The sequence below is a fragment of the Schistocerca americana genome, chromosome 7, assembly GCF_021461395.2.
Source record: "Schistocerca americana isolate TAMUIC-IGC-003095 chromosome 7, iqSchAmer2.1, whole genome shotgun sequence".
Classification (NCBI taxonomy): domain Eukaryota; kingdom Metazoa; phylum Arthropoda; class Insecta; order Orthoptera; family Acrididae; genus Schistocerca; species Schistocerca americana.
The window spans coordinates 82,159,243-82,231,331 of record NC_060125.1 but is presented as its reverse complement, the minus strand read 5'-3'; positions in this window follow the sequence as shown (position 1 = coordinate 82,231,331).

Below are 72,089 nucleotides of genomic sequence, written 5' to 3'. Positions count from 1 at the left end.
CGGTTGGCTCGCAGGGATGACCGCCACACAGTCGTCGTCTCCTTAATGGCACGGAGTTTATTGGGTGTAATCCGATCGCGCCATTCAGCGTCCCAAAGCGCAAAAACTTTTCGGCGGAGGACTGCCCGCAAATCAGTCTCTGGGAGGCCAACATCCAGAGATGGTTTACACGTGGCCTCTTTCGCCAGGCGGTCAACATGTTCATTGCCCGGGATACCGACATGACCGGGGGTCCACACAAAGACCACAGAGCGGCCGCAACGCGCAAGAGTATGCAGGGACTCATGGATAGCCATCACCAGACGAGAACGAGGAAAACACCGCTCGAGAGCTCGTAAACCGCTCAGGGAATCGCTACAGATCACGAAGGACTCACCTGAGCAGGAGCGGATATACTCTAGGGCTCGAAAGATGGCGACTAGCTCAGCAGTGTAAACGCTGCAGCCAGCCGCCAAGGACCGTTGTTCGGAATGGTCCCCTAGAGTTAGCGCATACCCGACACGACCAGCAACCATTGAACCGTCGGTGTAAACAATTCCAGAGCCCTGATACGTGGCAAGGATGGAATAAAAGCGGCGGCGGAAGGCCTCTGGAGGGACCGAGTCCTTCGAGCCCTGTGCCAAGTCGAGCCGAAGGCAAGGGCGAGGAACACACCACGGGGGTGTACGCAGAGGCGCCTGGAAAGGAGGCGGAACAGGGAAAAACCCAATCCCGCACAGAAGCTCCTTGACGCGTACGGCGATCGGACAACCCAACCGGGGCCGACGGTCCGGCAGATGGACGACCGACTGCGGGAACAGGACACGGTAATTTGGATGCCTGGGCAAACTAAAAACATGGGCAGTATAAGCAACCAGTAATTGTTGGCGTCGTACCCGCAGTGGGGGTACACCTGCCTCCACTAGTACGCTGTCCACAGGGCTGGTGCGGAAAGCACCAGTGGCAAGGCGTATCCCGCTGTGGAGAATTGGGTACAGCACCCGTAACGCAGATGGGGATGCTGAGCCATAAGCCAGGCTCCCATAATCCAGACGAGACTGGATTAACGCCTGGTAGAGCCGCAACAGGGTAGAGCGGTCGGCGCCCCAGCGGGTGTGGCTCAAGCATCTCAGAGCATTTAGATGCCGCCAACACGTCTGCTTAAGCTGCCGGATATGAGGCAGCCAAGTCAACCGGGCATCGAAAACCACCCCCAAAAACCTGTGGGTCTCCACCACAGCAAGGAGTTCGTCGGCAAGATAAAGCCGTGGCTCAGGATGGACTGTTCGGCGCCGGCAGAAATGCATAACGTGGGTCTTCGCTGCTGAAAACTGAAACCCATGCGCTACAGCCCAAGACTGCACCTTACAGATAGCGCCCTGTAGCTGACGTTCAACAGCTGCAATGCCAGTAGAGCTGTAGTAAAGGCAGAAGTCGTCAGCATACAGGGAAGCGGAGACAGAATTTCCCACGGCCGCAGCAAGTCCGTTAATGGCTATTAAAAACAGACAGACACTTAAAACAGAGCCCTGTGGCACACCGTTCTCCTGGACGTGGGAGGAACTATACGAGGCCGCGACTTGCACGCGGAAGGTACGACACGACAGAAAATTGCGGATAAAAATCGGCAGAGGACCCCGAAGACCCCATCCATGAAGCGTAGAAAGAATGTGATGACGCCATGTCGTATCGTACGCCTTCCGCATGTCGAAAAAGACAGCGACCAGGTGCTGACGGCGGGCAAAAGCAGTACGGATGGCCGACTCCAGGCTCACCAGATTGTCGGTGGCGGAGCGGCCTCTACGGAACCCACCCTGAGACGGAGCCAGAAGGCCCCGAGGCTCCAGTACCCAATGCAAGCGCCGGCTCACCATCCGTTGAAGCAACTTGCAAGGAACGTTGGTGAGGCTAATGGGACGGTAGCTGTCCACCTCCAGAGGGGTCTTTCCAGGTTTCAAAACGGGGATGACAATGCCTTCCCGCCATTGCGACGGAAACTCCCCTTCGACCCAAAGACGGTTGTAAAGATCGAGAAGGCGCCGCTGGCAGTCCACTGAAAGGTGTTTCAGCATCTGACAGTGGATGCCATCTGGCCCAGGAGCGGTATCAGGGCAAGCAGCTAGGGCACTGCGAAATTCCCACTCACTGAATGGAGCATTGTAAGATTCCAGGTTGTTGGTGCGAAACGAAAGGCTCCGACGTTCCAGCCGCTCTTTAACGGAGCGGAAGGCCTGGGGGTAATTCGCAGAAGCGGAACTCATAGCAAAATGCTCTGCTAAGCGATTTGCAATGACGTCGGAGTCAGTACACACGGCTCCATTCAGTGAGAGCGCAGGGACGCTGGCAGGGGTCCGATAGCCGTAGACGCGTCGAATCTTGGCCCAGACCTGCGAGGGAGTGACATGGAGGCCAATGGTGGACACATACCGCTCCCAGCACTCCTTCTTGCCTTGGCGGATAAGGAGGCGGGCCCGCGCACGCAGCCGTTTGAAGGCGATAAGGTGCGCTAAGGAGGGATGTCGCTTGTGACGCTGGAGCGCCCGCCGGCGATCTTTAATCGCTTCAGCGATCTCAGGCGACCACCAAGGAACAGCCTTCCGCCGAGGAGACCCAGAAGAACGAGGAATGGCAGATTCGGCGGCAGTAACGATGCCGGTGGTGACCGATTGAACCACCGCATCAATGTCATCAGTAGAGAGAGGCTCAAAAGCGGCAGTGGAGGAGAACAAATCCCAGTCAGCCTTATTCATAGCCCATCTGCTAGGGCGCCCAGAAGAGTGACGCTGTGGTAGTGACAAAAAGAGCGGAAAGTGGTCACTACCACACAGGTCGTCATGCGCACTCCATTGGACAGATGGTAAGAGGCTATGGCTACAGATGGAAAGGTCAATGGCGGAGTAGGTGCCATGCGCCACACTGAAGTGTGTGAAGGCACCATCATTTAACAGCGAGAGATCGAGCTGTGACAATAAATGCTCAACGATGGCGCCTCGACCTGTGGCCACTGACCCACCCCACAGAGGGTTATGGGCGTTGAAGTCGCCCAATAGCGAGAAAGGTGGCGGCAATTGGGCGACCAGTGCAGCCAGGACATGCTGCGTGACATCACCCTCCGGTGGAAGGTAAAGACTGCAGACGGTAATAGCCTGCGGCGTCCACACCCTAACAGCGACAGCCTCTAAAGCTGTTTGTAGAGGGACAAACTCGCTGTGAAGAGAGTTAAGGACATAGATGCAGACGCCACCAGACACCCTTTCATAAGCTTCTCGGTTCTTATAATAACCCCGATAGCCACGGAGGGCGGGGGTTCGCATCTCTGGAAACCAAGTTTCCTGGAGAGAAATGCAGAAGAAAGGGTGAAGGCTGAGAAGTTGGCGGAGCTCAGCTAAATGGTGGAAGAAACCGCTGCAGTTCCACTGGAGGATGGTAGTGTCCATGGCGGACGAAGGCGTGACGGGACTGGGAAGGCAGATTACGCCGCTGGGTCACCTGCTGCCTCCGATTGAGCACCCGTGCTAGCGCTATCCATGGCGTCTGAGGGACCGGCGAGATCGAGGTCCTCAGCGGACGCCAGGATCTCCACCTCGTCCTCAGACGCAGATCTGGAAGGTGGCGGTGGGGTGGCTGCCACCGCGAGTTCCTTGGGCTTAGAGCTCTTCTTCTTTGATTTCTCATGCTGCCCCTTGGGTTTAACTGGCTGGGAGGGCTTCACCGATTCAGTCTCCGGGACTGAGGAGGATCGTGAAGCCCGTCGACCAGCTGATTGCGGGCACTTACGCCACTGTCGGTCGTCAGCCTTCCCACTGGTGGAAACCTGGGAAGGGAGGGACCCGAGGGACCCCTTGCGAGCGTGAGAAGCCGAAGAAGTTGGACACTTCTCCGGCTTAGAAGCAGGGACGGACGTCCCTGATGGGGGGGATGGTGTTGCCCCTGAGGTAGGTGGCGCAGGAGCAACCCGGTGGGTAGAGCCCCCCACTGGCAAGGGGGCAGGAGGAGTCTTACTGCTTATCGAGCTGGCTGGAAGTCTCGAAACTGATGGGGCTAGCACAGGTGTTGTAGCAGCTGCATAAGAAGATGTCATTCTCACAGGATGGAGTCTGTCATATTTCCTCTTGGCCTCAGTATAGGTCAGCCGGTCCAGGGTCTTATATTCCATGATTTTGCGCTCTTTCTGAAAGACTTTGCAGTCTGGCGAGCAAGGTGAATGGTGCTCCCCGCAGTTGATGCAGATGGGAGGCGGGGCACATGGAGTGTCGGGATGAGATAGGCGTCCGCAATCTCGACATGTGAGGCTGGAAGTGCAGCGGGAAGACATATGGCCGAACTTCCAGCACTTGAAGCACCGCATCGGGGGAGGGATATAGGGTTTGACGTCACATCGGTAGACCATCACTTTGACCTTTTCCGGTAACGTATCACCCTCGAAGGCCAAGATGAAGGCACCGGTAGCAACCTGATTGTCCCTCGGACCCCGATGAACGCGCCGGACGAAATGAACACCTCTACGTTCTAAGTTGGCGCGCAGCTCGTCATCAGACTGCAAAAGGAGGTCCCTATGGAAAATAACACCCTGGACCATATTTAAACTCTTATGTGGCGTAATAGTAACGTTAACATCCCCCAACTTGTCACAAGCAAGTAACCTGCGTGACTGGGCGGAGGATGCCGTTTGTATCAGTACTGACCCAGAGCGCATTTTAGACAAGCCCTCCACCTCCCCAAACTTGTCCTCTAAATGCTCGACGAAGAACTGAGCATTTGTGGAGAGAAAAGACTCCCCATCAGCTCTCGTACAAACTAAGAAACGGGGCGAATAACTGTTACCTCCATCCTGAGACGCTCTTCCCACAGCGTGGCCAGGGAGGGGAACGTTTTCGGGTCGTACTTCTGAGCATTAAATTGAGCCCGAGAACGCTTAGAGACTGCTGGCGGCTGGCCGCCAGCGAGAGATGATGTACCACGCTTCATTGCGGGTCATCCGCCCAAGGGCCCTCCCCACGGGCGCCACCCAGCCACAGCAAAGGCCACCTGGCAGGATGGCCGTTGCCGGGAGTCCCGATACCCCAGGAGGATAGGCATCTACTCCTTGGCATACGTGGGGAGTTAACGGCGCAGGCATCAGTAGAGCGATCCCTGTGTTGTCAGGGGGCTACAACCAAGAGGGTACATGGCGGCCCCACCACAACGGGCTGGCTACCGTGCTGGATCTTAGGTGCAAAAATGTCCAAGGTCGTCGTCGCAGTGAAAAGAAACACTGCAGAGGGCAGCGTGGTAATCGCACCCAGGGACGTATCCTCGCCCAAGAGATCGAAAACGAGCGGAACACCATTGCAACGACGAGAAATCCGGCTAAAGGTCTAATTGCACGACGGATACAGTGCACCATGTAAGGCGCCCTTCCCCAATTGGCCCGCTCTTCGGATAAATTTAGAAAGATGGAGGTCAAACCCGAGAGGAGACCATCACATAAGGCCGAAACATGTGAGACTCCTTTTAGTCGCCTCTTACGACAGGCAGGAATACCGCGGGCCTATTCTTACCCCCGAACCCGCAGGGGGGGGGGGGGGGGTTGGTCGTGTTTGGACGCGTTTGCTAATAATGTCGCCATAGCTCATATTTCCGCATTTATCTCACGCACGCCACAAGGATATGAATTCCAGACTAATCCCTTGCCGATATGTCGGTGCTTTCATATCCGCATAGGAATCGTGCTACTTTGCGTATACGGAGCAGGAACTCCCCCAAACCGAAACTTCTGGTTTGGAATAACTTCCAATGTCATTACGAGGCAGCCAAGTCGCGTGTAATTTCACGTACGTGATAGGGGGGCGGACCCCTTTGTTACCCCTTTGGTTGCGTCCTTCCCTGATGTGACGTAAATATTCCCTATTGCCCTTGGAAGATCACGCACACGAGATAGAATCATAGTGAATAGGCCACTCCCAACTTTGCAGCCAAATTATCATCCAGATTAACAGTCGGTTTAATTGTATACGAATGCGTTGGGGCACTGATGTTAGTTGATCTTTATATAACTCTCTCGGTACCTCTAATTTCCAGGGTTCCTTTCATATGCATTTCTTCTCCAAATTCCGGTTGGTCGGTGTTGAAAACAGAACGATAGGATAAGTTTTTTATCTCGTCTATAAATTTTCAGGGTGATTACGCAGTTTGCTGCGCATAATCAAGTTGACGCTTGTTTGAAATTTCGTTATCTCCCCCATGAACCATGGACCTTGCCGTTGGTGGGGAGGCTTGCGTACCTCAGCGACTCAGCGATACAGATAGCCGTACCGTAGGTGCAACCACAACGGAGGGGTATCTGTTGAGAGGCCAGACAAACGTGTGGTTCCTGAAGAGGGGCAGCAGCCTTTTCAGTAGTTGCAAGGACAACAGTCTGGATGATTGACTGATCTGGCCTTGTAACAATAACCAAAACGGCCTTGCTGTGCTGGTACTGCGAACGGCTGAAAGCAAGGCGAAACTACAGCCGTAATTTTTCCCGAGGGCATGCAGCTTTACTGTATGATTAAATGATGATGGCGTCCTCTTGGGTAAAATATTCCGGAGGTAAAATAGTCCCCCATTCGGATCTCCAGGCGGGGACTACTCAAGCGGATGTCGTTATCAGGAGAAAGAAAACTGGCGTTCTACGGATCGGAGCGTGGAATGTCAGATCCCTTAATCGGGCAGGTAGGTTGGAAAATTTAAAAAGGGAAATGGATAGGTTGAAGTTAGATACAGTGGGAATTAGTGAAGTTCGGTGGCAGGAGGAACAACACATCTGGTCAGGTGACTACAGGGTTATAAACACAAAATCAAATAGGGGTAATGCAGGAGTAGGTTTAATAATGAATAGCAAAATAGGAATGCGGGTAAGCTACTACAAAGAGCATAGCGAACGCATTATTGTGGCCAAGATAGATACGAAGCCCACACCTACTACAGTAGTACAAGTTTATATGCCAACTAGCTCTGCAGATGACGAAGAAATTGAAGAAATGTATGATCAAATAAAAGAAATAATTCAGATAGTGAAGGGAGACGAAAATTTAATAGTCATGGGTGACTGGAATTCGAGTGTAGGAAAAGGGAGAGAAGGAAACATGGTAGGTGAATATGGATTGGGGCTAAGAAATGAAAGAGGAAGCCGCTTGGTAGAATTTTGCACAGAGCACAACATAATCGTAGTTAACACTTGGTTTAAGAATCATGAAAGAAGGTTGTATACATGGAAGAACCCTGGAGATACTGACAGGTTTCAAATAGATTATATAATGGTAAGACAGAGATTTAGGAACCAGGTTTTAAATTGTAAGATATTTCCAGGGTAGATGTGGACTCTGACCACAATCTATTGGTTATGACCTGTAGATTAAAACTGAAGAAACTGCAAAAAGGTGGGAATTTAAGGAGATGGGACCTGGATAAACTGAAAGAACCAGAGATTCTACAGAGTTTCAGGGAGAGCATAAGGGAACAATTGTCAGGAATAGGGGAAAGAAATACAGTACAAGAAGAATGGGTAGCTTTGAGGGATGAAGTAGCGAAGGCAGCAGAGGATCAAGTAGGTAAAAAGACGAGGGCTAGTAGAAATCCTTGGGTAACAGAAGAAATATTGAATTTAATTGATGAAAGGAGAAAATATAAAAATGCAGTAAATGAAGCAGGCAAAAGGAATACAAACGTCTCAAAAATGAGATCGACAGGAAGTGCAAAATGGCTAAGCAGGGATGGCTAGAGGACAAGTGTAAGGATGTAGAGGCCTATCTCACTAGGGGTAAGATAGATACTGCCTACAGGAAAATTAAAGAGACCTTTGGAGATAAGAGAACGACTTGTATGAATATCAAGAGCTCAGATGGAAATCCAGTTCTAAGCAAAGAAGGGAAAGCAGAAAGGTGGAAGGAGTATATAGAGGATCTATACAAGGGCGATATACTTGAGGACAATATTATGGAAATGGAAGAGGATGTAGATGAAGATGAAATGGGAGATATGATACTGCGTGAAGAGTTTGACAGTGCACTGAAAGACCAGAGTCGAAACAAGGCCCCCCGGAGTAGACAACATTCCATTGGAACTACTGACGGCCTTGGGAGAGCCAGTCCTGACAAAACTCTACCATCTGGTGAGCAAGATGTATGAAACAGGCGAAATACCCTCAGACTTCAAGAAGAATATAATAATTCCAATCCCAAAGAAAGCAGGTGTTGACAGATGTGAAAATTACCGAACTATCAGTTTAATAAGTCACAGCTGCAAAATACTAACACGAATTATTTACAGACGAATGGAAAAACTAGTAGAAGCCAACCTCGGGGAAGATCAGTTTGGATTCCGTAGAAACACTGGAACACGTGAGGCAATACTGACCTTACGACTTATCTTAGAAGAAAGATTAAGGAAAGGCAAACCTACATTTCTAGCATTTGTAGACTTAGAGAAAGCTTTTGACAATGTTGACTGGAATACTCTCTTTCAAATTCTAAAGGTGGCAGGGGTAAAATACAGGGAGCGAAAGGCTATTTACAATTTGTACAGAAACCAGATGGCAGTTATAAGAGTCGAGGGGTATGAAAGGGAAGCAGTGGTTGGGAAGGGAGTAAGACAGGGTTGTAGCCTCTCCCCGATGTTGTTCAATCTGTATATTGAGCAAGCAGTAAAGGAAACAAAAGAAAAATTCGGAGTAGGTATTAAAATTCATGGAGAAGAAATAAAAACTTTGAGGTTCGCCGATGACATTGTAATTCTGTCAGAGACAGCAAAGGACTTGGAAGAGCAGGTGAATGGAATGGACAGTGCCTTGAAAGGAGGATATAAGATGAACAAAAGCAAAACAAGGATAATGGAATGTAGTCTAATTAAGTCGGGTGATGCTGAGGGAATTAGATTAGGAAATGAGACACTTAAAGTAGTAAAGGAGTTTTGCTATTTGGGGAGCAAAATAACTGATGATGGTCGAAGTAGAGAGGATATAAAATGTAGACTGGCAATGGCAAGGAAAGCTTTTCTGAAGAAGAAAAATTTGTTAACATCGAGTATAGATTTAAGTGTCAGGAAGTCATTTCTGAAAGCATTTGTATGGAGTGTAGCCATGTATGGAAGTGAAACATGGACGATAAATAGTTTGGACAAGAAGAGAATAGAAGCATTCGAAATGTGGTGCTACAGAAGAATGCTGAAGATTAGATGGGTAGATCACATAACTAATGAGGAAGAATTGAATAGGATTGGGGAGAAGAGAAGTTTGTGGCACAACTTGACTACAAGAAGAGATCGGTTGGTAGGACATGTTGTGAGGCATCAAGGGATCACCAATTTAGTATTGGAGGGCAGAATGGAGGGTAAAAATCGTAGAGGGAGACCAAGAGATGAATACACTAAGCAGATTCAGAAGGATGTAGGTTGCAGTAGGTACTGGGAGATGAAAAAGCTTGCACAGGATAGAGTAGCATGGAGAGCTGCATCAAACCAGTCTCAGGACTGAAGACCACAACAACAACAACAACGTCATCCAATTCTGTAGCCCTGTTTGAAGTTATGCAGTCATCCACTGCTTCCCTTGAAATCACTGTAATCTCTGTCGGGCGCAGTTTAATCTGCATAATGTATTAGGCGACTATCATGCACGTCCTATAAATTGTATCGATCATCCTTGAAACGCACAAACGTCAGTTTTTGTAACAAGTACGCTTTGTCCTCCCTTGAATATCGATAGTTTTCGTATCCAATGCACGGTCATATTGCTCAGGGCTTATAAGAAATCTGTTCGTGATTGGTTTTTTACTATGCTGCAGATGATCTTCCATGTACGTAATTATGTTGAGTGCGTGCTTCTTGGACAACAATTCTCCTTTGCTACGTTTCATTGTAGACGGGATTTGTGGCTCCCTGTCCGACAAGGATGACGAACTACGAGGGTCGACGCCTGTTTCATTATCACTTTCACTTGTTAAGCACTTATCGTGATCATTGTACTGCTAATGTACATTACCCGCACAGTCGAACGTATGCGATACCACACATTCCACTGACTCACCTTGCAGAAACGCTGATATTTCATTTGTCACTCCTTTCTCATTGTGCGAAATTTCTTGGGTTCCTTTCTGATGAAATGCCAACTTCGGCAACCGTTATTGTAGATGTAAGGAAATGCTTGCTTTGTTTATCGTTGTCGTTGCTCTGTTTTGTATCAGCACTACTAGCACTGTTGTGATTTACGCTTCGAATTAGCAGTTCAGCTATGCTCCATAGCCTCGTGATGTGCTCACCATCGATTACCTCCGGTTCCGCTCCCTATTGCCATTAGGAGCCAATATATGGTTCAAATGGCTCTGAGCACTATGGGACTTAACATCTATGGTCATCAGTCCCCTAGAACTTAGAACTACTTAAACCTAACTAACCTAAGGACAGCACACAACACCCAGCCATCACGAGGCAGAGAAAATCCCTGACCCCGCCGGGAATCGAACCCGGGAACCCGGGCGTGGGAAGCGAGAACGCTACCGCACGACCACGAGATGCGGGCAAGCCAATATATCTAGGGCGTCGCATGTTGTAGACTTCATTGGCCTTTTGACACCTCGTACTCAAGGGGTTGCTTGTAAGTCTTTTTTAAAAGCGCTGCATGTTAGTCGTAGAGGAGGGTGCTAAAGGACAGACAGTGGAAAAAGTGGTTCTGTATTTATTTCATCCTAATTTATCTTAACAAAGAGTGGTTGTGTAAGTCTCCTGTGGTGACAGACATTGGTTGTTGCCATTTAAGTACGGCTTGTAATCTTGAAGCTGTGCTGCAGCTGCATAGTAGAACAAAAGACCGAAAATATTTCTTATTTGCACTACATATCTATACATCATGCTTCTCATTATAGTCTGAGCCTGGTGACCCCGCATTTAATATTACTGCAGATTGTTTCGGATCAGATCTGTAATGCAAGTTATAGGCCTAAAGATACAAAGGGACACAGTTTACTGTACATACTGTTTGCTTCGCCTCTCATTTAAGCAAATACCACTACATATCACGGTATAGGGAAAACCAGCTGCATATTTGCACCTGCATCTACTTCTACATGGATTCTCTGCAATTCACACTTTTAGTAACCGGCAGTGGGTTTATCGAACCGTCCGCCGCTCGTGGTCTCGCGGTTGCGTTCTCGCTTCCCGAGCACGGGGTCCCGGGTTCGATTCCCGGCGGGGTCAGGAATTTTCACCTGCCTCGAGATGACTGGGTGTTTGTGTTGTCCTCATCATTTCATCATCATCGAGGAAAGTGGCGAAATTGGGCTGAGCAAAGGTTGGGAAATTGTACGGGCGCTGATAACCGCGCCGTTGAGCGCCCTACAAACCAATCATCATCATCATCATCATTTATCGAACCACTTTTACACCATTTCTCTACACTGTTCCACGCTAGAACGGCGTGCGGAAGAAACGAATACTTAAATATTTCCCTCTGAGCTCTAACTATAATACTCGAATTGCTGTGTTAAACCTTTAACACAAGATTGTACCTACTAATAGGTAGATTACAGCAGAAATTCAAATCTTTAAATTCTCTCAGTAGTGATATGAAATACAGAAAATCAATTTTTGTTGCCCCTGGAAGCCGTTAGATAGGCAACCTGCAAGGGACATTGGGTATCATGAACGGGTTGAGGCGTTTAGTGATATGCAGGGTGACAATTATTGTACAATATTAAAAAAAAAAAAAACGTAAATTTGTTACAAGCTACGGCGTGCACACACTTTGTTCAACATTTGAACGTCACTACAGAGCTTCGGATTTAGGTGATGACATGTTCGATGTGTCTGCCATTGTTGGCGATGATGTAGCGCGGACGAATAGCGAAATTCTCCATGACCCACTGAAGTGTCGGAAGATCGGTGCTGTCGATGAACACCTGAACGTCTCTTTTCAGCTCAACAATGGTTTTGAGGTTATTGCTGTATACGTTGTCTCAAATATAGCCTAACAAAAAGGAGTCCATGTGTTCAGATGCGGAGAATATGGCGGCCTATCGAGGCCCACGCCAGTGGCCTCTTTGCACCCCAGAGCCACAATGCGGTCCCCAAAGCGCTCCTCCAGTACGTCAAATACTCTCCTGCTTCGGTGGGGTCGATCTCCGTCTTGCATGAATCACATCTTGTGAAAATCACGGCCACATTGGATAATGGGGATGAAACCATCTTCCAAAACTTTCACGTACCGTTCGGTAGTCACCGTGCCATCAAGGAGTATCGCATCGATTATTCTGTGACTGGACACTGGACACCACACAGTCACCCGTTGAGATTTCTCAGTCGCGAAATGCGGATTTTCAGTTCCACAAATGTGCCAATTTTTCTTACTGACGAACCCATCCATATGAAATTGGGCTAATCCAAACCATGCGTATACTAATGCCCATCATGTCGACCGTGCAGTTTGAGCCTCCTAACGCAAACCGTTGAGGAGTTACGACGATCATAGTTCAATAATTGTCACCCTGTAGATATCTGAGATTGTACGTTTGGAGGACAGCGCTGTATGAAAGTGAATCACTGGGTGTGAGACAAACGGAAAAGAAGGGAATCGGAGCGTTTGAGATTTAGTGTGACCGAAGTGTGTTGAAAATTAAATGGAATGGTAAGGAATTAGGAAGTTCTCCGCAGAAATAGTCAGGCAAGGAAAGCGTGGAAAATACTCTGTTCAGCACAATTAAAGGATCACTTTTTCAAAACCCCGTAATTCTCTCCCACTGCGACGCTTAAGTTTGAAACTTGGCTCAAAGGTGCCTACATACTTCCTCTGTGATGGTGGAAAAGCGTGGTTCCTTGTGACGTCATCCTCGGGCTATACGATGCTTCAGACAGAAAGGTGTCTACACGTGCCGCCAAAACGATGCAGCTCGGACGTTCATGTGACGTATAAAGTGGTTCAATGACATCCCGTTGCCACCAAATTTCACCACAATTCTGCCCAACGCCGCCGTGTATCTGTCACACTATGTGAAGGACGCCTCAGCCCATCTTACCCCGATATCACCCCTCCGTTTGACGGCTCTGCAATTGAGGTCAGAACCACGACTGCCAGCTTTGAAATGATGCAGTTTTCTTATGAGTGGTCAAGGGAAACACTTCATCCCTTATCTAAGAACATCGCGGGCTGGTGACCCCATTGAGTGTGATGTCACCCTATTGGACTGCAGTGTGACCGCAGTTTCTGCTGTGGTGTACAGGGTGGAACAATTAAGACCGTTCAAAACCGTTCGACGAAATTTGAACATCTCTGTACGCCTATCTTTTCAGAGATGGTTTCGGGACTCGGCTGTTCTATTAGACTAGATTAGATTAGATTCAGTTTTCGTTCCATAGACCCAAAAAAATGAGATGATTCTCGTGGGCGTGGAACATGTCAGAAAGTATAACATAAAAACATAAAACATTTGAATATAATACTTACTACCCTGATCATTTGTCAGGAGATTGTCGAAATAGGTTAATATAATGCAGTAACTGGAACAGCTAATATTTACAGAACTAACATACTGTCAGAATGAAACACTGTTATGCACTATTAATAAATTTATTATATACAGAATACCTAATCATGACTGTTGTGACCAAGTGTTGTCAAAACTAAAATCTAACAGATATTTTTACTTAAGCTGGCTTAACAGTCTCTGTTAAGATATTCATCTATGGAGTAGAAGGAGTTGACTATCAAAAAGTCTTTCAAATTCTGTCTAAACCGTGCTTTAGCTGAAATCAAGTTTTTAATGGTTGCTGGTAATTTATTAAAAATGTGTTTTCCTTAATATTGGACCCCTTTTTGGACCAAGGTAAGTGATTTTAGGTCTATATGTAGATTGTTCTGATTCCTAGTATTGATACTATGTATTGAGCTATTGGTTGGAAATAGAGATGTATTACTTGCAACAAATTTCATTAAAGAATAAATATATTGAGAAGCAATGGTTAGAATACGAAGTTCCTTGAACAGGTTTCTACAAGATGTTCTTGAATGTACACCACAAATGATTCTTATCACACGCTTTTGCACCCTAAAAACTTTTGCTCGGTTTGATGAGTTGCCCCAGAACATGATCCCACATGACATAACAGAATGAAAGTAAGCAAAGTGTGCAGGATGTCAAATCAAACACCTCTCAGCTGTCTAGTTTTCAAACTTATTTTAGTCGGCTACCAGTTTCGGCGATTTACTACGCCATCTTCAGGCCCCTGACCGACGTGTAGGAAGATTCCATATCGGTTAGGGACCAGCAATACTGGTATTAGAAGATTTCTTCTTGTTGCAGCGATCTCTTCAATCAAAAACATGGTCCGGAGCATCAAGGGACTCTTATGCTTTTCAGTGCTCCTGTTCCGCCCTCTCCTGTAACGTTATCACCGAGGGGTGTGACATTGACAGATTCATGATTAAAACGGCAAAGGGTCCCTCTAAATCCGCCCCCCCTTCTCCCCAATTCTGCTATAACTTCTGTGGTATCCACCTCACCCCACCCCCCTCATACACACATTTACTGAGAACTTTAAAAACGTGCCTTTACAGAGAAAACCTTCGAAGTAGTGCTAGTCGTCTGCAGGGAGGCAACTGGCACCGAAGGTGTCGCAAGTGGCAGCGGTTCTGACCTCCATCGCAGAAAGGTCAAAAGAAGTGGTGAAATGGGGGTAAGACGACCTTCCCATTGTGGGTCGCTGTTGGGCAGAATGGTGGTGTTTAGTGGCACTGGGACGTGATTGACGCACTCTAAACTGCTGAGCTGTGCCCTTTTATTCGTATAACCTGCGGTCAGAAGCGTGGCTTCACAGGGCGCCATGCTTTTGCGCAGTTACAGAGGAATGTTTTAGTTACCTTTGAGCTAAATTTCAAACTTCTGCGTCGCAATGGGAGACAATTGCGGGATGTCGAAAAATTGATGCATGAATTCTGTTGCGCAGCTTAGTAAACAGTAAGGGACAGAATTGAAGGATATGAGTTAAGACGTCAGGGACTAATGTCTATGGACTAGAGGTAGCTGTAGAGGATGAAAACTATAGGAGAAGACAGAGATTGGAACGCACCCCGTGAGGCGCCCGCTAAACCCGCTGGGCAGTACACGTGATTATAGTAATTTAATAACACCTTTACAAGCAAAGCGGCACATAGCCGAACTTTTACAACTACGAATTTCAAACTCCATGTCTTTCAAGGCTGAAGGCCTCCAAACAAGAAATCTTAAAAATCAACAAGATAAATTTCAAGCGACTGAAAACACGCAGTTACACTTACAAATAAAATAATTAAAATAAATATATATCACAGCTAGGTTGAAAGCCTCAAGGCAAGGTTTGATAGACAAACATAAACAAGATGCAATACAAACGGCTGAAGGCCCACAATAAAATTTTCAAGATTTTAAAATAAATTACCATAACCTTTCAAAGACAGAAGGCCGCAATGTTTAAGCTTGAAAGGCAATTTTAAGAATAAGGTTCCAAGGCTGAAGGCTCACAATTAATTATCCAAAATTTAAAAAAAAACCATAAGCCTTAAGTTTTAAGTAGCTAAAAGAAAAGACAACACAACGGCAATAACCTTTCAGCAAACTTTCACTTGCCAGAATTCAAACTTCCTCACATAAAACACAGTAAATCCAAGAATTATTTTTATCATTGGCTATGATAGATTATGAACAGACAATTACACACCAGTGAGAAAAACAGTAAAGACAACAGCACTCAGAAGAGTCCATGGGATAGGTCTGCCCTCGTTCACTTAGGTGAGACTGGTGGTGAGCCGAACTACACTTGATCCGTCGGAAACCGAACCAAGGGACAGTCAAGGACCGACCGACAAAAGGACTTGCTAGCCACCAGTCGGTACATGAGAACTCAAACATCAAAATGTTACGGACGTAATCATCCACAGTCAAATATGTATCTGTATTAAGGTGTCAAAATACACACCGTGTTGGACAACGACAACAGAAATTACGTCAGTGACCAGGGCAGGTAACCGGAACACTAACGGCCACAAGGCAGAAAATTCAGCTTGTGCTCTTGAAATGTAGTCAACCAATATAGTTAATTCCACCGCATGGCGGCTAAATTTCAGCAATACAAACACTCGGTGTTGCTCACAGGAAAACCTCTCCAACGGAGATATCCGTCCTGATCCGCACCAACCGACCGACTCCTCTCAGAACGCCGACAACATCTAAAATAGTCGGTAGTGGAAATAACGCCTATTACTCACACAACCTGACAAACACTTGCACGAAGACCTGAACGATACCCTACAGCAACTAAACACGCACGAAGAAAAATCGGGAGTCGATGCACACACACACAGCCGACTCATGAACGATCGGCGAGCCAAAACGCGTCGTCCGGTAGGACGACCGACGGACGATCCACCAAGACCGTGGTCCGGCTCAAGTGATGCGTGGCGGCAATGGTCGGGCGAGCCATGTCGACGCAGACCTCACAGCTCCAACCCGACTGCACTAGTGCCGCATTGCAACTCCCCAACTGGCAGATTCGGACTGCGCTCCAGACGCGTTCCAACTGACTGGCAGACCCGAACTCGCGACCCGAACTGGCTTACGACAGACAACGACCGAGAAGTAATAGCAGTCGAGCGAAGATACTACGAGAGGGGATATATCGATACGCGTTGCTAACGCCATCCACGGTCAGGCAAAGCAGCAACTCAGTGGCAGTAGTAATTTAAATTAACGTAGTGAGGTGGAAGTACGTTAAGAACAGGGTGTAAGATACATGATGGCGGGAACATGAGCCACGCACGGCTCACCCCGCAAAGAACTGAGCTTGAGATGAAGAGATTAGCTCAGAAGAGGCATCCGTATTCGATCTTAACACTGATAGATGACTGTGGCTAAACTATGTCTCCGCAATATCCATTCGTCCAGGAGTGATAGTCCTGTAAGGTTCGCAGGAGAGTTTCTGTGAAGTTTGGAAAGTAGAAGACGAATTACTGGCGGAAGTAAAGCTGTGAGGACAGGCCGAGAATCGAAATTAGGTACCTCAGTCCCCAAGAAAGGCAAAGGTCCCGAGATCGAGTCTCGGTTTGTACAAAGTTTTAAACTTCCAGAAAGTTTCAGTCTGAAGAGTGATTGAGGAGAAAAGCTCCGAGTTGTCGAGGAACGGATCTCACTCGTTTTTCCATCGGCTATGACAGTGTAACGTCGGTACGATTTCGAAAGTTACGTTGCTACCATACAATAGGCTGTCCGGGCCGGAATGCCCTTTATAGGTGAAATTTTCCGAAATAACTTTCCCTCTAACCTTTTACGCCAGACCGGTCATATTTCAGCACAAAACTTTTGTTTCGATGAAGAAAATTACGGCACGCGCTACACAAGCTATAATATTTTCGCCGCGTCTCAAATAAATCCTACGCTAACTGAACCCACGTAACGAGGAGCATTCATCACCCTTGCGATGAAAGCTTAAGCCGTCGCTTTGGAAATCGATACTTGTATAGAAATAACGGTTCAGAATATATGGCTGTCACCAAAACCGCTGCCGTTATTTGTTACTCTTTTCCGTTGTACCCAAATCGTTATTCATCGGCTAATGATTTACAGTATTATTTATAAACGAAAAGAGAAAATATTTCCTCTTCTTTTAATTTCTTTCATTGTAATTTTTCCACAGTACTGCAACTCTCAATGAGTGTGCTTTTAATCGTTTAACACGTTAACTGCACAAGATATGTAGCTTCGCCTTTCATTATGACTGAGCCGGACATCTCATTTTGCAGAAACAGGAAAAAGCAGAAATTTAATTTACCATAAACTTACTTAACATATTGTGATACAAAATTCACCGTCGTCTGCATTCACACTGTCTCAAAACTTTCTCACACTAGTTCGTACAGCGTTCAGCAGTAGAGCAATGATGTACATATTTACTTTAGACCTCATTCACGCATCATTGACACTGTTAAAAACATACATGAAGCTGTACAAACATAAATAAACAAAAAAGCCTTCAAGCAATAAACAGAACAATTCACAAAAACGTTCTCTTTTTCCTGTTTCTTGAATGTCTCCGTGCACTACTGTCCTTTAGCAGATGAAATTAGAACTACGTACACGATTGAACCCGCTTCAGACAATCTGTCACTATAAACGCATGAGTCATTCTCCCAATACACAGGCTCTAGACAGGAGCGATATAAGCCGCCAAGCCTCAATATCTCCTAATCTATGTGTCGTACAATAATAAATTTTTGTGAGAACATGCAGTGGTATATGTGAATACTGTTTGCGAAATGTGTTACAAACAGATTGGGTAGTAAATAAATAATAAATTAAAAGGTAATGCCTGATGCGGCAGTTTTACTACATGAACAGCGAAAATGCAGTAAGCGATAAAATTTTTCCTTCGTTATTTTCTGGCGGGTGTCAGTAAGAATCAGTCGCGTAAACGTTTGAAATTATATGTTAAGTTGGTCACAAGTCAATAAATGATTTCATTATCGTTGTTGCACTGACGAAGAGATACTGGAAATACCGACAAGGGGTGGCAGTGACAGTGAGTGTGGCATCTTCAATGAATGTAGCGACGATGAAGATTCATCAGATGAATCTCGTAGTACACACTTCCACATACTTCACCTAGTAGAGCTCACCAGGACAGTTCTTCTTCAGATTCTAAAAGTGAAGACGAATCGATTCGTAAAAGGCCACGTCATAGTGAGAATGAGAAATTTGATTGGCAAAAACGTGATTTAAATCCAGTACTTCATGCATTTGATAACTCATCTTCAGGACATAATTGCCAACTAGCGCCTGGTTCAATCGTTCTATCCTTTTTCACGCTATTTCTACCAGAAGATCTGTTGAAGTTTATAGTACTTGAAGCGAACCGATTTTTCACTTTCACTATGGCACATACGTCAGAATCAGTTCATTCTCGGCTATCCACCTGGAAAGATACTGGTTTTGAGGAAATGTATAGCTTCCTTGGTACTTGGCTTCTCATGGCTAGAGTTAAAAAGCTGAGAACAAAGGAATATTAGTCCAGGGATGTACTTCTGAGTACTTCAATTTTTGGCGAAGTTATGTTCAAATTCTAAAGGTGGCAGGGGTAAAATACAGGGAGCGAAAGGCTATTTACAATTTGTACAGAAACCAGATGGCAGTTATAAGAGTCGAGGGACATGAAAGAGAAGCAGTGGTTGGGAAGGGAGTAAGACAGGGTTGTAGCCTCTCCCCGATGTTGTTCAATCTGTGTATTGAGCAAGCAGTAAAGGAAACAAAAGAAAAATTCGGAGTAGGTATTAAAATTCATGGAGAAGAAATAAAAACTTTGAGGTTCGCCGATGACATTGTAATTCTGTCAGAGACAGCAAAGGACTTGGAAGAGCAGTTGAATGGAATGGACAGTATCTTGAAAGGAGGATATAAGATGAACATCAACAAAAGCAAAACAAGGATAATGGAATGTAGTCTAATTAAGCCGGGTGATGCTGAGGGAATTAGATTTGGAAATGAGGCACTTAAAGTAGTAAAGGAGTTTTGCTATTTGGGGAGCAAAATAACTGATGATGGTCGAAGTAGAGAGGATATAAAAGGTAGGCTGGCAATAGCAAGGAAAGCGTTTCTGAAGAAGAGAAATTTGTTAACATCCAGTATAGATTTAAGTGTCAGGAAGTCATTTCTGAAAGTATTCGTATGGAGTGTAGCCATGTATGGAAGTGAAACATGGACGATAAATAGTTTGGACAAGAAGAGAATAGAAGCTTTCGAAATATGGTGCTACAGAAGAATGCTGAAGATTAGATGGGTAGATCACATAACTAATGAGGAAGTATTGAATAGGATTGGGGAGAAGAGAAGTTTGTGGCACAACTTGACTAGAAGAAGGGATCGGTTGGTAGGACATGTTCTGAGGCATCAAGGGATCACCAATTTAGTATTGGAGGGCAGCGTGGAGGGTAAAAATCGTAGAGGCAGACCAAGAGATGAATACGCTAAGCAGATTCAGAAGGATGTAGATTGCAGTAGGTACTGGGAGATGAAAAAGCTTGCACAGGATAGAGTAGCATGGAGAGCTGCATCAAACCAGTCTCAGGACTGAAGACCACAACAACAACAACATGTCCCGTAACCGTTTTATGTTACTTTTGAGAATATTGCATTTTATTGACAACTCGGCCAATCGTGGAGATGACAGTTTGTTTAAAATTAGGAAAATAATTGATACAGTTCATGTGGCGTTCCTCAGTGCATTTAATCCATGCAGAAAACTGTGTCGATGAAAGCCTATTATTGTTCAGAGGTCACTTATCTTTTAAACAACACATTCATTCGAAACGAAGTAGATTTGGAATCAAAACACTCGACTGTAAAACTGGACACATCTTGGATTTCATGTACACAAAGGCACAACAACAGAAATTGAATTACATAATTTGGGGAAATCTGATGATACTGTGGCAACATTAATGACCTTGAACATGGTCACATCCTGCACGTCGACAATTGGTATACAAGTCCTGCGTTGTTCCTCTGGCTAAACAACTAGAGAACAGCAGCATGCGGTACTGTAGGTAGGAACAGGCACAACTTTCCGAAGCTACAAAAGAAACCGAAACGAGGAGAAGTTGAGTTTATGTCAACTGACGCAATGCTGTGTTCATGCTGACTACCTGCAACACTACAGAAATGCATGACATGGGAAAGACAAATGGCTCTGAGTACTATGGGACTTAACAGCTGAGGTCATCAGTCCCCTAGAACTTAGAACTACTTAAACCTAACTAACCTAAGGACATCACACACATCCATGCCCGAGGCAGGATTCGAACCTGCGACCTTAGCGGTCGCGCGGTTCCAGACTGAAGCGCCTAGAACCGCTCGGCCACACCGGCCGGCCTGGAAAAGACAAACAGGACGACTGGCGAAAAAGTAATGAAGCCGCAATGTGTTGTTGATTACAATGCAAATATCGGAGCAGTAGACCACTCCGATATGCTATTAAGATCTGTTGCATCTCTGCGTAAATCTGTTAAATTTACGCAGAGATGTTAAATGGTACAAAAAGTTTTTTTTATGTTGTGGACCTTTGTGTTTTGAATGCTCGCACTCTTCACAGATCGGTCATAGAGAGCAAAGTATCATTAGCAGATTTTCATTTATGTCTGGTACGAGAACTTGTGGCAAAATTTCCTACAGAATGGAGAAGAGATAGGAGAGGAAGATGCTCTGATAACGAAAATGCTCTTCGCTTTACTGGGAGGCACTTTCCAAGCAACCAGTCCAAGAAATGCGGACTATGGCATTGGTGCAAAAATAAAACTTAGTACAAATTTGTCACCACCGCCTCCAGCCCTTTCTGAGGTAGGTGGTTCTTACCACCACTGTGGTTCTTTTCAGACAGTAAGTGATATGTGGACAAAGTTTGATTGAAATAGGTATAGTGGTTTAGGAGGAGGTGTGGATCATACATACAGCCTCTTCTAGAGTATGCGTGGATTCAGTTTATATTGCGAATGTTAGTTTCGGACTTGATCATCAGCTCTGTTATAATGAAACAAAATTTACTGTTATAATCGGAGTTAGAATGAGGACAGAACTACTAAAAATAAAGTGCATATCTTAACGCTTCAATGAGCACTATCTGATATAAAGTGTCTCGACGCAGTAAAACCATACATAAGGTGCACGTGGGAACTTGCTCGTGTTCACGTCGTCTTCACTATACCCTCCATTTGTGCGGTTCTCCTAGAGCCGGTAGGCGGAGGGGCAGTGCCGCGAAACTTCGGCATGAAAGCTGCAAACAGTCCCTGTTTGGCTTTGAACGACGTATGATAACTTATGGCTAGAAGTCCATTGCAATATAATGTGATGAAATTATGAAAATTACTAGTGTCCCACATCTGTAGTACTACACACCTCAATTTCTTACGACCTACAAACTAAAGTTTGAAAGTTGTAAGAAAGCGGCGCTTACCGGCGCTGGGAGGCGGACGTAGTAAATGCCGCTGTGAACGTGAGTTGAAACCTTACCTGCAGCAGGTTAAGTCTGAGGTTGCTATCGTAACAAGAAAACTTCGTTATCAGATGTTAACTGTGACAGCTTTAGTCTGATGTAGGTTGTTATTGTGACAAGAAAACTTTATTATCATCGGTTTGAAGTGCACCGATATCATTCTGCGCTCTACACATTTTTATATCATATTGTGTCAGTAACTTATGTTGCATGATAGACAGTACGAAATGGCCTAAACTAGTCTTTGTAAAACGTAAAAAGACCATACTACAAGGTGTATCAAAAACGACTTTACAAATTTGGAATGATATAGAAATTTATTGTGATAACTTATATAATCGGTGTCATTTTGCAGCAAACAACCAAGTTTCGCATAAAAGAATCAAGTGTCACTTTGGTTCGACCTAACTACCATTTGTGATGCGGCAAACATCCATCGGTAATCAATTTCTTCCGACACTTGTTGCAGCAAATTGGTTGTAATTTGTGCAACGGCGGAGGAAATTCGATTTTTCAGGTCGGTTAAATTGATCGGTATGGGACGAACATACACACGGTCTTTAATGAAACCCCGGAGGAGGAAATACAGTCGTGTCAAGTCTGAGGAGTGACGTGACCATGCAATTGGCCCTTTACGGCCTATCCACCGGCCTGGGAAACGATTATCGAGGAAATGAGGTACTCATCCACTACATGAATGAAAATTGAGGTTGTCTGCTACAGAACGACGCATCTACCGATTCTGTAAGTTATCTCAACAAATTTCTGTATCATTCCAAAGTCGTAAAGTTCTTTTCGACTCACCCTGTATTCCTGATCTAAGCGGAACATCGTAACAGAATTTTGCAAACTGACTGTGCAAGGTGCGCAAAATAAAAACTACCCGGAAAATATTTGATGCAGCTTAAGGCAGGGAAGCCAGCTTAAAAGATCCGCTCCAGGTGTGGATTATACAAGTTGGGTTGCCTATTTTAAGGTCCACCAAATACTCGTATTTTCCAGGCTACTTTTATTTTTCACATCCTGTACACAATGTTAGCTATGTTCACTTCATCAAGTGTACGTTTAGATAAAACATACGTGGCTGATAAGCCACATCCACCGTGACAGTCTGCTACCCAAAACTACATCACTGGTCAGCAATACTTTTTCATTTGAGAAGTGGGAAACCCTTTTACTACCTTAGGTTTATTTTTAGCCACAACGTTTCCTCTTGGCGAACAAAAGCAATGACTCCACGACTAGTAGGGTGAAAAAGCTTCACTCAACTTTAGGACGAAGACGCGGGTCAGCTTGCATCCTACTGGTGGGTTAAGTATGGCAAGTGGAAGACCCTGGTGCCGAAGTTAGCTTTGATAGCACGTAATATCCACCCAGTTTTAACATTTTTCTTAAATTGCTAAGTTCTAACTGTTCTCTATGAGGGAGAAATCATTGAGACATGTGTTTCTTAAGCAGATAATTTGATTTATTTTATAAGTATCTCTAACAATTTTCAAAGAACTTACTCTGATGTGAGAGGACACAACACGACTGAGGCTCCAGAGGAAGCTTTTTGGACAACACGGTTGTGAAGAGAAGCAGCGATTAGTATGATTAATCAATAATTCAAGAACAGTCTTAATCGCATTTATTATTGTTGTAGTACCGCCAACCGGTTTCAACCCGACGCAGGGGTCATCTTCTGGGCGTTTACACCATTGGTCGACTGCTGGTGGTGTCACTCCTAGTTTCCTGCCGTTATGTAGACAGGAGTGACACCACCAGCAGTCAACCAATGGTGTAAACGCCCAGAAGATGACCCCTGCGTCGGGTTGAAACCGGTTGGCGGTACTACAACAATAATAAATGCGATTAAGACTGTTCTCGAATTATTGTCCAGAGGAAGCTCTCTGGCTCTTCGTGAAACAGTCGCGTCGTTGGTCTGCACCTGGAACTGTGCCCAAAGCAGATATTTCGTTAGCAAAGAATTATTAATTATCGCGTGTGATTTTGTGAGGTGCATATTATAATTGTAAATTACTGAGGTTTTGCCAGTGGCTGTTTTGAATGGTTGTTGTAAATGTGTGTTGCAATTCGTCGTTTTTTCATAAATGGTAGAACCTTTTATCGGTCTGATTTTTAAGAGGGGTCTTTTCGTGCCGAGTATCTTTTTGATATCCAAAGTTGTTCGTTCGAACTAATTTCTACAAAATCTTACTGTCTGATACAGAGGACTTCCGTTTAAGCTCACATTCAGAGGTCAGCTATAAAACAATTCCTCGAGAGGTGGGAACACCCAGTTTTCTTGGTCGTTCTGTTGCCCAAAAACCATTTATAAAAAGATCAAATGTTGACATTTAGATGGGCGAAAACTAAGACGTCGTTAGTCTGGCAGCTGCTCATGAATGTTCTAAATGTTTAGACACTAGCGTGCTTGCTACATTCTGACATTGTTTTAAATCGGACTTCTTCTGTATTGGGATGATAATGCTACAGTCCATAAGTCAGGGGCCATTGCAACGTGGTCAGAAGAAAATCAGGATAAATTGTTGTAATACCCTATTCATACCTACCAGTTGAATCTCACGCGTTAACTAAGTCAACAAACAAGAGCACCGTTTCCGGGTCGTAAAAATTTGCCTGGAAACATCCTAAAAATTATTCACCAAGCTTCAGGAAAAACGATCTGTTTTTGAACCACTTGGAAAATAGGTGCTAGTACGGTAGGTAGTCACTACGTTTCAATCATTGGGTTGAAAAATAAAAATACGTAACTTTTTTTCAGCTCTTATCAGGCTCAACAGAATCTGATCGATATGAACTGCGTTCTGCCTCTTCCTCTTGCAGCCCGTATAACACAACCTTGTTGCAGGTCCTCTAATCTCTTTCCGGTATATTCATGTGACTGTAAAAAATTATTACCGTCAGAGACCCCTACAGAACAGTGCTCTGTGTGGCAGTCAGTGCAAATGCAATTAATAACACAAGACTGCAATTATCAAGAAACACATTATTAGAGACGAGCCCAGTACGATTCATGGTGTTAATTCCCACCAGCACTACTTCAGACATTAGTCGAGTCCATTCCACGTCGTGTTGCGGCACTTCTACGTGCTCGCGGTGGCGCTACACGATATTAGGCACGAGTTTCTTTGGCTCTTCAGAGGATTTTGTATTCAGTTACTGGGTCATAAGCTGTAGTATTTGCTTAAAGAAAAGTGCTGCCACCTCGAATAACAGCAGCGTTAAATTCGATAAACGATCTGCAACTTAGTGCCATTTACACTGCTTGACAGACAACATTGCGACGCGTTCCCAGGTGGATATTTCTTTAACAAAATATTTTTCAAATATTAACTAACAACATAATAAAGTTTTTTACAGACCTCAGTGTTACAAGACATCAACCACGTCCGATCACTACAACAGTTCGAACAAGAAGAAGAACAACAACAAGACAACAAACTGTCCGAAAGTAAAGCACTCATAGTAAAAGCTGACAAAGGAAATTCTTTAATCGTAATGCATGAAAGAGAATATGTAGAGAAAACCTTGCAATTTTTCCATAGCAACAATATTACTGAAATAAAGACAGATCCTACAGTAAAATTCCAAACTAAACTCCGAAAGCTACTGCAAAACTGTAACTTTTTACTGAACAAATATGAAATACGTAACTGCATAGCAATGAATCCCTCAGCACCAAAACTGCGTGCACAGACAAAGAAATATGTCCTATTCGCCCGATTGTCAACTCAATATAATTAAAACAGTTGCTCATAATAATGGATATAAACCCACAATAATAGAAAAACTCCATAACAAAATGCAAACAAAAACCACAGATCCACTTCATAGCAGTCACTTCAAGCCAAATCAGTGTGCCACTGAAGCCAAACCTAAATATGCTACTCTCCCATACATAGGCCCACTTTCATACCAAATAGCAAAGTTATTTAAAAAGAAGAAAAATATCACAATCAGCTTTTCCACAAATAATAAATTACAACAAAAAGTAATCCATGATGTAAATACCTCCAAGAGTCCCTACCGTAAATCAGGAATATACAAACTCAAATGTGATACATGCCCAAATTTCTACATCGGACAGACAGGCAGAAGTTTTGAAATTAGATACAAAGAACATATTGATGCTTTAAGACTTGGTAACTTGAACAAATCAGCATTTGCAGCCCATATTGCTGAAGAAAACCATTCAGTGGGAAACATTGAGGACAACTTAAAAATTTTGCATCTAGCAGAAAAAGGAGCCACTATGAATATATTAGTAGAATTAGAAATACACACACACAAAAACAGCACCCCAGACTATATTCTTAACGAACAAACAGAGTTAGCTAACACCCCTTTCCTGAAAAATTTCCAGCCTCCAAAGCAAATAATATTAGTACACCTATCTGCAGATCAAGTAGCAAATTTATATGTTACTATAATTCTCATGATGCTAAATGTAATTAAATATTATACTATTTTACCTATACAGTTATATATATATATATATATATATATATATATATATATATATATATAAACTTTATAATTAATTTAAAAATATCAACTCAAAAATTCAATATCTCTGTACTAGTGTAAAAGGCATTACACTTGCGTAAATGAATATATGATCCTTTCCAAACATAGGACATCATCGTCAAATGTTACGATGTATCATAGCATCTGTGATACTCATATGTTTGTAAGCTCTTTGTATGTATCAAAACATGTGGTGCGTGGTAGAAATCTTCTCTGTGACAAATCTAAAGTGTTTAGTGAGAACAATTTACGTGTGCAACAACAAGAATGCAGTGGGAATGCATTTACATCTGTTGGACGAATGTTATGGAAATAAACACTCCAAACCGACGTTTCACGTAAGTCACACGCAACGAAAGTCTGTAACGCAACCATCTGTGTGTGGCGTGTTTATAATTATGTATTATTTATATTTTAGGACAATTAATCTGTAAAAAACACACCACATGTCATAAAGAAAACGTGTAAACCGTCTGAGGATGAATCTCAACGATTCGAAACCGGTAACGGTGCCCTTTGGATAAAGGAACTGAAAGTAAATTTGTGGCTGGTTGCTGTCCTAACACCATCAACATTTGTCTTCAAACAAGAGCCACGGTCTCTATCATGTCATCATATGACAAAATTGCAAGAAGAATTATTCTAGAAGAATCACAGATAACAAAAGATGAAGATTTCCATTATCTTTTTCCATGAGTATTGTCTGAGATATGATTTTCGCAGAAAATTAAATTATGTCACTGACAATAACTACTTATTCTTATTTTAGTATCGATGAAGTCCTTTTTTATTAATATCACGAGAATGTTCGCTCAAATTCCACGCACAATGCTGTCGTGAATATTGTCCTGAATAAAATATGGTCGTGGATATTACATCACCTAATTTCAAAAGAAACTGTATCAGAACACCGACACAATTCCCCCCCCCCCCCCTCCCCCTCCCTCTTAAGCTGCCACTTCTTCTATCACGCAATAAATAAAAGCTAACGCAGAAAATCTGTTTGGCCCTGCTGACGGACTGTTCAAGATTTCGCACCCTGATATAATTTAGTGATAACATGAATAATTACTATCTGTCAACAGTATCTAATAAAAGACTGGATATTAAATTGCGGCGTTGTAAGCATAGGAATGATAGAGGTATTTAGTACAACAATTATATTTATTCATCTGAGCATTTCGAAATACTTAAGCATATAACTCAATAACTTAATACAAAATACAAGCACAATGTTATAACAGAATGAGCTGTAGGAGACATAAAAATGGAGTCCTACGATATTATTACGGCACCCAGTAACCTATGGTGAGTGTGAGCAAATTTGCTAAGAGAATAAACACGGATTCTGTTGCCCAACAGTGATCGAATAGGGTACCTCGTCAGTGGAAACCCACATACAAATGGTGTCCGCTGTGGCGGCGAAGCGAATGAGTACGTTGCTGAGGGCGTCAGAACAAGTAAAGAAGTTCCTGCCTTGACCGTGCACCTGTGAGATAAACTCATAGGTAGACGGCTTTCTGCGCAGGATAGGATTGCACGCTGGGCTCAGGAATGCTGAGCTCCGCGATTATCTCCGTCTGCGATCGTGACCCAATGAAACCGCGAAATAATAAGCAAATACTTCCGACCGCCGATTCCGAATGGAATCTGTAAAACTCTCTCTGGACTACCGAGACATTGGTCACTCCCAATTATACCTCTACCTCGCTCCCTGACGATCCAGACGAGACTTTCCCGATCTCCCTCACTAGCGGTCCAGATGCGTCTCAACTGCACACCTACACAGAAAATTAGTGCCCATGTCCCCCCAACACTCCGATACTTCCAATTGTGATTGTGCACAGGGTCGTATGCTACTCAAATTTCGTGCAGTACGCCGCGGACGACCCCATCAAAACGGCACGAACAATTCTGCTCCAAAGGCGGACCTTGCTGCCAAAAGAAGGTATTAGCGATCATAGTTTCGCTGAGGCTTCTATGTCAGTGGAAGTTGCAAAAAAACCAAAGAAACAGCGTAGAATTTTCTTGTTTGGGAAAGCAAATAAAAGTGTCATTAATGAATATCTTCATAGTCAGCTACAAGTATTCACATCGGGACACAAAGGTATTGAGCATCTTTGGTCGGAATTTAAGGTATTGTCCACCATGTGCTAGAGAAGTATGTGCCTAGCAAAAGTATAGGGGAGGGAAAGGATCCACCTTGATACAACAAACATATTAGGAAGTTGCTGAGAAAGCAGAGAATTTTGCACAGTCGTTTTAAGCATAGTCACTGACCCGCTGACAAATAGAAATTATGCGCAATGAAAGCAGCTATCAGAAGGACAATAAGAGATTCTTTTAACGAATTTGAAAGCAATATTTTACCTGCAGATTCTAAAAATAAGATCTATGAACGCTACAAATAATTCAATACCTTCTCTTGCTGACAATACGGGTAATGTGACTGATGATGATAGACAGAAGGCCGAAATTCTAAACCTAGCTTTCAAAAACTCGTTTACGGTAGAGGACTGCAGCACCATTCCCACTTACAATTATCGAACAAACGCAAGGATGGCTGACATAGTGTTTAATGTTTCTGGGATCGTAAAACAACGAAGATCATTAGACGCCAGGAAGGCATCTAGCCCAGACGGTATCCCCGTAAGATTATGCGTTGACTATGCTACAAATATAGCACCATTCCTATCCATCATCTGTCACAGATCATTTGAAAAGGGAAAGTTCCACGGGACTGGAAGAAGACCCAGGTCATAGCAGTCTATAGAAAGGATAGAAAATCGGATGCACATAATTACCGGCCAATTTCACTGACATCGATTTGTTGTAGAATCATGGAACATATTTTCTGTTCAGACATAATGACCTTTCTGGACTCTGAGAAGCTCATCTGCAGAAACCAGCACGGTTTTAGGAAACAGCGGTCATGCGAGACACAGCTGGCCCTCTTTGTGCATTATATACAACAGGCTCTAGATACCGGCTGTCATGTTGATGCCACATTTCTCAACTTTCAAAAAGCGTTCGACTCAGTTTCGCACTGACGCTTGCTACAAAAAGTGCGTGCTTACGGTCTATCCAATGACATATGCGATTGGACAGAAAGTTTTCTAACAGACAGGGAGCAGTATGTAGTCCTGAACGGGTGACTTCAACAGAAACAAGCGTAACTTCAGGTGTGCCCCAGGGCAGCGTTATAGGTCCTCCGCTTTTTACGATTTACATAAACTATCGGGTTGATGTTATTGACCGCGGCATTAAACTGTTTGCCGATGATGCTGTAGTCTACAGGAAAGTAGTATCACACGAAATTTGTGAACAAATCAATGAGGATTTGCAGAAAATAAATTCATGGTGTAATGACTGGCAGTTATCTCTCAATATTAGCAAGTGTAACCTACTGCGTATAACAAGGCGAAAATCCTCATTAATGTACGAGCACAAAATAAATGCCCAGTCTTTGGAAGCGGAAACGTTCGTCAAGTATCTGGGTGTGACTATTCGAAATGATCTCAAATGGAATGATCGGATTATACAAGTAACGGGCAAGTCGAGCTCTAAATTGCGGTTTATTGGTAGAATCCTGAAGCCATGCAGTCCTTCAACAAAGGAAATAGCGTACAATAAGTTAGTTGGGCTAATCTTAGAGTATTGTTCGTCTGTATGGGACCCTTACCAGTTGGGTCTGATTCAAGAGATTGAGAAGGTCCAAAGAAGACCGGAAAGATTCGCGACTGGTAGATTTAGCCATCGCGAGAGTGTTACAAATCGCATAGAAAGTTTGAAGTGGGACACATTTGCAGACAGACGGGGCGCTAAACGGAAGGGGCTGCTCACTAAATTCCGAAATCCAATCTTCACCGAGGATGTAGAGCATATATTATTACCACCAACTTTCAAATCGCGCAATGATCACCATTGAAAGGTAAGGGAAATAAGAACTCGTACTGAGGCGTTCAGACAGTCGTTTTTCCCTCGCGCGATCCGCGAGTGGAACAGCGGGGGAAATATGACTTTGGCGCGAATTGTGCCATCCGCCACACACCGCTTGGTGGCGAACGGAGTATATATGTAGATGTAGAATTTAGTACCTCTCTTTTATGTCAGCCAGTAATTTATTTGGTCCTCTGATCAGTTTGCTTCTTTAAGGCGCACGCGGGAAGACAGAGACGTGAGAACTACACCCGAGAAATGCAGAAACGGCGTGTGTACGTGGGTACCGGACTAACGGAACTCCCGCAGTATCAGACATCTAGATCCCACTCAATACAGCCACCAGTCGCCTAACCAGTGTCCAGCGAACTGATCCCGGCAGTAAAGCCATTTTTCGAGAGGCAGCGAGTCGTCTCTAACTTACGCCCACTGTGTGTAATCTCCATACCACCAGATACAAAGGTGTGGTGCTGCATGCCAATTCCGAGGGACGGCCTTTGTTGGCGACTCGGTGTTCACAAAGTCCGGTCCTTCCAGGAAAGCACTGCCTGACTTGTCATGACCCTCACCAGCGCATCGCTGCCCTTACAGCCGCCACAAGCACCCATAGCCGACAAACAGAAAAGAAGTTCGTGCCGTCACTCAAATAATTTAACCAAAGCAAAGAAAATTAGCGTCCTCGTTATTCGATCACATGTTATCGCGTGACCTTACACGATTTCATCCCACCGACTACATTTCGAGTAACAGTCAAACTGAGAAAAAAAAAAAGAAAAATGGAAGCTGACAAGCCAGTTAGGGCTTGACGTCTTTCATGTTACTGCTGTCATTAGCATCTGAAACATCTAATATTCGTAAGTTCATCACATGAATCATTAAGTAATCCTTAATCAAATCTAAATTTTTTGTGAACAACAGATTTTGCAACAATATCCTATCAGTTTAATAAGTCACGATTGCAAAATACCAACACGAGTCTTTTACAGAAGAATGGAGAAACAGGTAGAAGCCAACCTCGGGGAAGATCAGTTTGGATTTTAGAGAAATGTAGGAACACGCGAGGCAATACTGACAGTACGACCTCTCGTAGAAGATAGGTCAAGTCTAGTACGTTCCGCCGCGGAAGTCGAACACGCGGCAGAACAAATGGACGTGGTCAGCCCATAGAGAGCTCCGCCTCCGCGGTGGCTATTCCGCGCAGCGGCTCTCGCACAGCGAGGGCGCCACCACTAAGCCACGTGCAGACAGCGGCCAATAGCCGCTCCCTCCGGTTTCGTATTTAGGGACCGGCTCTGCCCTAATCCAGCTAGTCTGGTACTCGTCCTGAATTTCGTTTCTATCTCGGCGGTACTGCGTTCTGGTCGTTGCTCGTTGTTGACATTTGCCTGACTCTGGTTCCGAGTGGATTTGTGTTTGGTGTTGTGGTTTCCACAAGCCTCCGTTGTTTATCTCTTCCTCGTTGTGTCGCTCATATTCGGTCGTGGTCGGTTGTTGTCAGTTGTCGTTGGTCTGTCGTCCGACTCGTCCTGTGTTTATCCGGTGGTGCGTGCTCCACCGCCAGCGGCTTCCCCGCCTGGCGGCTCCGATCCGCAGCCCAAGGCGTTCCCGCTGTTGGTTGTGGTTACAACATAAAGGAAAGGCAAACCTCCGTTCATAGTATTTGTAGACTTAGAGAAACCATTTGAAATGTTGATTGGAATACTCTCTTTCAAATTTCGGAGGGGGCAGGGGTAAAATACAGAGAGAAAGGCTATTTACAATTTGTGCAGAAACAAGGCGGCAGTTATAAGAGTCGGGGGGCATGAAAGGGAAGCAGTGGTTGGGAAGGGAGTGAGACAGGGTTGTAGCCTCTTCCCGATGTTATTCAGTCTGTATACTGAGCAAGCAGAAAAGGAAACAAAAGAAAAATTTGGAGTAGGAATTAAAATCCAGCGAGAAGAAATAAAAATCTTGAGGTTTGCCGATGACATTGTGATTGTGTCAGAGACAACAAAGGACTTGGAAGAGCAGTTGAACGCAATGGACAGTGTCTTGAAAGGATATAAGATGAACATCAACAAAAGCAAAAAAAATAAAAAAAAATAAACAAAAAAAAAGACAATGGAATATAATCGAATCAAATCAAGTGATGCTGAGGTAATTAAATTAGCAAATGAGGCGCTTAAAGTAGTAGGTGAGTTTTGATATTTGGGAAGCAAAATAACTGATGATGGTCGAAGTAGAGAGGATATAAAATGTAGACTGGCAAAGCCAAGAAATGCGTTTCTGAAGAAGAGAAATTTGTTAACATCGACTATAGATTTAAGTGTCAGGAAGTCCTTTCTGAAATTATTTGTATGGAGAGTAGCCATGTATGGAAGTGAAACGTGGACGATAAACAGTTTAGACAAGAAGAGAATAGAAGCTTTAGAAATGTGGTGTTACAGAAGAATGCTGAAGATTAGATGGGTAGATCACGTAACTAATGAGGAGGTACTGAATAGAATTGTATAGAAGAGAAATTTGTGGTATAACCTGACTAGGAGAAGGGATCTGTTGGTAGGACACATTCTGAGGCATCAAGGGATCACCAATTTTGTTCTGGAGGGAAGCGCGGGGTGGGGGTAAAAATCGTAGAGGGAGACGAAGAGATGAATACAGTAAGCAGATTCAGAAGGATGTAGATTGCAGTAATTATTCGGAGATGAAGAGGCTTGCTCAGGTTAGCTGCATCAAATCAATCTTTGGACTAAAGACCACAACAAGATCAACAACAGCAACATCTGAACTTCCAAATTTCTGTTATAATTTGAAGTATTCTTGCTGAATAAAATGTTTGCAGTCACGAGTTCACCTGGAGAGTTTTGTTGCATAAACTGCTTAAATAATTAACTAGTTAGAGAAACCACGATTAACTGTGTCAAGTGCTCTGTGGAAGCCTCAACATCAACAAAATATCACGAGCAATTTTACTGAAGTCAGCATGGTCCGTGAATCTATGTGCGCCGGCCGAAGTGGCCGTGCGGTTAAAGGCGCTGCAATCTGGAACCGCAAGACCGCTACGGTCGCAGGTTCGAATCCTGCCTCGGGTATGGATGTTTGTGATGTCCTTAAGTTAGTTAGGTTTAACTAGTTGTAAGTTCTAGGGGACTAATGACCTCAGCAGTTGAGTCCCATAGTGCTCAGAGCCATTTTTGAATCTATGTGCAGTTCGAAAGCCACCTATCACCCTTGTTATGTAGTACAAAGTGACGTTTTATGTCCAAGAGGTTCTGAGATGCAGATTTTCTCCGTCTCAAAATAACACAGCGTATTTTCAATGACAGATGATATGCGTAACGGTGGTTTAATGTAATCTGTATAGCATTAATTTTTTCTAATATAAATTCAATTTATTCTTTAAATATATTGTTGTGTTCTACATAACTTTGACTGTACGTAGTTTATGTACTGATAATTATGCAGAAAAGAGGCAGTTTTCTTTATAGTAATAGTCGGAAGGGATAATGTGGAGAAGAAAATTATAGTACGGAGACAGTGGAAGCGGTTTGAAAGTGCAGAGAAGGAGTAGACAGCTAATTATCATACCAGAAATGTTGCAGTGAAATACCAAATTTTACGAGGAGGTCATGATTTTTTGAAGATTCAGTGGAAGTTCTATCAAAAGGTGTACAGAACATCGGAAAAGAAAAGGGCTGCAAGTGGTTTTCAGCAGAAGAACACGAATATTTGATATATCAGCAGAGACTGTGTGTGAAGGAAATACTGTTATTTCGCCTGAGAGACAGAGGAGACTGTGAAGCACAACGGTGGTACAGCTTCTATTATGAAACTGTCTGTTAACGATCTTTCATGCTTGAGAGAGGGGACAGTGAACAGAGAAATTTTTGTCAAATAAGTTAATGTGAGGGCCAAGGCAAGCGTTTAATTTAACATTGAAATCTTAATGAAGTGATGATATGCTACTCATATTTGTCCGTACATGTTCATTATTGTTCAGCCAAATTATGTTCGTATGTCAGCCCAACATATCCCATTGCAGTATCTATCTAAAGAATTTAAAAACGCTTTATCGACAAATTTTAAACAGCAAGGCGTAGCACCAGAGCAGCAGTTTTGGCCATTTAGCATTTTGCAGACAGTTTAATATATTTTCGAGCTCATTCATCTTCATATTAGCAACATCCCACGGACTGCAGAACATCTGCGCTCTGTAGCTCCCGCACTTGTCAACTGCTGCGGAAGGTACATCTCAGGTGAGAAAGCAATCACTCTCTACGGTGACAGCCATTATGTAGACAAAGCAGTGACTGTTTACATTGGAACTAAACATTACTTAACAGATCTCAAGTAAAGACAGATAACAATGAAAAACACTGAATCCAAGTGAATTATTTCAAATTAATGATCATAATAATAAAAAAATGCACTCTAAGACAAGAAAAGTCGCACCACTAAGGAATTAGCCTAAATCAGTACATGTGCTATACATTTAAAAATAAATGATTACAGTTTTAGAAAATTTGGATCATTTCTTCCAGAGAAAGAGCTTCACAAATTGAGCAGCTCAATAACGCATTGGTCAACTTCTGGTCATTATGCAAGCAGTTATTCGGCTTAGCATTGATTGACAGTTTGTTGGAAGTTCTCCTGAGGTATATCATACCAGACTCTACTCAACCGGCGCATTAGATCGTCATAATCTCAAGATGATTGGAGTGCCCTGCCCATAATCCTCCGAACGTTCTCAATTTGGGATAGATCAGGTGTCCTGGCTGGCCATGATAGGACTTGGCAAGCGCGAACAGAACCCGTAGAAACTCTCATTATGTGGGGGCAGATATTATCTTGCTGAAATGTGAGCCCAGTGTGGTTGCCATGATCGGCAACAAGACGAGCGTTGGATATCGTCGGCACATTACTGTGCATCTGACCGAGCACATATTTTAAAACGAAATACTTCCTTTAAGGAACCAGCGATCAAAATTAATTACATAATCCTCAACCATTTAAGATTAAACAGTAATATATAACCTCAGAGCTGCAGTCCCAAGTTTTAAGCAGCAAGTTTGAGATGGACTTCACTGCAACAGTCCAATACAAGTCCCTTAGAGGATCTCCCCACATAGGAAGTTATTGCCGCAATCGACAAAATATCAACATTATTCCACGCACAGACTTAAAACAAACTAAAAGCTCTCTTAAGTTTGGTACAGTTACGAAATGAAACGGCATCTCAGACGATCTTTCCTGGTTTTCAGGCAGTGTGGGAGCGGCAGTCACGTTGGTATCGAACAGCTGTCTGGTCGCTCTCTAGATACGTCTTCGGCCTGGAATTTGATTCGCTGGCGTAGAACTGGCTTCAGTGGTGAGTCCCGCTACGAACTGAGCCTTGATGACGCGTTTGGAGATGCCTCAGACAGAGTTGGAATACCAAGGGGTACCAGGCTGTCAGCTGACATCTGTCTGGACAACCAGGAGTGATGGTCTGGGATACCACTTCATTCCATAGCAGGATTCCTTTGGTTGTCATCCACCACACCCTTACAGCACAGCGATACGCCGTCAATATTCTGTGCTCTTTTTGTTGCCTTCATGGCAAGCCATCCTGGGCTTACATTTTAGCAAGATAATGCCTCACCGCTCAAGGCGAGAGATTTTATTGCTTGTCTTCGTGCTTGCCCAACCATATGTTGTCCAGCGAGGTCGCCGTATCTCTCCCCATTTGAGAACTTCTGGAACATTATTGGGAGAAGCCACCAGCCAGATCGGGGTTTTGACAATTTAACGCGCCAGCTGGACGGAATTTGGCACGATACCCCTCACGAGGACATCCACCAAATCTGTCAATCAATGGTAACCCAAATGATTGCTTGCATAAGGACCATTACGTTACTGACTTGTTCAATTTATAAAACTCTTTCTCTTGAATAAATCATTCATTTTTTTCTAAATTTTAGTCATTTGTTGGTCTGTACATGTGCATCACACTGCCGATTTCCGTTCCGTTCGTTAATTCCTTCATGGTTCATCTCTTCTTCTCTTAGAGTGTATATTGTACACTCATGCTCATAAATTAAGGATAATTGCAGAATGTGGTGCCACACAACGTGACACTACACAAAACTGGCGGTAATAGCATAGGCACATAGGGAACACATACGACACAGATCTGTGTGTCCACGGTATTGGTGATAAGTTGAGAAAAACGTCCCGAAACATATGTGCTATAAAACGCCACTGTTTCCTGCGCATGTACCCCGACATCAATATGGGATATGATCACCATGCACACGTACACATGCCGCACAACGGGTTGGCATACTCTGTATCAGGTGGTCGAGAAGCTGCTGGGGTACAGCCTCCCATTCTTGCACCAGTGCCTGTCGGAGCTCCTGAAGTGTCGTTTGAAGACGTGCAGCGATACGTCGACCGAGAGCATCCCCGACGTGCACGATGGGGTTTGGGTCTGGAGAACAGGCAGGCCACTCCATTCGGCTGATATCTTTTGTTTCAAGGTACTCCTCCACGATGGCAGCTCGGTGAGGCCGTGCGTTGTCACTCATCAGGAGGAAGGTGGGAACCACTGCACCCCTGAAAATGACGTCCCGATACACCTGACTTGTTACAGTTCCTCTGTCAAAGACATGCAAGGGTGTACGTGCACCAATCATAATCCCAGCCCACACCATCAAATCACAACCTCCATACAGGTCCCATTCAAGGACATTAAGGGATTGGTATCTGGTTCCTGGTTCACGCCAGATAAAAACCCGGCGGGAATCACTGTTCAGACTATACCTAGAGTCGTCCGTGAACATACCCTGGGACCACTGTTCCAATGACCATGTACTGTGTTCTTGACACCATGCTTTAGGGGCTCTCCTGTGACCAGGGGTCAGTGGAATGCACCTTGCAGGTCTCAGGGCGAATAAACCATGTCTGTTCAGTCGTGTGTAGACTGTGTGTCTGGAGACAACTGTTCCAGTGGCTGCGGTAATGTCCCAAGCAAGGCTACCTGTAGTAGTCCGTGGCCGTGTGCGGGCACTGACGGTGAGATATCGGTCTTTTTGTGGTGTTGTGCACTGTGGACGTCACGTACTCTAGCGCCTGGACACGTTTCCTGTCTACTGGAATCGTTGCCATAATCTTGAGATCACACTTTTTTGCACACGGAGGGCCCGTGCTACGACCTGCTGTGTTTGATCAGCCTCCAGTCGCCCTAGTATTCTACCCCTCATAACGTCATCAATATGTGTTCTTTGAGCCATTTTCAACACACAGTCACCATTAGCAGGTCTGAAACGTCTGCGCACTTACTCACTGCACCGTAGTCTGACATGCACCAGCACACCTCTGCGTATGTGGATTGCTGCCAATGCCACCGTGCGACGACTGCAAGTCAAATGCACCGCATGGTCATACCCCTAGGTGATTCAAGCCCGCAAACCACCCACCAGAGTGTTGTTTCACTATGTATCAGCATTATCCTTAATTTATGAGCATTAGTGTAGTTCGCACTCGAACACAGAGTTTCCTCATAGTCAGATATTTTGCCCCACTATTTAATTCGAGCAGTCAAATGATACTCACTACAGTAAAGTGTTTTTTACTTCCTCTACCTTCAGCACCTTTCCAATTCGAACTTGTCTTGTAAAGATATGTTCAATTGTACAATTTCGCGTCAAAACATGTTAACTGAAGTTGTCTGAGACGGTATCATATACTGCCGTCTTATGATAGACATTACATTTTTTCAGATCCTCCTTATGGCGGCGCGCCCAGAAATCACGACCGCAATCATCGTACTCGGCGCAGTCCGCGAGAAGGCGATACGCGGCCGCCTTTCAAATGGCTCTGAGCACTATGGGACTTAACATCTGAGGTCATCAGTCCCCTACAACTTAGAAGTACTTAAACCTATCTAAGCTAAGGGCATCACACACATCCATGCCCGAGGCAGGATTCGAACCTGCGACTGTAGCAGCAGAGCAGTTCCGGACTGTAGGGCCTAGAACCGCTCTGTCATAACGGCCGGCGCGGCCGCCTGCTTCACTCGATGGCAGCACCATCGCCAGGTGAGTTTGCTCAGCACGGCCTCACTCTCTTGTGCACCATCCTTGCTAGGCGAAGGTTCAGCTCAGAGACTGCGACGGTTACGTCTTATTATAGGACGACACTGCATGGGCTCGGACTCTATCTGACCTCTGTTCTTCTGTCAATGTACTTTCACGCATGCGTAATTTCGGTGCTCGATTCACCGGTGCTGTATATAACTGTGATAACTATATGATTTCAACAAACAACTGTAGATGCTACACTTACTTTCGTGAACAGACAGTGAACTGTGAATTTACTTTCAAAATCTTTTCTTAAGAATTTACCTTATTTACTAGCGATTCATCAAGAAAATTAACACATTTAATCACACTATGTGAGCGTGAAAGTAGTTGCCAGTGGGTTACTGATGAAAACAAATTAAATTTCTTTCAACAAATGGAAATTTTATTCCTAAAAGCCTTTTTTTTTAAACAGATTTAAAATTATAATCAGAAAGTACCCTCTAAATATCAAGTTACAATTTATTCAGAGGCAGAAAGAACAAATTTTGACAGTATGAGCTTTCGGGCTGAGAACCTTGCCGCTCCCTTTCGACCTTGCCGTAGTCATGACCGCTCACAACAACCTCTTAAAGACTACACTGGTGCAAATCTGCAGCACACCAGATTACTTTAAACTAAAAATTTACCAATTCACACAAGCACATAAACTGTGCATCCCGTAGGAGGGATGGAAATGGTACAAAACACTTGCCACCAAAGGTGCAACTTGATTAAAAAAAACTTTTACGGTGGAAGGGTGGGAACTTTATATACTAAAATGACTATTTAAATAAAAACTCAAGAAATGCAGACTTATAAAATATACAACATACTCTACATTACACATATACTACCTCTCAAGATGATAGGCAAGATAAAAAACATATTTCAGGAATTCGTCCGCAACACTTCAAGGAATAAATTCGTTAACACCGAATCCAACAAACATGACAGAGGCGGCTATTAACGTATGGCAGATTGACAGGGAGATTACTGAACAACCCGAACCGCAGGTTGCTCTAACCCGCCCCAGTTCCACAAGTGAAAAACGGACCACCATAAATAACCACCTTCCCGCGGGTGGGCAAACGGAGAAGAATGGTGGGACGACCCCAAAACAAAGCGCCTGGTGACCTCACCAAGACAACAAGTAGAATGTAACAAGTAAATGAAATAACATATCTCCAATCACTTAACTTCTAATAAGCTGAGATTTCTCGAGAAGACCTGTCGCAGCACCCCCAACGCTCTCCTGAACCGTCCGCTGCCCGCTGCCAGTCGCTTCAACGGACGCAGGAAGGCGCGCCGATCTCCCGTCTCACGGCGTCGCAGCTCTCCCCGGCCAGACCGATGTCGTGGCTTGACTCCTGTTGCTCTCGTGTCGACCTCGAAACCATTACCCCTCGCCATACGCCGCGGCCCACTGGACTCGCGTGGCGACCTCACGTGTGCCGACGCTCAAGACGGACAAGTCATCTTGTGCCTCAGTGCGCGACCGACCAACCGATCGATCCAACCGCCAATGACCGTTGCTCGAGCAACTCGAGCAGACTGGCGGCCTAACGCGCAGACTTAGATGCAGGAACTCAGCCCCGACCGGGCGACCACTCGTTGAGTTCTGTTACTGGCGGAGTGGCAAGACTCTCATTTGCCGGCTTTAAAGTTTGATCCAAACGACAGACATACTAGCACTCCGACGACAGACAAACACTAACTGCCGGACAAATGCGAACGAGAGACAGACCAGCAACTGGTGACGCGACATTGACCCAGACTGACCGACTGGCGTGCTCATAGCTGCACGTGAACAGGCAACCTTTCCCCTTTTCCACCAGAGGGCGACACCAAAGCTGCGATTTCCTCAGCGGTGCCACCGCCAGAAACGGAGGGCGACTGCTTCTCACAACGCGCTGCGGCGCGCTCTTCAAAACAGCAATTTTTTCCACGGCTCAGACAGGTCAGTAGATTCAGTACATTTATAACAGTTCAAATATTCACGATTTTACTCCAGACAACTCCGTTACAATTAGATTGTGCACAACCATTCCATCAAAACGGAAGTAACTTATCGATCTAAATACACTGGTGTCCAAAATTAAAGCAACAAACGGAAATTTTGCAAGGTTACTTCCATTTTGCCACAAGACACTATAAACAGGCGATAGTAAAGTAGAAAGAATGTAAAGAATTTGGAACGTAAACAATCGCAACATGCTAAACGATAGACTAAAATGTTCTTCGTATTTTTTTTTTTCAACTTAACGGATTTGGCACGCGTTCCGATAACTGGTTATGTGCCCAGTACAGTGTGTGACCACCTCCGGCAGCAATACTGGCCTGCCAACGGCCACGCATGCTGTGAATGATGTCATCGTCTCATGCTGAGGCGATAAAGCCCATTCTTCCTGCAGAGCTGCTCGCAAGTCTTGGAGAGTGGTTAGAGGATGCTGACGTGATGCAACCCGTCTCTCTAGTGTATCCCAGACATGCTCTATGGGATTCAAATCGGGAGAACGAGCAGGCCACGCCATGCGTGCAATATTTCCCGTTTCCAAGAAAACAATCAACCACCTGGGCTCTATGAGATCGTTTATTATCGCCCATCAACTCGAAGTCTGGGCCCACAGCACCATGCAGCCACCGCATATGAGGTCCCAAGATCGCATCTATACCTGACAGCAGTTGAATCCTCCCCATTCACCCGTACAATTTCGTGAAGAAGGCTTCGACTGATAAACATAATACCTGCACACTCTTTTGTGTTAGCAGAAGAGCCAACACCGTGTTACGAGTGGAGGCCGAAATGCACGCGTTTTAGCTCAAGCAGGCTAGCGTGAGGAGGGAAGAACTATACTGACGTGAGGTCTGGAACATGACAAGGAATGGGAATTCAGAAAGCGGACATAATTAGTTTGATACTTAACTTTAATCCATTAATGATGAACGTCGCTCGTGACGGTACATGATTCACAATATTATCTGTTCAGAATACATTCTTGAAGTAATTATAGTAACTGAATATGGCGCCTTGCTAGGTCGTAGCAAATGACGTAGCTGCAGGCTATGCTAAACTGTCGTCTCTGCAAATGAGAGCGTATGCAGACAGTGAACCATCGCTAGCAAATTCGGCTGTACAACTGGGCGAGTGGTAGGGAGTCTCTCCAGACTAGACCTGCCGTGTGGCGGCAGTCGGTCTGCAATCACTGATAGTGGCGACACGCGGGTCCGACGTATACTAATGGACTACGGTCGATTTAAAAGCTACCACCTAGCAAGTGTGGTGTCTGGCGGTGACACCACACACTCCATTATGGATTCTCCTCGATATCGATCACTTTCCACAGTGTTTGGGCCCTGAAATAATGTTCCACGTTCCCTCCAGATGCGAATCCATCAAGAATTACTCTCCAGGCTAAATCGGCACTCATCTGTGAAAACATTGGCAACGTTGCACTGGCGTCTTGGTGGGATATTCAAATTTTGGCAGGAAAATAGGTCGACTGGGCTGCCTCCACCAACCTAACCCCTGGAAATGAAGGGAAATTAAAAAAAAAGTGGCGGGAAACTAAATTTTATTGGCGGGAATATCAAACTCTGAGTGTTTCGGAGATCAACTGACTGCTTCACAGCACCACTACCAGAGGGCGCTGCTGGACCTCCCCCCACTCCCCTCTCCCCACCCCTCTGGAAATTGGCGGGAAATTCGCTCAGTCTGTGTCGAGCTGCTGGACTGTGAGTCCTTCATGACGGTAGGCTAATACAGCGTCATAAGGCATTTGTTTAAGAATATTGTTTATTTCTTTCTGAAATCACAACACACTTGGAAACTGACGCTGGTATTTAAAGTATTTAGACTTTTTTTTTATTCAGAGATCACGCTAAATACACTACTGGGCATTAAAATTGCTACACCAAGAAGAAATGCAGATGATAAACGGGTATTCATTCGCCAAATATATTATACTAGAACTGTCATGTGATTACATTTTCACTCAATTTGAGTGCATAGATCCTGAGAAATCAGTTCCCTGGCCGTAATAACGGCCCTGATACGCCTGGGCATTCAGTCAGAGCTTTGATGGCGTGTACAGGTACAGCTGACCATGCCGCTTCAACACAATACCACAGTTCATCAAGAGTAGTGACTGGCGTATTGTGACGAGCCAGTTGCTCGGCCACCATTGACCAGACGTTTTCAATTGGTGAGAGATCTGGAGAATGTGCAGGCCAGGGCAAAGGTCGAACATTTTCTGTATCCGGAAAGGCCCGTAGAGGACCTGCAACATGCGGTCGTGGATTATCCTGCTGAAATGTAAGGTTTCGCAGGGATCGAATGAAGGGTAGAGCTACGGGTCGTAACACATCTGAAATGTAACGTCCACTGTTCAAAGTGCCGTCAATGCGAACAAGACGTGACCGAGACGTGTAACCAGTGATACCCAATACCATGACGCCAGGTGATACGCCAGTATGGCGATGACGAATACACGCTTCCAATGTGCGTTCACCGCGATGTCGCCAAACACGGATGCGACTATCATGATGCTGTAAACAGAACCTGGATTCATCCGAAAAAGTGACGTTTTGCCATTCGTGCACCCAGGTTCGTCGTTCAGTACACCATCGCAGGCGCTCCTGTCTGTGATGCAGCGTCAAGGATAACCGCAGCCATGGTCTCCGAGCTGATAGTCCATGCTGCTGCAGACATCGTCGAACTGTTCGTGCAGATGGTTGTTGTCTTGCAAATGTCCTCACCTGTTGACTCAGGGGTCGAGACGTGGCTGCACGATCCGTTACAGCCATGCGGATAAGATGCCTGTCATCTCGACTGCTAGTGATACGAGGACTTTGGGATCCAGTACGGCGTTCCGTATTACCCTCCTGAACCCACCGATTCCATATTCTCCTAACAGTCGCTGGATCTCGACCAACGCGAGCAGCAATGTCGCGATACGACAAACCGCAATCGAGATAGGCTACAATCCGACCTTTATCAAAGTCGGAAACGTGATGGTACGCATTTCTCCTCCTTACATGAGGCATCACAACAACGTTTCACCAGGCAACGCCGGTCAACTGCTGTTTGTGTACGAAAAATTGGTTGGAAACTTTCCTCATGTCATCACGTTGTAGGTGTCGCCACCGGCGCCAACCTTGTGTGAATGCTCTGAAAAGCTAATCATTTGCATATCACAGCACCTTCTTCCTGTCGGTTAAATTTCTTGTTCGAATCAGTCCGCAGAGGCTCCCATGCCCCGCACAAAAGATGTCTTGTTACTCTCTGACAGCCGGCCAGTGTGGCCGAGCGGTTCTAGGCGCTACAGTCTGGAACCGCGCGACCGCTACGGCCGCAGGTTCGAATCCTGCCTAGGGCATGGATGTGAGTGATGTCGTTAGGTTAGTTAGGTTTAAGTAGTTCTAAGTTTTAGGGGACTGATGACCTCAGCTGTTAAGTCCCATAATGCTCAGAGCCATTTGAACCTCTTTAACTCTCTGACGTCATGGAACTTCCCGTGAATGGAGCATTCTGATTACTTGTTACTGCGCATCCGACTGGCTGTGAGACTTTGTCTTTCGGATTCCATCTCCTCCCGCTGTAAGAGCTTTTGTAATATACCGAGCTGAAATTTATGACTTACAAAGTTCTAGTTGATGTATAAGTGAGATTTTCATAGTATGAATCAGGTCACCTCCTGCGACACCTGCCTAAAAATTTTCTATGTATGTTGATAAGGACTCACAACTACCCTTTCCAGATGGGGGCGGTTTCAAGGTATGATATCTGTGCAAGCTATCAAATCATCACCCGAGTGAGAAACGCTTATAAACAGCCTGCATACAGTTTGTAAGGTGGCGGAATAAATGGTCAGATTCGCACCTTACACGAGACCTTTAAAAATCGCAATGAGAAGGTGGAGACGACACCTAACGTAAATCGACAGTTATGAGAACATTTGGCTATCAATATCTAATGCTAAACGGGACGACAGTCAGTCGACGGTAATTAACACACCATTCCTACACAATGCATGTCTTTGAGCGGAAGGTAGAACAGGGAACGTGAGTCGAGTCACTTTTTGTTTTGAAAAGCCAGCTGCACAATGGCGTAGCGAAGCCGCGCTGAGGGAGTTACGCTGGCAACCACTTAAATGGGTGGCAGGAAGGTGGACGGCGACTCCGGGCCAGCTGATTCAAGATGGAGGGCCGCCTGTAGCGAGGGCATCGGTACAAGAGCAGAGAAGAAGCTTTAGAAAACTGCGTTTCGAAATTCCAACGCGATACGAGCAAAAGCAAGTGACGCATTTTTGTCCAGCGAGTGCGACACACGGGAAGGTCAATCTACTTTAGGCGTCTAGAACGGGCACAAAACGTCAGATTGGCGGAAACTTACTAAGAAGGAGAAAACTACTGAATTTTCGACGCAGTTTGACCGAAGGGACGTTGTGGTTGGTAGAAGGTGTTTCTACAAAATAATAGGAACGCTCCTATTGGTCGAAAAATAGCCGTGACGTGAAAAAGGAACCGAAGTGGAGGGAGGCAGTTCTGCCATGAGTAGGACAAGAGAGAAATTTTGTGGGAGGACTCTTCTCTCAACTGGCGTCAAGTGCATAACGGAGCGCTTAACGCTCCGTACGATGCAGACAAGAAATTAGTGTGGACACTGTTCACAGTGGCTGCACTCCAGCTAAATTTAGCTGTAGCAACGTTTAGCTCCAACTGTGGAGAAACGAATCAGCCAAATTAGTTAATTGTTCTTGCGAGAACTGAGGAGGCACTATAATATGCACGCTGCTCCAACCATGCGCGTGTGTATCGCGACATAATAAGACTAGGGCTGACTACATGTTTTCTCGCATAACGAGAAACATTGGGAAAGTTCCTGCTGGAAAGTTCAGCAAAGGCCAGATTAGTTTTGTAGGAATTTCAGTGGGAGAGAGCGGCCTTGCAGACAGCAGCACGTCGCAGCTTAAGGGAAGGTAAATACCGCGTGCAGAGGCGTAAACTTCGTTGGTTCACCAGCTTGTGTCCACTGTAAATGCGAGCGGCCTTGGATAATTTTGCGCTCAAATTTGACACTTGACTAACCATACACCGTAGAATTGATTGTCATCCTAAATAGTACCGAACTTTGAACCGGAATCGGACGATTTTCGTAATACTGACCAACATCATAACGAATGCATAGGAGCAATTTTATAAAGAAACGTCCAATTAAACTTTCATATTATTGTGCTTAAGATTAATGTTCATTCAGGGAGTTAATATCTAACATTGTTGTGTATAAACTTATTTCACTTTTGATGTTCGCAAGATGCGTTATCCATTGCGTTGTTTTATGTTGGCGAGTTGAAAACTGTGTGGAAAGCTGTAATTTGGTGAGAAATATTGCGACATTAAACTTGTCATTTCACCTCGCACAGTTGTTATCAATTCAAGAACAAGCAAGCAAAAACAAAACCCCCACCCTTACAAGTTTTAACCTGTAAACTACTTGGAGATTCTTAATACTGGATCCAAAAGAGACGATTAAGTTCTGCATTACAGCAGGAGAAACATATTATGGGACGTGTTCCCCACAATCCCCCATTTAACAAACTGTCAAACCTTTTAAGTGTAGCTTGCCAAAGTGGCCGAGCGGTTCTAGGCGCTACAGTCAGGAACCGCGCGACCGCTACGGTCGCAGGTTCGAATCCTCACTCCGGCATGGATGTGTGTGATGTCCTTAGGTTAGTTAGGTTTAAGTAGTTCTAAGTTCTAGGGGGAAAACAGGAAATGGATCAGATCGAAGTCAAGAAACGAAAGCTTGGGTATTTAGTGAAAACAACAGCCATAAAGGGTGAACGTAAAACCGCAAGAAGAAGCTATTGCAGATGTAAAAGCAAGGTTCTCATATTGCTGTAAATAGTGTATGGAAAGCCTAGCTGCAACTGTGGTATTAAAGATACTAGCATTTACTGTTAATAACAATTGTAGGTGGTTATACGATGGACTACATACTGTAAAACGGTTTACTTGATCAACTCCAGTGTACACGTGGTGAACGAGAACTCTACCGGCAAAATTTCAGAGGATGTTCAGAGATATTTTCTGAGCATTTTCGTGTAAGAGATTGTGGCCTTCCGTGGACTGAGATTGTGAGACACTTTCTCCTACACTGAGGGGGCATAATTATTAAGAGAACTGGGTCAGATGACTGTTAGTTTCATAGGTTTTGTGTGTAGTTTTAAAGGTAATAATTTATATTCCCACATGTTAAACGTGAAAATTCACTTACTCACCTACAACTATACTGACACTTGTTCCATGTTGTCCTGCCAGATCATTTCTCGATTCTAGACGCGACACTGTTGAGTTATTGAGTTTGTGAGACACCTCATCTTACGTTGAAGGGGCATGATTATTAAGAGAACTTGTATTTCTTACAGTCGGCTGGATACCTCAGCTTCTGAGATCATGAGATGTATTGTTAGCATCGTACATTGTATGCGAATTTGGAATCATAATAATAATATGAGGTCTGAACAATTGTTTAAAGTGGAATGATGGATGGTGAGTGTCGAATGAAGGTCATCACTAATTGGATTAAATATGATGACAGAGAGGAGGTTGAATCGATATAGTAAAGCAAATTGACACGCTTGTTGGCCACGACTTGCAGCATGGCGCAAGCGGAATGAATGGGAATTTCCGGATTAAAGAGTGAGCTGCTACTGGACTGTCCCAAACCGATCACGTGACCTACGAATGTGTTCCCGCGATCTCTGTGTACTCCGATCGTCAACCATGACAGCTACGGAATGGATCGATTTATAAAGTGCTTATTGGTAAACAGAGTCTTCTGTTTCAAAAAAATGGCTCTGAGCACTATGGGCTTAACTTCTGTGGTCATCAGTCCCCTAGAACTTAGAACTACTTAAACCTAACTAACCTAACGACATCACACATATCCATGCCCGAGGCAGGATTCTAACCTGCGGCCGTAGCAGTCTCGTGGTTCCAGACTGTAGCGCCTAGAACCGCACGGCCACCCCGGCCGGCTGTTTCATAACTAAATCAGCGACAGGGAAGTGTGAGGTACTGAAAACCGTGTGTACACATTTGCATGACAGCTGTTGTGTGTGGAAGAGACTGTGTGTTCCATTCACGGAGATAGTGCTGCATGGCATGTAGTTTTGCACGACAAACTTGACAGCTATGCCTTGCCAATACCTTCTTGGTATTGACCCAAGTCACTAGAACATTACTTCAGAATTGATAGCACAGTTGGTTTACGTAAAATGCTTCAAACTCTGTATTTCTGGAGCTCCACCATGCATAATCACACGTTTCTTCATAATCGTCTGTTATATCACCGCAACACCCCCACACCTACTATACACCAATAAGTGGTACCTCAAGAGGTACACACCTGCAGAGATATTGTGCACTTGGATGGGTGCCGTGAGTAAGATTGGTGAGGAACAATCTTCTCTCAACGGCAGTTACGGACTCATCCCGCTCCGTTACTTCACGAGATCTGAAACGCAGCGGATCTAGTGCCCTCCTACTTCTGGTCAGTTGCAAATTAAATATCGGAACGTGTTGCAGAGAGGGTTGGTCGAAGACAATGCGGCAAAATCTTTCAATATCCAACTTTATCCTACGACTGCGACTGTGTCTCCCATGCACATAGGCAAAGATGGCCAATCGTAATCGTAAATTCAGCACTATGTTCAAAGTGATAGGAATATGTGGATAACCTAACTATATCGGCATAGGACGCTGTCTGGTATACTTTGGTGTATATTCCCGAGAAATAACTACGAATAGAAGTACAGCGCAATCTAATACGTGGTACTCGCAAAGTAGTGGAGGGGTGGTTTAGCGATGATATAGAAACAGGGAAGCGTGCTGCTATGTCATTAGTCGGGGTTGAAATTACGGAAAAACTAGTAAAATCGGTAAAATTGATAGCAGTATCAACTGTGGTGCTTATTACAGTACACTATCGCGCATCGACAGTGTCTTTTCCATCCCATCCGTCCACTGGTACAATGTTAATAACCACACAATGATTAACTGACATCACTTGTTTAAGTTGGAGAGAGTCTTGGTGGGACCAACATCTCCTGGGTATGGCCAGCAGTGAAACAGTGATAGCGTACATGACTGCAATGTGAGAATCAATCGAAACGGAACACTGAGACTCAGTGATCATAAAGCGGTTACTGCATCGATGATTTCAGCCGTAAATAGAAATATTAAGAAAGGTAGGATGATTTTTCTGTTTAGTGACAAAAACAGATTTCATAGTACTTGACGGCTCAACACAAAAGTTTTATTTCAAGTGCAGATAGTGGTTCAAATGGCTCTGAGGACTATGGGACTTAACATCTATGGTCATCAGTCCCCTAGAACTTAGAACTACTTAAACCTAACTAACCTAAGGACATCACACAACACCCAGTAGTGCAGATAGTGTTGAGGATCAGTGGACAATGTTCAAAACCATCGTACAATATGCATTAGATGAGTATGTGTCAAGCAAGATCGTAAGAGATGGAAAAGAGCCACCGTGGTATAACAACCGAGTTAGAAAACTGCTACGAAAGCAAAGGGAATTTCACAGCAAACATAAACATAGCCAAATGCTTGCAGACAAACAAAAATTATACGAAGTGAAATGTAGTGTGAGGAGGGCTATGGGAGAGGCGTTCAACGAATTCGAAAGTAAAGTTCTATGTACTGACTTGGCAGAAAATCCTAAGAAATTTTAGTCTTAAGTCAAAGCGGTAGGTGGATCAAAACAAAATGTCCAGACACTCTGTTACCAAAATGGTACTGAAACAGAGGATGACAGACTAAAGGCCGAAATACTAAGTGTATTTTTCCAAAGCTGTTTCACAGAGGAAGACTGCACTGTAGTTCCTTCTCTAGATTGTCGCACAGATGACAAAATGGTAGACATCGAAATAGATGACAGAGGGATAGAAAAACAATTAAAATCTCTCAAAAGAGGAAAGGCCGCTGGACCTGACGGGATACCTGTTCGATTTTACACAGAGTACGCAAAGGAACTTGCCCCCCTTCTTGCAGCGGTGTACCGTAGGTCTCTAGAAGAGCGTAGCGTTTCAAAAGACACAAAGGGCACAGGTCATCCCCGTTTTCAAGAAGGAACGTCGAACAGATGTGCAGAACTATTGACCTATATCTCTAACGTCGATCAGTTGTAGAATTTTGGAACACGTATTATGTTCGAGTATAATGACTTTTCTGGAGACTAGAAATCTACTCTGTAGGAATCAGCATGGGTTTCGTAAAAGACGATCGTGTAAAACCCAGCTCGCGCTATTCGTCCACGAGACTCAGAGGGCCATTGACACGGGTTCCCAGGTAGATGCCGTGTTTCTTGACTTCCGCAAGGCGTTTGTCAATTAAACGACTGTGGGGAACTGTATCAAAGCAAGAGCATATGGACTGTCAGACCAATTGTGTGATTGGATTGAAGAGTTCCTAGATAACGGAACGCAACATGTCATTCTAATGGAGAGAAGTCTTCCGAAGCAAGAGTGATTTTAGGTGTGCCGCAGGGGAGTGTCGTAGGACCGTAGCTATTCCCAATATACATAAATGACCTTGTGGATAACATCGGAAGTTCACAGAGGCTTTTTGTGGATGATGCTGTAGTATATCGAGAGGTTGTAACAAAGGAAAGTTGTACTGAAATGCAGGAGGATCTCCAACGAACTGACGTAAGGTGCGCCGGCCGAAGTGGCCGTGCGGTTAAAGGCGCTGCAGTCTGGAACCGCAAGACCGCTACGGTCGCAGGTTCGAATCCTGCCTAGGGCATGGATGTGTGTGATGTCCTTAGGCTAGTTAGGTTTAACTAGTTCTAAGTTCTAGGGGACTAATGACCTCAGCAGTTGAGTCCCATAGTGCTCAGAGCCATTTGAACCATTTTGTCGTATGGTGCAGGGAATGGCAACTGAATCTCAATGTAGACAAGTGTAATGTGCTGCGAATACATAGAAAGAAAGACCCTTTATCATTTAGCTACAATATAGCAGGTCAGCAACTGGAAGAAGTTAATTCCATAAATTATCTGGGAGTAGGCATTAGGAGTGATTTAAAATGGAATGACCATATAAAATTAATCGTCGGTAAAGCAGATGCCAGACTGAGATTCAGTGGAAGAATTCTAAGGAAGTGCAGTCTGAAAACAAAGGAAGTAGGTTACAGTACACTTATTCGCCCACTGCTTGAATACTGCTCACCGGTGTGAGATCCGTGCCAGATAGGGTTGATAAAAGAGATAGAGAAGATTCAATGGAGAGCAGCGCGCTTTGTTGCAGGATCATTTAGTAATCGCGAAAGCGTTACGGAGATGATAGATAAACTCCAGTGGAAGACTCTGCAAGAGAGACGCTCAGTAGCTCGGTACGGGCTTTTGTTGAAGTTTCGAGAACATACCTTCACAGAGGAGTTAAGCAGTATATTGCTCTCTCCTACGTATATCTCGCGAAGAGACCATGAGGATAAAATCAGAGAGATTAGAGCCCACACAGAGGCATACCGACAATCTTTCTTTCCACGAACAATACGAGACTGGAATAGAAGGGAGAAGCGATAGAGGTATTCAAGGTACCCTCCGCCACACACTTGCAGAGTATGGATGTAGATGTAGATGTAGATGTAGATGCTAGCTCATCGCAGTGGAAGACGTAAATGTGGAGGTGATCACTTGCGGATAACTGTTTGTAAATGCTCCACAATGACACAAATTCTTCCAGTTTCCATATATTGAGATGTCTTCCACATTTTTGTCAGTAAGAAACACCGTTTCTGTCTTTTACTTCAACCATCTTGTGTGCTGTGAGAGCAGCAGCAGCATAGTTTACACCGTGCAATGTCCAACTTTCAGTGACAGCCAACGGACCGAAACTTGTTAATGTCAGTTTAGCACCTTACGTAGAGCTCGAAGTTCTGGTAGAGAAACAAAATATATGGCTGTGTAAACAGCTGTAATCATACACTGCTTCGAACAACAGCACAAGAAGTCTCTCCTTGTGCCTGATGATTGATATGGTCTTCTTGCAGTACAAATGGTTCAAATGGCTCTTAGCACTATGGGACTCAACTGCTGTGGTCATCAGTCCCCTAGGACTTAGAACTAATTAAACCTAACTAACCTAAGGACATCACACATCCATGCCCGAGGCAGGATTCGAACCTGCGACCGTAGCAGCAGCACGGCTCCAGACTGGAGCGCCTAGAACCGCACGACCACCGCGGCCGGCTCTTGCAGTACAGGTGACAAAAATTTTACACAGGTCCGTGGTAGCGACTTCGACCACTCGTCACCCGCTCCAGTGGAACAAAACGTGTATATTCATAGGATCACAACATATGGTCAATGTCAAGACGCAGATGGTATTTTTTTCCCGATATGTCGGAAGACATAAATGTGGTAAGATCTTACTGGGTTCCCTACCAGGTGAGATTAGCGAAGTTTTTTATAGTTCGTAGTTTTAGTCTGTTGGGTGGTACAAAATAATGAGGATAGAGAAAATGTTTGAGTGACAGATACGAATGCACGCTGAGCGACGCACATCTCCTTCAGACTGCAGTATGTGTATCTAGAATGGAAATGCACCGCGGTGCAGTAGCAAATTCGACGTCCTTCTTCCAGTCCCCATATGATGTGGAGTTTTCCTAATTTTCCCGGTAAGGAACACCACCATAACTGCTCATACTGTCTTCTCTACTACCTTATGTTGCAGGAGGAAACTTCATTAGGCACTGGCTTTACCCATCGTACACGTTTAGCTAGGCTACGACATGTTCTCCTTTCCATCGAGTGATCAAAACATGGTCCTATCGTATTAACTCAGCCCATAGCGTTTCTGCACGGGATCAGAAGGTGGTAGATACAGCGTCTCCAACTTCTGCTCAGTTCCAACTTAAATTGGAACTATCACATTGGCAAAGGTGCCGGGAGGTTGGGCAGAGACTCAGTAACAGAAACAAGTTGCAAATAGACGCCATAAAACCATGCTGGAGTTTTGCTGAATGGAGTCCTTAGCAGATAGGTACGAAAAAGGCAACTCGCTTCGAGATATGAGAGTGCCACAAATATGATTCACCAGTGGCTGCAATCATTAATCTCCACAACGCTAGTATGTGGTTGAATGGTGTAACCTCCCCACAGAACAATTGTTAATTTATTAATATGAATAATGAATGTTATTCTAACTTAGTGTAACCTCAGAACAAAACTGGTTCGCATTTAATGTACCCACAAAATTCTTTTCTCATTTAATGTAAGCACGAAACAGAAAAATTCTTAAAACTCATAATAAAAAATAAATAAATTCAGTAACCTGGTAAATTTTAGGACGACAGCAGTGCTGCGTCATGGCCCTGCAAGATCATTCTGAATAAAAAAAGCAAAAATTCTTACCTCAATAAAAACTGCGAATATATCTGTTCTTACCTAAAATTTTTTTTGGCGCAGCTCCGTGCAGTGCTGGCCTATACATCTGTGATTTGTGAAAGGAAGCAACTGATTTTTTTGAAATGAATGCTTTTTTTTAAAAAAAATTACTTTATATTACCAAAATTATTATTAGGACATTTTTTTAAAACATTTGGATGACAGTTCAGATACATTACTAGATATGCGCGACGCTGCTTCTTTACCTTATACAATAATACTCCATCTCCAGATTCCCGACCAGAGCAGACTGCAGACAAACGCAGACAACCTCACACTAGCGACTAGCAACAACTAACTGCTACAGTTACACAGTTCGTACTGCAGTCAACACTGCTCTCTGGTCAGCGATTCTCATATCGCAGACAGCGCATACCTCTTACATAACCCTCCACTGGGGGAGCAAAATTTGGCAGCGATGGTGAGTCAATTGGACTTGCCATGAGCAACAAATTTTTCTTAATTAACTAAGTTTACAGTCACAGAATATATACATATATATATAAGTGCAGAACATGAAATAAAATATAGTGCACATGCACTGAGTGCAGAACATATCAAGCAATGACAAAATGTACACGCAATGAGCACAAAACATATTAACAAATGACATAAAGTGCATACGCACTGTAGTACTTTTTTTTTACCATTTTACAGGAACTAGGATAGGAAAGGGAAGGATTGCATCATGGTTGTAGCACAGTAGGTTGCACGTAGCTGCACTGAAAGTCCATATCTTTTTACAGAAGCACAACACCAAGTGAGCCAATCTCAAGTTCTCTTCCTTGAAGTATTAATCAGTGTAGCCAAGACACTGAAATGTCGTATTAATACTCAATGTTATCAATTTGGTAGTACATTAGATACACCAAACAGTGGGACCATAATAACATCTCCATCGCTCAAGGTGGTGGACAGCATGTCGTGTCAACACCACGTTCTTGTAAGGTGCACCAACGTAGAATTAGTGCAAAAACCAAATATAGTGCTCCATGATCATGAGGATAGACAGGACAAACGGATATTGCAGTAATTCCTGGTAATTAGGTCAGAAGGTGAAGGACACTAAGTCTTATGCCAGTCATCATTGAGAATTACACTAGTCTATCAACTGATTTAAGTAATTGGTGGCACTCATCGCCTAGTTACTGAACATTTCTGTACTATGTATGAAGTATTACAGAATAATGTTCATAAGTCATCTGATTATAGTGAACATTGGCACTCATTGCCCAGTTACAAACCATTTTATGCATTATTCAAAAGTGATCATTCAACAAGAGTTAATTAATGGCATACTATTTACATAATTCAGCTAGTTATAGTAATCATTGGCACTCATTGGCCAGTTACAAAACATCAGAAGTCATCCTTCAAAACAGGAGCTAATGAGTGTAGCATCAAGCTACTAGTATTCATCATATATAGCATGTAAGTGACATAATACAAATATAAGGAACAGTGGCATTCATTGGCCAGTTACTACACATATAACAAGTATTGCATATTACGAAACATTTTTCATCATTCAAGTGACATACGACATATTTAAATAATTATTGGCACTCATTGGTCAGTTACAAATCATCAGAAGTCATCCTTCAAAACAGGAGCTAATGAGTGTAGCATCAAGCTACTAGTATTCATATATAATAACATGTAGGTGACATAATACAAATTTAAAATATAAGAAACAGTGGCATTCATTAGCCAGTTACTAAACATATAGCAAGTATTGAATATTACAAAACATTTTTCATCATTCAAGCGACATATGACATATTTAAAATGTAACACACTGTAACTATTACTCAAGGTCTGTGATTAGAAAACATCATTCAGTATTACTCAAAACTCTCTTAAACTGGTAGCATTATTTGGGACTGGTAATACATTTTTTTTGTGCTAGCAATGCCTTGCGTTGGGATCGATAATTAATTGCTGGGGCATAACAATATTTACTCTTGACTTATTGCTCCAAATGAGGATAGGTAACGTCATTCGTCATGAGTCAGCTGTAGCAAGGTTATGAAACAAAGAGAGTATATGTGATCACATTCATGAATAACACACACAAATGGGTAAAAAAAGTGCAAGTACTGGAACAGGTTTAATGACCAACTGCTTATAGCACATTGGTTCAAATGGCTCTGAGCACTATGCGACTTAACTTCTGAGGTCATCAGTCGCCTAGAACTTAGAACTAATTAAACCTAACTAACCTAAGGACATCACACACATCCATGCCCGAGAAAGGATTCGAACCTGCGACCGTAGCGGTCGCTCGGCTCCAGACTGTAGCGCCCAGAACCGCACGGCCACTCCGGCCGGCTGCTTATAGCACATTAATTTCATGAATAGCTTCTCCTGGAAAAAATACAAAATGGATTATTAAGCTGAAAGAAGAAACGCATATTATGCTGCAAAGTAGTGAACTTCGAATTAACAGGTAATGAAATGTGTATTAAATATATATGTTCTCTAGCTGTCCTTTCCAAAACCTTAAGTTATTATACCATGCGACATAAGACATACTGTCAAAACGAACTGCAACAAATACTTAAATAACTACATAGCATTTCTTAACTAACAGTAAATATATAAACTTCATCATTATCCTCATCTGCAAAGAAAAACTTAAAAGTGGTGCGTTTAGTGGCCATATAAAGTTTATCACTATCAACACCTGTAAACAAAAACTTCATTATTCATATCACCATAACTTCATTATTATCATCACCTGTAAAGAAAAACTTCATTATTCATATTACCATATTCTTCATCACTATTCATCACCATTCATTATCATCTGCAAAAACACACTTCATTATTCATTCATATTACCATTTACTTCATACAACTATTCATAGTGTAGAGTTCCTTATTTTTAGCATATTTCATCACTAAAACTAAGATGTGTGGTTCTGTCTGACAGCCTGCATCAGTCGCCGCGTATTCTGAAAGAAAAAATTAGTCAAGACTGCTATCATACGATGTGTATAGTATATTCTTGTTAATGCTTGTTAATTCTGATCCATTTACTCTTCGTGACGAGGTATTGCATCTTCTTTCGTTCATGCCGAAGGTGAAATTCCCATTTCATAGTAATCCACTGTGGTTTGTTTAATTTACTTCTTTTACACGTTATTGCTTTCTGAAAATGATGAACAATGATTAATGTCTTGCATTTAAATCATATACCCATTAAGTAAACACTGGCTTCTAGTGATATAATTGAGCATACAGCATAGCATGACAGAAAACGTAATATGTCAAAAACATAGACAGTGTGCAGGTGCAAAAAAATGTACACAGAATATCATAATGTAGTAGCAAAAAAAATGTAAAATAGTCACAATGTTGAGATATCATAAGGCAAAATGTCAAAGTCAACTGGTGTTTGTTACATCTTCAACATTTCATAGCGCATACAAACAAAACAGGAAAACAATCATACATACATGAAGAATGGAAAATGTGCACGGTCTGATGTGTAACGACAAGAAATGCGACCTTTTAACCTTACCTTGCCGGGCACTTGCCAAGAAAAAATACGATAATCATCAGTAAGTGTTCATATAAATATAATTGCATAAGTAGTCATAAAATACGTAAGTTTGTCTGGAAAAATGTGCACGGTCTGATGTGTAACAACAAGAAAAGCGACCTGCTAACATTACTTTCGCCAATTGGATGTGCACTGTTGGTCACTACCTCAGAATCAAATAAATCTGACGTATTTTGACTACATTGTTCATCTTCGTGAGAAAAATTTATCTGTTCACTATGCAAATTTTGCAAACTGGGTGTGTCAAACTGAGCAGCGTTCATTGTATCGGAACGTACCGCGTCATCAGTTGTTACATTTACTTTCGACATAATTGTATTTGTTTGCTCATCATTAGGATCAAAATCAATGTTAGTGATCGGTACACACTGATTGTCTATAAATGGAGGATTATCATTATTACACTGAGTGTCGCAAGTATTATCGGTCAAATTATTCGAGTCGGATATCTCACTCATTGCACATCGCGATGTACTGTTAACAGTTTTTTGCGGCATTTTTCACAAATCAAAATTAAGCACAAAATGAAACAAAGACAAAGCAAAAAAAATGGAACAAACACAATTACAACAAACAGCAATAAATTGCCAATGATCTGTGAAAGAAAGAGTGACAAATTAGTAAATGCGTTGCGCCAGATGCAAACTACATTTAACTAAATAAGAGCAGATATATGACTACTTCTCAGAGATTCACAAAGAAATACGATCCTGGCAGGGTCACCAAGTGTAACCTTCCCACAGAACAATTGTTAATTTATTAATATGAATAATGAATGTTATTCTAACTTAGTGTAACCTCAGAACAAAACTGGTTCGCATTTAATGTACCCACAAAATTCTTTTCTCATTTAATGTAAGTACGAAACAGAAAAATTCTTAAACCTCATAATAAAAAAAATAAATTCAGTAATCTGGTAAATTTTAGGACGACAGCAGTGCTGCGTCATGGCCCTGCAAGATCACTCTGAATAAAAAAGCAAAAATTTTTACCTCAATAAAAACTGCGAATATATCTGCTCTTACCTAAAAATTGTTTTGGCACAGCTCCGTGCAGTGCTGCCCTATACATTTGTGATTTGTGAAAGGAAGCAACTGATTTTTTTGAAATGAATACTTTTTTTTTAAATTACTTTATATTACCAAAATTATTATTAGGACATATTTTTAAAACATTTGGATGACAGTTCAGATACATTACTAGATATGCGTGACGCTGCTTCTTTACCTTATACAATAATACTCCATCTCCAGATTCCCGGCCAGAGCAGACTGCAGACAAACGCAGACAACCTCAGACAAGCGACTAGCCACAACTAACTGCTACAGTTACACAGTTCGTACTGCAGTCAACACTGCTCTCTGGTCAGCGATTCTCTTATCGCAGACAGCGCGTACCTCTTACAATGGAGAGACTTGATTCCAAATCGCAGACAGCATTTCTATCAGAAAGCGTAAGACGTATAATTCTGAAGAGCCAGTGTACTGGTCATAGAAATTTATGCATTCCTTATTACTTCAGTCTAGAGTTGCAAATACCGTTCGTTAGCGTGAGAAATATCTAGCGGCAGCGTGAGGGAGTTGCAAATATCGGCTTAATCCCATGTTACTTTCCCGAATCACTTTCTAAATTCGGTGAGAAGGGTGATTCTATTACGAGATTATGGCTCCGGTGACGTGCAGTAGCGATTTCGGTCTGTTTATAGACGGCCCAGCAATCACTGTCTACATTCAATGTCGCGGTAGTCGTGTGGATGATCACTTCATTCGGAAGCAATACCAAACGTCGATTTATAAAGCTTGTATAGTTTTCATCAAGAATATCACCAGCGATTCTTGTGTACGTCTGTAGCCCCAAGACAGCTTTTCATGCAGGGTGGCAGAAACATAGTTTTGGGATAGTATTTTTAATAGCAAAACGATTACATCTCTCCTCCTAGGAAACCACTCGCAAGAAACACAAATGAGACATGTTCATTCATCGCGAATTTTTGCACGATACTTTTTGGTGTCACCAGCCTTCAGTTATTGGCGAAGTATGATATTTAGTAGGGGACGTGTGATAGATTCGCTGTGACTAGCAGGCTTATAAAGTATATGTTGATGTGTAAGGTTACAGTGGTCAGTGATCCGACATGCGCAAAGGAAATCGTTTTGTCTGGTGCTAAGGAAGAGCAGCTGAAGGGAATGGACAGTGTCTTGAAAGGAGGATATAAGATGAACATCAACAAAAGCAAAACGAGGATAACGGAATGTAGTCAAATTAAATCGGGTGATGCTGAGGGAATTAGATTAGGAAATGAGACACTTAAAGTAGTAAAGGAGTTTTGCTATTTTGGGAGTAAAATAACTGATGATGGTCGAAATAGAAAGGATATAAAATGTAGACTGGCAACGGCAAGGAAAGCGTTTCTGAGGAAGAGAAATTTGTTAAAATCAAGTATAGATTTAAGTGTCAGGAAGTCGTTTCTAAAAGTATTTGTATGGAGTGTAGCCATGTATGGAAGTGAAACATGGACGATAAATAGTTTAGACAAGAAGAGAATAGAAGCTTTCGAAATGTGTTGCTACAGAAGAATGCTGAAGATTACATGGGTAGATCACATAACTAATGAGGAGGTATTGAAAAGAATTGGAGAGAAGAGAAATTTGTGGCACAACTTTCCCAGAAGAAGGGATCTTTTGGTAAGGCATATTCTGAGGCATCAAGGGATCACCAATTTAGTATTGGAGGGCATCGTGGAATGTAAAAATCGTAGAGGGAGACCAAGAGATGAATACACGAAAGAAATTCAGAAGGATGTTGTTGCAGTAGGTACTGGGAGATAAAGAATCTTGCACAGGATAGAGTAGCATGCACAGCTGCATCAAACCAGTCTCTGGACTGAAGACCACCACAACAAGAAGGAAGATATGGATTGGACGTGGAAAACTGTGATTTCAGCGCATCTTAGGCCATAAGGGGATGAAAAATTTTACGTGGAAAATTATGTATAGTCTCAAGAATGGTATTGATATTGATATTTCGGAGCCACATTGTCAGCAGAAGGTATTTTCTGACACTTCGCTCATTGTCATATGTCGTCTTATTGACGCTACAATCTTAAAGTTTAATTGTAATTACACTGGTAAATACGTGGCTGGTATCCTATGCCAACTCTGCCTGGGGTGCGGGTTCGTAGCAAAGATAGCCGGTAGCCAGAACGGATTGACACTTCCAGCTAAGGCATGAGCTGTCGCTTGAGCCTCCTGAACTGGACAGACTGGGGTCCAAACGTGTAGCTGACCTAAAGTCGTCGACACACGGACCGTGCATCCGAACTCTGAGCGTTGAGCGTGCCGAGTTTCTGACGTCATAGCGTGGGACAGCACGTTCGGGAGTCTTTCCGAACGTGCAGAGCAATATCTAACATGTCAGATATTATCAGCGTGCCTTTGAGCGTTGACCAATCAGGTGGCACAACGCCGCCTACGTCACACGCACGCCATCTCCCTTCTGCACAGAGCTGTGAGGCGCCATATTGGCATTCAGTTCAAGCCTATACATAGTGTGCCGTTTCTGAGCAACAGCAAATTGAGAATCACTCGAAAACCCCTTGATTTACTGTGTGATTCGTTGCAATAAAATAATGAGAAACGTCATATTCGTGGCAAAAAACTTATTATAACTTGTGTATTATGAGAGTACTCATATGTCATTTGAAGGTAGCGACACACTGAGGATCCACCATAAATCGATTGTTCTTGGTACTATTTGTTATAATTAAAGTTCAGGTAGTAACATAGCTACGATCAAAGTATTTAGCATGGTCGCAACTGGATTGGTGAAACTTTAGCGTAGTGAGCAGCGTCAATGATCCATGACTCAGTTGAAAGAACGATGGTGCGTGTCTTGCGAAACTAAAATATTTTTTTTCCTAACATTCGCGTATTTAACAGGTTCTGATGCTTTATTTTTAGTTTAATGTAAGTATAAGTTCTCATGTTTTTGAGGAGTGAGTTTGTTCGATAGGCTTAATCTACAGGACAGCTTGCGCTACTTGCATAAAGATATTTTGTTCGTTTTTCTTTTGAGTTTCGTAATCCACGTCTTTTAAAGATTCTGCTACTGGGTAGGAACAGTGATCAAGTAAGAATGACCTTATAGTTTTACCAAAACGTGGGAAAGATAAAATAATGTTTATCCCATGTAGAGAACTGTTGAAAATTTGTGTTGTACTGTTTGTAATGGAACTTTTATAAGCCTGTATCCTTTATTGATTGGACATGGTACTTTCCTTTTTGTCTTAAAACATGGACATCGATACTGAAGATTTTGTGTATATTACATATAGAACAACTTGACTAGGATATGGACAATGGAGGAAACGTGCGTTTTAATAGAGGTAACGTGGGAATTTTATGCGCGCCCATTGAGTAAACAGTGTTATTTACGAACAGAAACATCCCACAACTGCCGCTGGAGTGCGTCGCGATCGTGTATACCACGTTGGGGCCCACGTACCGCATACACAAGTCGCACCGTTCCTGAGCGTTCAGGAGCACGTTGAACTCGGCATGCTCAACGTTGACGTTCGACAGCACGGTCCGTGTGCCGACGGCTTAACCATGACGCCCACAAGGCGGATGTACAGCGAACTAATACTCAGTATGTGTTGGGCAGCCTTCGTAATCGCATGTTGCGCGTATTCTCCATGGAAATTTTAGAAGATTCAATGTCGGTGAGTGTTGCGCTGGAAAATTATTCTCTCCAATGTAAACTGACCAGTTGACTGCTCGTACTGCAATTCTTCACCTTTCCCGTCTTTATTTGGTTGAGAGAACATCGATTGTGATGTGTGTTGTGTGCATCTAGACGGTGAAAAACAGGCGGAAGAGACGTTTGCCGGTTTCTCTAAACATGAAAACACTTACAACTGTAAGTATTACAACCTTTGTTGACTTTGTAAAGATGATCTGGAATCTGTTATATCATTGAAATCGGTAGTCGCTAAGAAATACGAGTGGAACTATCTGTCTCATTTATTTTCGAGTTTTCACGGAAATGCTTTCGTAGACGAGATTAGTTTATAGTTACTCAGTTGTTTGCATTACACGTCCCTCATAACGACCTCGCTAATGTTTCGACTATCTAGAGACATAATTTCCGCTCTTTATCTTGAGAATTATACTGTGCAAGCGGTTGGTAGCATACTTCTATGTGGTTAATATCGAGAACTATCACTTGCATGGTATGATACTCCGGCAAACCATGTGAAAAATTCCGGGAGTTTTCATTTACTACTCTATCATTTCAGCACAAAAGTGTCGTAAGTACGTCCATTTTACGGCGGATATTGCAGCTGATATCATTTTCGAGATCGGTAAATTAATTCGCGATTCACAAAGCATTTCTCATCGACAGAGCTCAGAAAGTAAATGTTCTCCTAATCCCAGAGTCAGGAAACGATCGCATCTCGTTGTAGAAACCAAGCCAGACAGTAGGCCAGATCGGAAACGGTACCATTAGCGGAAGCTTTTGTGCTGATGGAACCAGCCCAACCTTTATAGACCAGTTCGGAGAATGACCACTGTCCACAGAGGGCGCTCTGATCGCACATCGGGCCAGCCAGCGTGTGCAGGGGGAAATTGCCTTGTGACTGTTGGCCGCGGTGGATGACCGACCGACCTCGCTAGAAATATTTAGGGCTGCGACTATGCATGGTGCATGTGCTTGTGTTTTTTGGAATCTGTCTGTCTTCACGGTATATGTACAAGTGTATGGTGGTCGATAGCTATAAGCAGGATGCAGAAGTGATGATTCTGTGTGGCGCAGGATACGAACTGTGTTTACCTTAGGGGTTGCGAAGCAACTCAAATCGCTTGACACGGGCAAGTCTTCAGGTACAGATTGTATACCGATTAGGTTCCTTTCAGATTACGCTGATACAATAGCTCCCTACTTAGCAATCATATACAACCGCTCGCTCACCGATAGATCTGTACCTACAGATTGGAAAATTGCGCAGGTCGCACCAGTGTTTAAGAAGGGTAGTAGGAGTAATCCATCGAACTACAGACCTATATCATTGACGTCGGTTTGCAGTAGGGTTTTGGAGCGTATACTGTATTCAAACATCATGAATCACCTCGAAGGGAACGATCTATTGATACGTAATCAGCATGGTTTCAGAAAACATCGTCCTTGTGCAACGCAGCTAGCTCTTTATTCGCACGAAGTAATGGCCGCTATCGACAGGGGATCTCAAGTTGATTCCGTATTTCTAGATTTCAGAAATGCTTTTGACACAGTTCCTCACAAGAGACTTCTAATCAAGCTGGGGGCCTATGGGGTATCGTCTCAGTTGTGCGACTGGATTCGTGATTTCCTGTCAGGAAGATCGCAGTTCGTAGTAATAGACGGCAAATCATCGAGTAAAACTGAAGTGATAACAGGTGTTCCCCAGGGAAGCGTCCTGGGACCTCTGCTGTTCCTGATCTATATAAATGACCGGGGTGACAATCTGAGCAGTTCTCTTAGGCCGTTCGCAGATGATGCTGTAATTTACCGGCTAGTAAGGTCATCCAAAGACCAGTATCAGTTGCAAAGCGATTTAGAAAGATTGTTGTATGGTGTGGCAGGTGGCAGTTGACGCTAAATAACGAAAAGTGTGAGGTGATCCACATGAGTTCCAAAAGGAATCCGTTGGAATTCGATTACTCGATAAATAGTACAATTCTCAAGGCTGTCAATTCAACTAAGTACCTGGGTGTAAAAATTACGAACAACTTCAGTTGGAAAGACCACATAGATAATATTGTGGGGAAGGCGAGCCAAAGGTTGCGTTTCATTGGCAGGACACTTAGAAGATGCAAAAAGTCCACTAAAGAGACAGCTTACACTACACTCGTTCGCCCTCTGTTAGAATATTGCTGCGCGGTGTGTGATTCTTACCAGGTGGGATTGACGGAGGTCATCGAAAGGGTGCAAAAAAGGGCAGCTCGTTTTGTATTATCACGTAATAGGGGAGAGAATGTGGCAGATATGATGTGCGAGTTGGGATGGAAGTCATTAAAGCAAAGACGTTTTTCGTCGCGGCGGGATCTGTTTACGAAATTTCAGTCACCAACTTTCTCTTCCGAATGCGAAAATATTTTGTTGAGCCCAACCTACATAGGTAGGAATGATCATCAAAATAAAATAAGAGAAATCAGAGCTGGAACAGAAATGTTTAGGTGTTTGTTTTTCCCGCGCGCTGTTCGGGAGAGGAATGATAGGGAGATAGTATGATTGTGGTTCGATGAACCCTCTGCCAAGCACTTAAATATGAATTGCAGAGTAATCATGTAGATGTACTACATCGATATGGTATGGTGGTACAATCGTTCGTGGTGATATAGCCTAGTTGGAGATCGGTTTCACGCCGAAAAAATCAACAGTTGGAGAGAAGTGTACTTGAGGAAGTGTATTTGGCGATAGTTTCCGTATTTAATGATCTGCAGAGCACTTTTGCAGGGTTTAACTGTCAGTGCGATATGAGTGCTGTATGTTTTCGATCTGTAGAAAATAGTTTGCTGCTGAAATTCTCGTAATCTGGCAGTCTGCGGAAAGTAGTGGAAAGTGTTCCCACGCCGGCAGCAGCAATTTGGTGCGTATATTCAGTGAGAACCAATCAGAAGGCTCCATTCACAGATAGTTCCACCAGAGACTCACAAGGCATCCTTTTTGCGGGGCGTAGGAGCCTCTACGGACTAGTTCGAACAAGACAGGGTAAATATATATAATGGAAAGTCCTATGACGTCTGAGAGTCACATGATGCCTTCTTTGTTCGGGTGTTCAGAAACAAATCCAAGCAGACCAACCTCGTCTGGTTCAGACGGGTGGGGTGCTGTCCCCCACCCGCCATTGTGGCTTTAGAGTACCTCCAGACCAGCAGTTGAAGGACATCGAAAATTCGCCGAAAATTTCAGCCTTTTTCTCGTCTGCAGAACAGTGCTTCGAATTCGGTTTGTTTTTCTTTTTCTTTTTTTCCCTGATCTGTTGTGGATTTCGAAATATATCATGAACTTTTAGGCATGTAGTTGTTCTCATTTTCCCATCTGTGCTTAGACACCAGTATGCTTCAAAAAGTGAGGTAAATACATAATAAGATCTTTATCATCCCTGACTCCAGGAGCAAATATAAACTAAGCCCACTCAGGGTTTCAAAAAGTGATGAACATCACAGCTGCTGTGGGGTGAGAAATTTCTCTCTCTGTGGCAGTGCCTTCAAACAAGCAGTTAAAAGTCGGCAAGTGGGGCGCGTCCTATTTATAGAGAATTTTATGTCGACTTCCAAATATCGTCGTCTTGGCGTGTAAAATCAGATGTAAGTTTCAGTATCAGTTGACAAATTCGCGATTGACGAATCATTTCTCACTGCTATAGCTTGGAAGGTTTATATTCATGTAATTCCAGAGCCTGGAAATCGTCGCAGCTGCATTTGCAGCTCTCAGAGTGCGTTTTCTGCAAGTGTGTTTCGAGTAATAGGTTTGCGATATGTTCACTTCGTGAACCGAAATGTTTAATTAATATTTACTGTAGCACATCATCTGAAGCAGCAGAATTTGCAGAGTTTCGTGACATCTTCAAGATATGTATGTGACAATATTCCGCACATTGCTTGAACATCAGATTTATTAGCTCGTGAAGCAGTTCGTGCTCAGCGACAAGGGCACTTGTGTGTCACAAAGAAAGTATGCCAGGGAGGAGGAGGAAGGCTGACGTATTTCCCACACAACAGGGACTGCTTAGCGCAGTCCTGCAGCTGCTGTGTGTGAAGCCGGCCGTTGTGGCCGAGCGGTTCTAGGTGCTTCAGTCTGGAACTGCGCCACCACTATGGTCGCAGGTTCGAATCCTGCCTCGGGGTTGGATGTGTGTGATGTCCTTAGGTTAGTTAGGTTTAAGTAGTTCTAAGTTCTAGGGGATTCATGGCCTCAGATGTTAAGTCCCATAGTGCTCAGAGCCATTTGAACCATTTTGCTACATGTCGGATACTAGCCAGCTAGCTGGCACTGTGAGCACAGTATATGGCTCCTTCCAGTGGGCACGAGTCTGGTGGATGGCGAGACGTAATCGCCAGATACGTTTAGCGTGATCTGTAACAGAATAATTATGTAGTTTCTTTTGCTACTGGAATAAAAAAGTATGCAATTGTTTAAAATCGTCTTAATTGTTTAAACACCAGTGTCAGTTTTGAGGTGTATTGCGATTTCAAAAATAAATAAACAATATTCTTAAACAAATTGCTTAAACATTGCTGTGTGACACTATATTAGCCTACTCTCATGAAGGACCTCCAGTCTAGGAGCTCGACACAGACTGAGTGAATTTCCCACCAATTTCCAGATGGGGAGACGGCGGAGGACCAACAGTGCCCTCTGGTGGTGGTGTTGTGAACCAGGTCAGGGTTTTTACTGGTGGTCTCATTAATGTGACTGGACATTATGTCTACCTCTGATGAGATGCATACTCAGTCCCCTTCCTGAAACTGTATGTGGGCATGTTTCTTAGTGTTGTAAATCATCAGACCTGTGGGTTTCCCAAATTCTCTGGGGGCAGATGTAGACATAGGTACTTTCGCAAGTTGGAGTCCTTCATGGGGTGAAGACTTCTTGTATACTGCCAACCTGTCAGATGTTTGAAGAAATTGCAGTATGTGATCGTACTAGGCTGCTGATTTAGCACTGCCGACCCCGACGATGAGTACTGTGGCTTCAGTGCATCATACGTAAATTAGCCTTGCTGTTTACGGGAAATTATACCGTTCCTTTGGTGCGGTGGCAACTTTGGGTCTGTCCTGCTGCCAAAACCGACGCAAATCTCAACAGACCAGAGCTGAAACAGGATCCCAACTCCTTTTTCTGGTGCCTCTTCCTACAGCCCTTTGAGACGTGCAGAAAGGTATCGCTCCATCACATTACCGGGAATCCGTCGTCAATTCCCAGGAAATTCCTCTGTAGAAGGGAAGAAAGCAAAGTGTGAATGTCGAAAAGATGTTCTCTCAAGGCGTTGGTGGCTCTGTGATCTCTACGAGATGCATCGTATCGCAACATGCATTTTCCCCTCCTCCAGCGCAGGAAATACAATTTTCTCTTTTAGAATGCTGTATTTGGATCCACAGATGAAGCATAGTTGAAGAAACGTAAATATTGTGTCACCAATTACGACAGTTATTAATAATATTATTACTAGCAACTGAGGATTGGCAGATCAACAAGATTAAATATAGATCAAAATATTTTGCTTTTGCTACTGAGGTATGTCTACCTTTTAGGTATCAGAGCACTCTATCTTAAAAAGAAGGTTGTGTCGATAACTATAAATCCTTCAATATATGGGAGAGTGTTGTACTTAGAGAACAGCATACCGTGGAACACACAAAGTTTTTGGTCGGTACTTTAGTATAATGACTGGTATGAGAATCACATGAAGGAATGCGCTCTATAGATCACCATAAGCAGTTTCCGCCATTCTCCCACAGTTTTTGTCGTTGTTAGACCTGAGGATGTATTTTCCGCAGCATTTATAAATTTTTCGTGTTCTACACTTTTAATTGCTGTGTGATATGTTAAAGCTGTTTGTAAGATTTTATCAATTCTTCAGGTACAGAATTTTACGGTGAGTAAAAAGCCACACACTTTTAATACTATTTACGTAGCTTGTGAACAGATAAACTATAATTCGTCGTTCGTGTACTATGTCGTGTGTTGAAATGGGAGAAGGTCTTTTACCAAGGAACATGTGACAATTGCAACTGAGGTGAGATTCTTTAACGTCTTCATAATTTTATCTGTCTTGAAAATTGAAATCGGTTTTAGTTTCCAATAGCTTCTGTTTCAAACTGCATTTCATTTGTAACTAGTTTTTGATAATACTTCTGCTTAATTTGATTTCACCTAGCGTTTATTGGTGTGTAGTACAATAATAACGTAACAGGTAGACGATTAAACACAGTGCTGATAAGAATTTCGTCATTGCGGTACTTTTAAGTTTGACTAGACTATTTGTTCCTATTATTCAAGAGAAATATAGATATCAGCTGCAATTGGACATTAAATGAAATTCAGTGGCGACAAGTGTAAATTTGTGGTGGACTGACACTCGAACCCGGATTTCCTGCTTTACGCGAACGGTCGCTTTAATCGCTTTGACCATCTGGACATGCTTCCATTTCAGCCCTACTTCTCAACCTGTCACACACTATACATATAGCTCCAACCATCCGTAATCCTCATTGCTCGCAGCTTTACCTGATTTCCGCAAGAGTCCGGACACAGTATGCATCCACACTCAAGTTATCGTAACCATAAAGGTGCATATACAGTGCACTTCGTCTGTCAATACAGGGACGATTCGTAGCCGCGCGGAGTGGGCGCGCGGTTGGAGGCTTCATGTCACGGATTGCGTAGCCCCTCCCGCCGGAGGTTCGAGTCCTCCCTTGGGCATGGGTGTGTGTATTGTTCGTAGCATTAGATAGTTAAAGTAGTGTGTAAGTGTAGGGACTGATGACCTCAGCACTTTGGTCCCTTAGGAAAAAAATGTCTCAGAGCACTATGGAACTTAACTTCTGTGGTCATAAGTCCCCTAGAACTTAGAACTAACTTAAGGACATCACACACATCCATGCCCGAGGCAGGATTCGAACCTGTGACCGTATCGGTCGCGCAGTTCCAAACTGAAGCGCATATAACCGCTCGGCCACGCCTGCCGGCCAAACTACAAAGAACAAAACTCGTCTAGCTTGAAGGGGGAAACCAGATAGCGCTATGGTTGGCCCGCTAGATGGCGCTGCCATAGGTCAAACGTATATAAACTGCGCTTTTTAAAATAGGAATCCCCATTTTTTATTACATATTCGTGTAGTACGTAAGGAAATATGAATGTTTTAGTTGGACCACTTTTTTCGCTTTCTGATAGATGGCGCTGTAATAGTCACAAACGTATACGTATGTGGTATCACGTAACATTCCGCCAGTGCGGACGGTGTTTGCTTCGTGATACATTACCCATGTTAAAATGGATCGTTTACCAATTGCGGAAAAGGTCGATATCGGGTTGATGTATGGCTATTGTGATCAAAATGCCCAACGGGCGTGTGGTATGTATGCTGCTCGGTATCCTGGACGACATCATCCAAGTGTCCGGACCGTTCGCCGGATAGTTACGTTATTTAAGGAAACGGGAAGTGTTCAGCCACATGTGAAACGTCAACCACGACCTGCAACAAACGATGATGCCCAAGTAGGTGTATTAGCTGCTGTCGCGGCTAATCCGCACATCAGTAGCAGACTAATTGAGCGAGAAACAGGAATCTCAAAAACGTCGGTGTTGAGAATGTTACATCAACATCGATTGCACCCGTACCATATTTTGTAACACCCCACCCGTCACTTAGCTGGTTTTGGCGTGTGTTCACCCCAACTAACTGACTAACAGATCAACAGAGAGTGTAAAACTGCCGCAATATCGGATAACGCAAAAAAGTAATATGGCCCTGTGACTCCTGATTGAACTGCGCTGGCAGTGTTGACGTTAATTTATTCAGAATTGTTTAATTAAAAAGTGGTGCACATTGATGTTATATTCAGCTATTGAACACCAGATGCAAATGTTGAACGTAAAATTAATTAAGAAAGTGACTTGGAATTCAACTGACTGAAAACAGATGCAGTCGATTAGCACAAATTTATCTTAACTCCCGACCTTCAATCATCACAATACAAGACTCTACTATCAGGCAGTGGTAATAAATTACGTTTGCGTGGAGTAAAGTGCGATAACTCAAAAGTAATTCCTATCGACTGACTGCTCCACCATAGCTTTGCGCGGCTTTCTCGCATGTCTCTCTGAAAACGGGACAACGGACATTTATCAACAGGTGTACAAGTTCTCCATCTGCTTCCCAGTACACCAGCATGGGGTCGGGGTCAACCACCCATGTTGTCACTCATCTTAAGGTGGCTGGAGGCCACGCCCCGTTACCGCTTTCTCAGATCTTGAGCCGCCATAAGCTGCCTATTGTCGCTTCCCTTCGCCGCTCCCCAGCCACGCGCCGCAGTCATTTCTGGGTACTTCCCTGGGATAAACTAGCCTCCAGTAAATCGACGCGTTTCCACAAAGTTTTCCTGTCGTGTGAATTACTTTAAAACCATCACCCGACATTAATTATTTCAATACGTCCCTCTACAGGATGCATTGTGCCTCGTCAGTCATTTTTTGTTCAGCCCTACTGTTCGCTCAACGTGAGTTAGGTGATCTTTAATGACTTCATGTAAGGGGTATAGTTCTTGCCATCTTACATAGCCCCTCTCTTCAAATCAATTTTGTAGTACAGGTGATGACTGCTATGGTGTTACCACCTGTGGTACACAATTAATATCTCCATAACTGGTATTTTTAATCCGTTCGCATGAGTAGTTACGGACAATTGATTACCATTGCCTCCTCTCTGATGCACAATCCCACTCTTTCCTAAGGTACCTGCCTTCAATGATTGGATTTACTGTTAAAGACATGGTCATTATTTAGTCTAATTTTACTTTAATCTCTGCCGATTCCTGAGACAATTATTGGTCAGAGTACTCAAGAGAAAACTACAATTATATCACAAGGACACACGTCGCAAAGGGCAAATACACATGTTTAAGCGCCTCTGTGCTTGTCATTTGAATGGCAAGACCCGCAATTATAACTTAAGGTCCATTCACTCTCAGTTATCCATCCCCAATCGACTGAAATTACTAAAAAATACATGAATAATATTCGTGTAACGTTTTGTGAAGTTGATAGTGGTTGCTCTCATTCAATTATATGTGAACGCCCGTTTGATATTTTATAAATAAAGGTTTTTTTGTCTCACTGTCTCTGGATGTTTATATTGTGCATGGTGTAAGTGTCATCTTTACACAATTCAACAAGGTCTGGCCCAGTCCAGTGTCTGGGATTGTGTACACACATGTACCCTTTTTTTATATATATATCTACAAAACGCAACCAAAATAACAAGAATCATCACGTATTGAGCAACCACTGTTGTGTATTTGTAACAAGGTGTAAGTATGAAATCTTATTCTAACACAAAGAGACATGGCATGACAAATGTATGACGTTTTAACAAATGGCACATTTATAACATCATAATCTTCTTATAACATAATTAATAAACAGAACAAATGAGTATTTTACGTTTTTTGAGGTGCATGTTATTCATTTGAATCCACACTGACACATTCACACACACGGCACAAGTTTCTTGCAGGAACGGAAGTGACATTAGTTCTGACTAGCAAGTTGAGGGATGGCTAACGGCTGAGAAGAGAGCAACGTCGATTACCGAGATGGCGCCACAGGCACCCGCATCTTCTCGAGGCAGGATGGCTCTCACCTATGAGCTCGTTGTTGACATCTTGTGCATCTATGATCGGTGACCTCTCGCAGCTCCGCCACAGGTCACTGCTCCTTCTATAGAAGCTTTAGGGCAAGGGAGGGACCGTGATCAGACGTGAGCTTATTTTTTGCTCAGGCCCTCAAAGTTGGTGTCATTAGGCACAAAAGGTCAGCTGGGCCGTCGTTCCACCTGACGTGGCGAGCAACAAATATAGAAACCTTCTTGGAGCTCTTCATTGCTGCCCCCGATCCACACTGTGTACAGAGACCAGGACCGACCTCTTTGTTGTACACAGAGGTGCTGGATCTCACCTCTCCTTGGCTGCCGAGTTGACCACCGGCCCCGTCGATTCAGGGCGTGGTCTGCATGCAATCATCATCGTCAGCTGTGTGCTCCCCTCATTGCTGTCGTCCTCGTTCCTTGTCAGCTCGTGTGTGGTGTGCCAGGTGTCGTAGCTTCAATTCCTTCTTGTTCAGTTAAGCCACCTTAACACACTAAGACAACTAATTTTAGTACATGGAAAGTGCTCATGTTTAACCATCAGTATCATACTTTTTTTTTAAGACAATGAACTGGTTTCATTACAAAAGGAATAATTTTACTTGTTTGTAAATCAACTTCAGGATCAATTAAAATAGAAATGTAACAGTCGTTCACACACACACACACACAATCAAGGGATGTTGTTGTTGTCGTTGTCTTCAGTCCTGAGACTGGTTTGATGCAGCTCTCCATGCTACTCTATCCTGTGCAAGCTTCTTCATCTCCCAGTACTTACTGCAACCTACATCCTTCTGAATCTGCTTAGTGTATTCTGTGGTGTCACCGCCAGACACCACACTTGCTAGGTGGTAGCTTAAATCGGCCGCGGTCCATTTAGTACATGTCGGACCCGCGTGTCGCCACTGTGTGATCGCAGACCGAGCGCCACCACAAGGCAGGTCTCGAAATACGGAATAGCACTCGCCCCAGTTGTACGACGACTTTGCTAGCGACTACACTGACGAAGCCTTTCTCTCATTTGCCGAGAGACAGTTAGAATAGCCTTCAGCTAAGTCAATGGCTACGACCTAGCAAGGCGCCATTAACCATTT